Raw genomic sequence first — 72,089 nt, forward strand, 5'->3', positions numbered from 1 at the left:
TGCCCGAGATTTGTTCAAAAGGAGGGATATTATTGTAACAAGAGGGCACTCACTAAGACTGGAAGAGAAAAGGTTTCAGCACCAGCATAGGAAGGGGTTCTTTACGGTAAGAGCAGTGAGAATATGGAATTCACTGAGTGAGGAGACGGTAATGTCGGATTCACTACACCAGTTCAAGCGGGGACTGGATGCATTTCTAGATACCAGGCAGATTTCAGCATATACTTAAAAATAAAATAAAATAGTAGGTTGATACAGGGATTTATTCTGACTGCTGGTTTCAGAGTCGGGAGGGAATTTTTCCTCAGGTGAAGATTGGCCAAATCATTTGGGGTTTTTGCCCTCCTCTGAATCAACTTTAGCAATTACAGAACTAACAGGTCGAACTTGATGGACGCAAGTCTTTATTCGGCTTTATAAACTATGTTACTATGTTACTATGTTACGAAAGTTGCAAGATATTAAAAACTATTACTATTCATAAAAAATATTTTCAACATACACACTTGATTTAAAGTAATAGATTTTTAGAATAGATTTCCTCAAAACAACTTATGGGAGGCAGTCTTGGTACTTAAAAGAGTATTCTCAAGTCATTAAATTGCTTTAGTTTATAATTGACAGGCTTTTTCTATCTGCTGTCATTCTCCAGCTGTGAAAGCTTTTATCTTGCATAGTGTACAGTTTGTTTCCAATGAGATCGGCCACCTGTTATGATCTGCAACATAAACTAAGGAAAGAATGGGAAAAGCTGTCCCCACAGTAAGACTAAGCTGAATCCCTACGATGTAGCGGGCAGCCTGTTCCTTGTGAACAAACCCACCTTCGTCCTCGGCTAGTCTGAACGGAGACCTATAGAATAAAGGGAGGGGTCCCTAAAAGAACTAAGGACTGGGGCAAAAAATGGGACACCTCCTAACAGAAGTTGTTGCAGAGCAAAAAGACAAACTGACAAAAAGTACTAGAGGTCCCAGAGGACCAAGCAAACCAGACAGAGATAGGCACCGAAGCACCTGGCTAGAGGAACAGGCAAAAAACACTGAAGTCCAAGCAAAGCCAGAAGGGCGGAGCTGGAATATATAGGCAGCTGGTCAAGTGACCCACAAAACACAAGATAACTAACAGGAGGGTTCTAACAGTACCCCCTCTTCTATGAGGAGCCGCCAGATCCTCCAGGCCCAGGCCTATCAGGAATCCTCCTGTGGAAAGCTTTAACAAGCCTAGGAGCAGAGACATCATCCGTCTTTACCCAGGAGTTGTCTTCGGGACCGAAACCCTTCCAAGAGACAAGATACTGTAATTTCCCTCTATGCCATCTTGAATTCAAAATGCGAGAAATTTCATATTCACCGTCTTCCACCACAGGAGGAACTGTGACAGTGGGGTCCCTATTAGAAACGTCAGCCTTTTTCAGCAAGGAAACATGAAACACAGGATTAATCTTCCAGGAAGTAGGGACATCCAACCTGACAGCAAATGGGTTAACAACCTGAAGCACTTTAAATGGACCCACAAACTTAGGACCCAGTTTTTTAGAGGGAATCCTCAACCGCAAGTTCTTCGAGGACAACCAAACCATGTCACCCACAGTAAACAAAACCTCTTTACGTTTTCTGTCAAAATACTTCTTGGACTTCTTGTTAGCCTCTTGCAGGTTACAACGTACATTAGTCCAAACTCTCTCCAAATCACCGGAAAAATTCTCCTCCTCCGGCACCGCCGACCCCAATTTGGAGAACGAACCAAAAGACGGATGTCTCCCAGTGCAACAAAAGAAAGGAGAACACCCAGCAGAGGAGGATGTATGATTGTTAAGAGCAAATTCTGCGAGAGGCAGAAACTCAGACCACACCTCTTGATTGTCTGCCACAAAATAACGCAAAAACTGTCGAACATCCTGGTTCTTTCTTTCAGTCTGTCCATTAGACTCAGGATGATAACCAGACGAAAATGACAAATGAACTCCCAACCTGTCACAAAAAGCACGCCAAAAGCGAGCCACAATCTGAGGTCCTCTATCAGAAACAATATCCTAGGGAATGCCATGGAGCTTGACAATCTCCTTAACAAACGCCTTAGTGAGTGTCTTGGCGCAGGGAAACTTAATCAATGGAACCAAATGACACATCTTAATAAAACGGTCTACGACCACCCAGATGACAGTAAAACCCTCAGACACAGGAAGATCAGTAATAAAATCCATAGTGAGTAGTGTTGAGCCACCCCCGTAGTGTTCGAGTTCGGTTCGGTTCGTCGAACACCCGTGTGTTCGCCGAACTGTTCATCGAACTGTTCGTCGAACACCTTCGAACACCGTTAAAACCAATGGCAGGCAAACAAAAACACATAGAAACACATAGAAAACACCTTCAAAGGTGTCCAAAAGCTGACAAACTGCTCAGAAGACACAACTAACACATGGAAAAGTGACAAGTACATATAGTCATGCAAAAAGAAAAGAGGTGGAGGAGTAAAAGGAGGGGGAGACACAGATATAGGCATGTCATGCCCTTCTAAAATCCAAAAAGTGAGAAGCCGACACGGCCAGTCCATTCCTGCCTGTGCCACCTCTGTGTCGCCGGGTTTGTGCCAGAGCCGCGGTGGACCCTGACGGCCAGCCCCCCTATCCCAATACTGGTGCCTGTCCGCCGGTGGGTCGAGGCCCCCCACGATGGGTGGGGAGTAACATCTGCAGAAGAAAGACCATCTTCCAGCCAAACTAAGATGTCGACTTCTTTTCGTGGACAATGTGAAACGATCCCATTCTTACGGACACGCCCATCGCTACAAATTCTAGATGAGGCACAAAAACAGCAGGTTCTTCAACGGATATCAAGTGCTCCTTCAAGTGGGCTCTCCATCACCTCAATTTCAACATCACAAATACTCCAGTCCTCAGAGGTGTCACCCCAATCGCACTTGCTTCCTCACAGCTCCCAAGTCTCCAGCTGCCCGTCTGAGTATGGGGTAACACAGATGGCTGAGTCTGTCCAGCTGTTTACTCATACTATAGCCTGGGAAACGGAGGTCTGCTCCAGAGCTTCTGTTAATCCAGATGAGGAAATGATCTGATCCGATGCCCAGAATCTTTATAAGTTGGATCCAGGACCAGATGAAGAAGGTTCTGAGCATAATGTAGACCCTTGTTCCCAAACTGTAACTCCTGTTGGTGGAGATAGTGATGAAGACAATGATGAGACTCAAATACCTGATTGGAGCGACAACTTGACTTTTCGGTTAGGGCAGGAAGAGGTTGGCTCTGAGGGCGACGGGTGTGATAACTAGTGTTGAGCCACCCCCGTAGTGTTCGAGTTCGGTTCGTCGAACACCCGTGTGTTCGCCGAACTGTTCGTCGAACTGTTCGTCGAACACCTTCGAACACCGTTAAAACCAATGGCAGGCAAACAAAAACACATAGAAACACATAGAAAACACCTTCAAAGGTGTCCAAAAGCTGACAAACTGCTCAGAAGACACAACTAACACATGGAAAAGTGACAAGTACATATAGTCATGTGAAAAGAAAAGAGGTGGAGGAGTAAAAGGAGGGGGAGACACAGATATAGGCATGTCATGCCCTTCTAAAATCCAAAAAGTGAGAAGCCGAGACGGCCAGTCCGCTCCTGCCCGTGCCACCTCCGTGTCGCCGGGTTTGTGCCAGAGCCGCGGTGAACCCTGACGGCCAGCCCCCCTCTCCCAATACTGGTGCCTGTCCGCTGGTGGGTCGAGAGAGCCCCCCTGTGGTGGAGGCAGCTCTAAGCTTTTTAATTTAAATTGTCCCTCTAATTTGAATGAATACACTTTAAATCCATTTACAAGGATCTATTGGAGGGCAAGTCTCATGCCAGCAGCCGCGTAATTCCAGCTCCAGTAGCGTCCACTAAAGCTGCTGCAGTTAAAAAGCTTTTATAAGGATCGAGCTCGGCTGTCCACCGCAAGGCATCCTAGTGCCAGTCCCAGCCCCTATGCCTTGGGGTGCCTCCTGATGCTCTTCACTAAGTATCCCGTGGTCCCGAAGCATTTCCTTTGAAAAAATTAAGTGTCCAAACTACAGGTGGTGTAGCTTGCTTAACAGCCGGGATAATCCGCTGACTAGCAGACACTGCTACTAGGCGCAAAGTATTTCCTGGGCTAGATGCAGTTAAAAATTTGTAAGTAGATACTCTCGTTGGATGCTGAGAAAGCATTCCATAGAGTCTCCTGGCACGCCATATATGATTCTCTTAAAAAGCTTGGGGTAGGGGTCTAGGGGACCCTTTTATAGCCAAAATCACGGCCCTGTATCACAATACGTCACCTAGGCTGAAGATAAATGGAACTGTAGCACCGAGGGCTCAGTTGCTACAGACGTATTGCACCTCACCCAGAGGTGTGATATCTCACTCTCAGATAAGGATGGAGTGTGGATCAGGACCCGACACCTGCATGCATTACACCACATTGCCGTGGGGCAGGGCGACCAATATGCCCCTGAGATGGGCACAACAGTCCCTGTCCCTGGCTGGAGTGGGGGGAGGGAACACTGAGGAAGGGGAACCCTGCAGTGCAGGAGCAGGGAGGAAGCAGTTCCTGGGTGCATTGAGAAGGGAGTATAAAAGGTGGGCACCATCTTAGTTCAGTGCAGAGAAGTCTGAGCAGAAGTGGCAGGGAGCAGGGGCTCTGCATGAGCTCTGCTCCGGAGGCGGGCCTAGTAACAGAGGCCCAGGCCTGCAAGAGGGAGAAGGAAGGAAGAGGAGCGGAGAAGGCTCCAGGAACGAGGAATGAAGGGATCCCAGGGGTGCGGACGGGCGAGTCACCACCGCACGCCCGAATCCACCTGCGTGGAGGGGTCAGGCCAAAGGGGGAGACCGGTCCCCGAACTAGTGGAGGCAGGAAACGACCCTCAGCTAGAAACCGGAGGCTCTGACATTTTATGTGGCGCAGCCCCTTGCTCCACCCGCTAGGAAGGCACCACATAGGGTCAGGGAAACTGGCGCCAAGTTTACCAAGAGGAGGCCCGAGGCAGCCGGACAGAAGTGTTGGTAAGAAAGGCCAGACAAAGGACACACAAAGGGGGTCCTGTGAAGCGCTCCAAAGTTATCTGGGAGTTGTCTGAGCCCCTCACCTGGTGAGCACAGTACGACGTGGGCAGCCGTTACCTGCAGACGTGGTCTGGATAATAAGAACTGTGAGTAAAGGCCCTGAACTGCATCACTGACTCCGTGTCGTTACTGCTGCTGCCCTGCACCATCACCCCCATCCTCCGCATACACTGCCCTGAGGCTATACTCCTCCCGTGGGGAGTTATGCTACGCTCTGCTGCACCCACAACACCAGCCTTAGCGGTCTGCCCTGTAGCGGCGGTTCACTCTGACCGCAATCCACGGGTGGCGTAGTCGGACATTTAAACATCAAAACCACATAAATAGTTCCGCCACTGGTTTGACCGCCCTGAGCCACGGAACCGGATCGCCGCCACGAAGACTACAACCACCAGCATCCACCAAAAAGGGTCCGGCTCCGGGTGTCCGAAGGCCCAGGGGGTGCGTCAGAACATTTTCATCACCTTTCACAATCACCAATGGGACAAGGCAGGGATGTCCTCTGTCCCCTCTCTTATACATCCTAGTGACGGAGCACCTGCTCTCATCAATTCGCCATAACCCCAATATTAGGTGGATTGAGGTGGGAGGCACCGAGTACAAGTGCTCTCTATTTGCTGATGATGTCCTAGTATATATCACTCAATCACATATATCCATCCCTGCTGTTATGGCTGAAATAGATCACTTTGTTACATGGTAAAATTTTAAAATCAATGCAGCGAAGTCTGAGGCCCTCGATGTCTCCCTCCCTAAATCCATATAGGATTCCATCCAGTCCAACTTTCCCTTTGCCTGGCCCTCACAGGGTATCAAATACTTAGGAATTCCTATTCATAGAGACCTCTCCCATCTATGTTATCTTAATTTTGGGCCCTTTATTGAACAATTCCATACAGACCACGGTTGGCAAGTTGGAACTGTGAGATTCACTACGTGCACCACTGGTATTTTGTGGAAAAGCACATGTAAGATTCTGCAACAGTCTCTGCTGATACTCCTGCATGCGTGCATCCCTTTCTATGGCAGGAATAATTTCTGCAAATTTACTTTTGTACCGGGGATCTAACAGTGTGGCAACCCAGTAGTCAGGATTATTTCTAATTCTCACAATTCGAGGGTCATGTTGCAGGTAGTGCAGCAAGAAGGCACTCATGTGTGTTGCGCATCCAGGAGCACCAAGTCCCCGTTGTGTTGGTGGCGAGGTAACAATCATGCTTCCTTCCTCTGTCCTCTCCCCCCAACCTCGCACAACAGAAATGTGATCAACGTCTCCCTCATCTGATGAGTCTTCCATCAGTTCGTCCTCCACTTCTTCCTGGGCTCCTGCACCTTCCTCACTAGTTTGGCTGCTACCATGCGCCCTGGTAAAATCATCTCCCCCACCCTCACATGCCTGCCGCCCTGGTGCTGCCGACTGTCTGGACCTTGCAGATGTTAGCCCTTCCGCATACAACTCCTCCTCCTCTACTTCCTCCACCTCCTCTTGTGCCACCACCTGACTCCGAATTCTGTTTAACATGTGCTCCAGCATGTAAATCACCGGAATAGTCATGCTGATAATGGCATCGTCAGCACTAAACATCTTCGTCGCCATTTCAAAACTGTGCAGAAGGGTGCATAGGTCCCTGATCTGAGACCACTCCTCCAGCGTGATTTGCCCCACCTCTGAATCTCATTGGCCCAGGCTATACGTCAGAACGTATTGCACCAGGGCTTGTCGGTGCTGCCACAGTCGCTGCAACATGTGCAGAGTTGAATTCCACCGGGTAGGCACATCGCATTTTAGCCGGTGAAGTGGCAGGCCCAACGACTTCTGTAGAGATGTAAGTCGCTGAGCTGCGGGATGCGAACGGCGGAAGTGAGCACACAGCGACCGTGCCCTCTGCAGAAGGCCATCTAGTCTGGGATAGTGGGCTAAAAATTGCTGGACAACCAGGTTCAACACGTGAGCCATACAAGGCACGTGTGTGACATTGCCCCGGCGAAGGGCCGCACCCAGGTTTGCAGCATTGTCGCACACGGCCTTCCCTGGTTTCAAGTCCAGTGGAGACAACCATTCATGAAATTGGTTCTCCAGAGCTGACCACAACTCCTCAGCTGTGTGACTCACATTTCCCAGACATTTCAATGTAAAAACCGCCTGATGACGTTGAGCCCTGCTGCCAGCATAGTAAGGAGGTGTGCAGGATCCCTTCTGCGCAGTTAGAAAGCTTGTGGCATGACCAGACAGGCTTTGGGTGCAGGTGGAAGACCGAGAGGAGGTTGAGGAGGCAGAAGCAGTGGAGGAAAAATGACATAAAGAGGATTGACGCACAACTCGTGGGGACGGCAAGACTTGGACAGCAGCCCCTTGTCCTGCTGTCACCATAGTTACCCAGTGCCCAGTCAGCGACATGTAACGCCCCTGTCCATGCCTACTCGTCCAAGTGTCTGTGGTGAAATGCACCCTGTCACACACAGAGTTTCTCAAAGAAGCGGTGATGTTGTGTGCGACATGCTGGTGGAGCGCAGGCACACCTTTCTTTGAGAAGTAGTGCCGACTGGGCATCTTGTACTGGGGCACTGCGACGGACATAAGGTCTCGAAAATCCTCTGTGTCCACCAGGCGGAAATGCAGCATTTCTGTAGCCAAGAGCTTGCAGATGGTGAAATTCAACCTCTTAGCTTTCTCATGGCTAGGAGGAAATGGTCTTTTACTTGTCCACATCTGAGGGACCGAGGGCTGGCTATTGTGCTTAGACGGGGTTGATAAGGGTGTCCCCGGCAAACTGCCGGTCTGTGAGGAAGATGCAGGCGGACATGTTAGGTTGCCTTGATCCAAAGGTGGTGCTATCGATGTCGGACAGCGCTCAAGACCAGCTGGTGTTACCACCTCCAAAGAAAATGATGACCTGCCAATCACGCTGGCTGTTGCGGGTAAAGAGGTGGCAGGTCTGCGCCCCAAAACAGGTGTGACTGCTGTCCCCCCAGTCACAGAGGATGAAGAGGCCGCGGATGCACAAGATATGGCAGATGGTGGTTGGCCCGGCCGGCTAGACCGCATTGTAGCACACTGAGCTTCCCACTGCAACTTATGCTTCATGTCCATGTGCCGGTTCATGCATGAAGTACTCAAACTATGTATTTTTTGGCCTCTACTTAGCTTTTGCTGACAAATGTTACAGATAACACGAGTTGGGTCATCTTTATCGATCTGAAAAAATGCCCAGGCTATGCAAGGCTTAGCACCCATGCGACCTGAAGAGCCACCACGACTTGTGGTGAGAGGCAGAGTTGTGTTTGAGGATGCAGTTGTTGACGTGCTTCCAGTACTACGTCTCTGTCCAGGAAGGCGCAACCTGACCTCGTCGTCACTAGCATCTTCCTCCACCTCCTCTGCTGACCTCATCTCTTGGCTGACTGTGGGTTGACAGTAAGTGGGATCTCCGACCTCATCATCATCACCCTGTGCGTTATCACACCCGTCGTCCTCAGAGCCAACCTGTTCCTGCCCTGACAAAAAACTAAAGTTGTCGCTCCAATCAGGTATTTGAGTCTTATCATCGTCTTCCTCATTGTCTCCACCAACAGGAGTTACAGTTTGGGAATGAGGGTCTACATTATGGTCAGAACCTTCTGCGTCTGGTCCTGGATCCGACTCATAAAGATTCTGGGCATCAGTGCAGATCATTTCCTCGTCTGGATTCACAGAAGCGCTGGAGTCGACCTCTGATTCCCAGGCTATAGTATGAGTAAACAGCTCTGCAGACTCAACCATCTGTTCTACCTCATACTCAGACGGGCAGCTGGAGATTTGGGAGCTGTGAGGAAGCAAGTGCGATTTGGGTGACACCTTTGAGGACTGGAGTATTTGTGATGTTGAAGTTGATGTGGAGGAGAGCCCACTTAAAGGAGCACTTGATATCCGTTGAAGCACCTGCTGTTTTTGTGCCTCATCTGGAATTTGTAGCGATTGGCGTTGCCGTAAGAAAGGGTTCTTATCACATTGTCCGCTAAAAGAAGTAGACATTTTAGTTTGGCTGGAAGATGGTCTTTCTTCTGCACCTACCCCACGGACACAACCTTTTTTCCCCTTCCCAACACGCCTATTCCCCTTTCCACCAGCAGCAGGCCTTTTTCCACTCATTTTGGTGGTTAACTAATTCACAACTCTGGAGTTGTTTGCACAAAAAAACAATGGATGGTAACCGAGCAGAGCTGAGTGGCCAAACTGTGGTATTAGGCCAAAACTATTGGCTGGGTTAGATGCAGAAAAAAATTATTTTTAATTTGCAACCTGATGGAGGTCAGTATAGATGGACTAATAGACCAAGTCCCACACACCGCTAGAAGCCCAAATATTTTTTCAGAGCTAGATGCAGAAATTTTTTTTATTCAATTTGCAACCTGATGGAGGTCAGTATAGATGGACTAATAGACCAAGTCCCACACACTGCTAGAAGCCCAAATATTTTTTCAGAGCTAGATGCAGAAAAAAATTATTTTTAATTTGCAACCTGATGGAGGTCAGTATAGATGGACTAATAGACCAAGTCCCACACACCGCTAGAAGCCCAAATATTTTTTCAGAGCTAGATGCAGAAAAAAATTATTTTTAATTTGCAACCTGATGGAGGTCAGTATAGATGGACTAATAGACCAAGTCCCACACACCGCTAGAAGCCCAAATATTTTTTCAGAGCTAGATGCAGAAAAAAATTATATTCAATTTGCAACCTGCTGGAGGTCAGTATAGAAGGACTAATAGAACAAGTCCCACACACTGCTAGAAGCCCAAATATTTTTTCAGAGCTAAATGAAGAAAAAAATTATTTTTAATTTGCAACCTGATGGAGGTCAGTATAGATGGACTAATAGACCAAGTCCCACACACTGCTAGAAGCCCAAATATTTTTTCAGAGCTAGATGCAGAAAAAAATTATATTCAGTTTGCAACCTGATGGAGGTCAGTATAGATGGACTAATAGAATGATGCTATGCCCAAAAGATTTTACTTCACTAGGTGCAGTAAAAAAATTGGTATTCTATACACAGGTGGTATATCTTGCAACACAGATAGGCTACTCCACTGACTAACACACTCTGCAATAGGCCAAAAAGGATTAGCTTTGCTAGATTCAGCCAAATGCTGTGAAAAAAACTTGCACAGCACTGGCACAGACCTGCCTGGCAAAAACTGATAGGAACTGATGCAACCTAGTCCTGAAAAGGACTCCAATTACAATTAGTCTTTACTCCCACAATCTATCTATTTAAGAGCACAGACCTGCCTGATAAAAGTCGTAGGAAATGCTGTAACCTAGTCCTTAAAAGGACTGCAATCACAACTATTCCCTACTCCCAAGCTATCTGTATATTTGTGCGAAAATTGGCTTGAAATTAACAAGGTATAGCGCACACAGCAACAGCGGTGCCGTCTAACACGCAGCTGCAGCAGTGAGAAAATGGTGGCGACGGGGAAAATGGCTTGGTCTTATAGGGCAAGGACATGTGACATACACTGCCAATCACACATGCCCTTGCTTGTGTGAAAAAAAGCACTTCGCTCCGTGTGTGCGCTGCTGATAGGCTGACAGATTGCACCTCCCCACTGCAAATGCGGGAAAGAGAAAAAAAAATGGAGATCTTCATTGTTCCTGCAGAGATCCATCCCCTGCCCCTCCCCCCGCCCCGCTGTACACTCAAACTGCGTATTAACATTAATTTTCATCATTACTGAGAAAAAATCCAGTTATGATTTTGGTGCACGAACAGTTATCGAACATAACCTCGAACAGCCGAATTTTTCTCAAATTGTTCGTGTTCGCCGACCGGCTCGAACACCGCCCAAAACAGCTCGAATTTGAGATTGGCGAACAGTTCGAGTAGAACAACGCTCATCTCTAGTGATAACACACAGGGTGATGATGACGAGGTTGGAGATCCCACTTACTGTCAACCCACAGTCAGACAGTCGATGAGGTCAGCAGAGGACGTGGAGGAGGATGTGACTAGCCCTGGGGATGGGGATGACTCGGTACCCGGGCATTTGCCTGGCCTTGGGGATGTCGCGGTGGTCGGCTCCCTGGCCCGTACCCTGGGGTCTCTCTTTAAAAGGGTGGATAATTGTTAATTTTATAAGAGTTCATGACGCCACCTGTGGTATCTGGTGACAAGCACCAGCGCTGCAGCAGTCCACTGAGGCCGGTGATAAGGCAGCTCGATGGTATAGCTCCCCACAGGTGGAGCTAGGTCTCAGGGCAGCGTATGCAGGGGGAATGCAGGACAGACGAGACCCAGCTGGGTCAGAGCAAGAACGGGAACGGACACGGTAGTCACTTCAGTACCTTTTACTGGTGGAAATTCAGGCACATCCCGGAGCACTGTAGGGTGAAGGGTGCATATCAGGATCCTCCCCAATGAGCGGGTGTAGGGCCTCCTGTTTCTTGCCTCTGCGTAGTAAGTTTCTGACCTGCCTGGAGCTAGGCCTAACTTTGTCTCTGTCCTGCGCTGGCTGACCTTGTGGTAGGGCCTTCTCTTGGAGTTCACGCTCCCAGTATGCGGGGCCTAAGCGTCTCTTGGCTCTGTTACATATCAGCACCTTAGCGATCCTGGGACTTGTAGTTCTCCAGGGATTCCGGTTATGCCTTACTGGGTCATAGAGATACCGGTAAGCTCGGATCCTGTGTCCGGTAAATGCTTCGGGGTGAGCTGGTTAAGCTCCTCTGCCCCTTATGTACTAACTCGCCACTCGCCTTCGGCCTACTCGGGCCCTCACTAGGCTATACACACTAACGGCAGCTTGCCGCGCTTCACTGATCTTACGGCACCGGCACACCTTAAGCTCTATCTGGGCTCCCTGAATCTAGCAAGCAGGAGCCTCGTGCTCCACTGCTGAACTATTAACTGCGTTCTCTAGACTAGACTGAGCTCCACTGCAGACTGATCTCTCTTAGGCTTCTCTACTGCAGGAACTCTTCAGAGGAACTGAACTGCCTAGCTCCACCTTCCCTATTTATATCCCTAATGGGCTCCCTCTGCTGGTCTGAGGTGGAAGGTGGAGATGTGTGAATGTTTATGGGGGCCTCTTGTGGAGGATTCCATCAATGCACTCTTGTAGGATCTGTGATACCAAGCGCAGCGGGGCATCACAGATGCTATTGACGACGAGGTTAGGTTGTGCCTTCCTGAACAGAGATGGAGTACTGGAAGCACGTCAACAACTGCATCCTCAACCACAACTCTGCCTCTGACCACAAGTCGTAGTGGCTCTTCAGGTCACATGGGCTCTAAGCCTTGCATAGCCTGGGCATTTATTCAGATCGATAAGGATGACCCAACTCGTGTTATCTGTAATATTTGTCAGCAAAAGCTAAGTAGAGGCCAAAAAATACATAGTTTGAGTACTTCATGCATGTACCGTCACATGGATATGAAGCATAAGTTGCAGTGGGAAGCTCACTGTGCTACAATGCGGCCTAGCCGGCTGGGCCAACCACCGTCTGCCCCATCTTGTGCATCCGCAGCCTCTTCATCCTCTGTGACTGGGGGGACAGCAGTCACACATGTTTTTGGATGCAGACCTGCCACCTCTTTACCCGCAACAGCCAGTGTGATTGGCAGGTCGTCAGTTCATTGGGAAGTGGAAACACCTGCTAGTGTTGAGCGCTCTCCGACATCGAGAGCACCACCTTTGGATCAAGGCAACCTAACATGTCCGCCTGCATCTTCCTCACAGACCGGCAGTTGCCGGGGACACCCTACTCAACACCGTCTAAGCACAACAGCCAGCCCTCGGTCCCTCAAATGTGGAAAAGTAAAAGACCATTTCCTCCTAGCCATGAGAAAGCTAAGAGGTTGAATTTCACCATCTGCAAGCTGTTGGCTACAGAAATGCTGCCTTTCCACCTGGAGGACACAGAGGATTTTCGAGACCTTATGTCCGTCACAGTGCCCCAGTACCAGATGCCCAGTCGGCACTACTTCTCAAAGAAAGGTGTGCCTGCGCTCCACTAGCATGTCGCACACAACATCACCGCTTCTTTGAGAAACTCTGTGTGTGACAGGGTGCACTTCACCACAGACACTTGGACGAGAAGGCATGGACAGGGGCGTTACATGTCGCTGACTGGGCACTGGGTAACTATGGTGACAGCAGGACAAGGGGCTGCTGTCCAAGTCTTACCGTCCCCACGAGTTGCGTGTTAATCCTCTTTATCTCGAACTTCCTCCACTGCTTCTGCCTCCTCAACCTCCTCTCGGTCCTCCACCTGCACCCAAAGCCTGTCTGGTAATGCCACCTGCTTTCTAACTGCGCAGAAGGAATCCTGCACACCTCCTTACTATGCTGGCAGCAGGGCTCAACGCATCAGTGTTTACTTTGAAATGTCTGGGAAATGTGAGTCACACAGCTGAGGAGTTTTGGTCAGCTCTGGAGACCCAGTTTCATGAAAGGTTGTCTCCACTGGACCTGCAACCAGGGAAGGCCATGTGCGACAATGCTGCAAACCTGGGTGCGGCACTTCGCCGGGGCAATGTCACACACGTGCCTTGTATGGCTCACGTGTTGAACCTGGTTGTCCAGCAATTTTTAGCCCACTATCCCGGACTAGATGGACTTCTGCAGAGTGCACGGTCGCTGTGTGCTCACTTCCGCCGTTCGCATCCCGCAGTTCAACGACTTACATCTCTACAGAAGTCGTTGGGCCTGCCAGTTCACTGGCTGAAATGCGATGTGCCGACACGGTGGAATTCAACTCTGCACATGTTGCAGCGACTGTGGCAGCACCGACAAGCCCTGGTGCAATACGTTCTGACGTATAGCCTGGGCCAACGAGATCCAGAGGTGGGGCAAATCACGCTGGAGGAGTGGTCTCAGATCAGGGACCTATGCACCCTTCTGCACAGTCTTGAAATGGCGACGAAGATGTTTAGTGCTGACGATGCCATTATCAGCAGGACTATTACGGTGATTTACATGCTGGAGCACATGTTAAACAGAATTCGGAGTCAGGTGGTGGGACAAGAGGAGGTGGAGGAAGTAGAGGAGGAGTCGTATGCGGAAGGGATAACATCTCCAAGGTCCAGACGGTTGGCAGCACCAAGGCGGCAGGCATGGGAGGGTGGGGGAGAGGGATTAACCAGGGCGCATGGTAGCAGCCAAACTGTTGAGGAAGGTGCAGGAGCCGAGGAAGAAGTGGAGGTCGAACTGGCAATGAGCATGGAAGACTCATCAGATGAGGGAGACCTTGATCACATTTCTGTTGTGCGAGGTTGGAGGGAGAGGGCAGAGGAAGGAATCATGATTCTTACCTCGCTACCAGCACAACAAGGACTTGGTCCTTCTGGATGCGCAAGACACATGAGTGCCTTCTTGCTGCACTACCTGCAACATGACCCCCGGATTGTCAGAATTCGAAGTAATCCCGACTACTGGGTTGCCACACTCTTAGATCCCCGGTACAAAAGTATATTTGCCGAAATAATTCCTGCCATAAAAAGGTATTGACGAATGCAGGAGTATCTGTTGCAGAATCTTACATGTGCTTTTCCACAAAACACCAGTGGTGCACGTAGTGAATCTCACAGTTCTAACTTGCCAACGGTGGGACTGTCGAGTCTTCATCACTCAAACAGTAACAGTAACACAGTATCTGCTGGTAACAGCAATTTTGTGGAATCGTTTCACCACTTTTTTAGACCATCCTTTGCAAGGCCACAGGAGACAAGAAGTCTGACACATAGTCAATGCCTAGAGAGGATGGTACAGGAGAATCTCCAAGTGAACATCGAAGCCATGACTGTGTCACTGGACCCTTGCTCATTTTGGTATTCCAATCTTGAAAAATCGCCGGAGCTCGCCACTCACGCCTTGGAGATCTTGTCATGCCATGCAGCCAGCGTTCTCTCTGAACGTGTGTTCAGCGCTGCTGGTGGTGTGCTGACAGATAAGCGCACGCGGCTGTCCACTGAGAATGCAGACAGACTCACGTTCATAAAGATGATCAAATCATGGATTCGCAAGGACATTTCTACCCCTGTGTCATCCTTGGGAGACTAAAATCACCTCACCAACCGTTTTAAGCAACAGTGGGGCAATTGATGCCACTTAACCCTAGAACGCATGACCATAAAAATCTACACTTTCACATACCTGGGGCCCTTTAGGCCCGTGTGCAAATAACATGGAATAACTCAAACTCAAATGACAAACAACTATATACATGAAGAATACCTAGAGTTTCAAAATTCTAACTAAAGCAATCTTGCAGAAAATAGAAAACAATTAACTGGGCGGGCCTGCAAGGCCACAGGTATGCGTTCTAGGGTTAAGTGGTGTCTGTGCCACAATTTTGGGAGTCCCCTTGCTGTGTCTTACGTGACGTTGGCATCGTCAATTCCAGGTGGGTTGGGTCGCACCCCCCCCTTTTAACTGTAAGAAACTGCATACACTATGGCTTGGGGTAACACAGATGGTTGAGTCTGAAGAGCTGTTTACTCAGAGGTCTGCTCCAAATCTTCAGTGTCTGCTAGTCAGCGTAGAATTTTTAACTGCATCTATCCTAGGCAATACTTTGGGCGTAGTAGCTCAGCTGCGAAGCAAGCTGCACCGCCTGTGTATCTAATAAGAATTTTTAAATTAATCTAGCCTAGGCAGACTGTGGGGACCCCCAACCAAACCCAGATGCTCAGCCCCCCTACCGCCCCCCTTTCATGGACAACCCAATAATGTAACTCTTACAACTGGATAGGTGAGGATCGGTCACAGCTTTATTAACTCTTTATACTCATTCCATTAGAAAGGAATTTTATTTCTAAAATAATTCAGCTTGTCGCAGCATGCCCTGGGTCCCCACTCTGGCAAGTTGGCCAACAAGTGTAACTCTCCAACATGTCCTTTCTATTTCCAGGCCACGGAGGATCCAGCGTACTCGTATGCAGGACTCTGACCCCCACCCATCACTCTTAACGCTTGTTCCACTGCATCCTGGAGTCCTGACAGGAATATGTCCAGTCCAATATCTATTAAGTGAACACCGTCGGGCCGTATGAGGCCTGCTTTATCTCCTTCCAGTTGTCGGTGTCGTATCACTACACCGCCTCTGTCTCTTCTAAATTTTGCCATCCGAATATTTATTACCCGCCTTGTCCATTCGATGGCCGTGATGTCTCGCGCACCTTGCCATACCGCTATCGGCACAATCTCTGACCATACTATAGCTAATTTTGTGAAAAATTCTCTGAAGCGCTCAGCGTCTAGTTTCATTATTGCCATTAGTTATGCGCTCTTGTGATGACCTAGGTTGTTTCCCCCGGCCTGTATAACTAAGATGACTGGACCTCTTGCCTCTCTCCCTACCTTGATTACCTCCATTAGTACCTGTGGCCATAGCAGGCCTCTAATACCTCTCCAGTTGAAATATGTGTTATGAAACTCTAATTTCCTCCCGCCTGGGCGGACTTTCGCCCTTTTTTGTGCCCAATATATATACGAGTGGCCTATCACTCACACTGTTGGCTTAGCGTCACCTGTAAAAGAAACAAACCACGTTAGGATAACAAGTCCGGTCTTATGTATCTCGCCAAACACGTGGATCGCCATCTCCCTATACTCTGAACTTCCGTTTCTGACAGTCCTGCTCTTGCTGCTTCCGTGGCCGCACCTATGCGGAATGAGTGTGTCCCGTAATCTTTGGGGTGGTTCCCTGCCGATGTTATGCATTTATTAAATATAGCTTGGAACAGGTATCTTGATAATGGCGTTCCATCAATGTGTGATACGAAGAAATTACTTTGTGATCTGATGGTTAGATATGTTTTACTATTGTTACCCGACTCAGTGTACCGTTTGTGGGTTGTAGAAGTACCCAAGTACCCCTGCCCGCTGGAACCGTTTTCGATTGGTGTATGCGTACACGTATTGCATTATTGGCTATGACTACTTCCTGGTGTAATAAGCGTCCACTGGTGGTAATTTTGGATTGAGGGACTAATTCGCTTATACATAGCGCCCCGAAGAAGGCGATCACAAATGCAGTAGACATTAGTGTTGGCTTCAAATTGTGAGTGTCATGTTAATGGTGTTAGGGATAAGATGTGAGAAATCAGTTTTAGTGACACGGGACGGGACGTCTACATTCCTGACTTGGCTGACCCCTTTTCCACCCTTTTATGGATTGTCTGATGATGAATCTTTGTCACATCTCCCCAATTCAGTAGTTGGAAGTGAAATGCTACTCCGGTCAGACACCGCTGCGCTGACGCCCCTGATATGCCCCTCATCATTAGCTGGTGGAGAAATTCTATGGTAACTTGTGATCTGGCTTGTTCACATTGGTCAACCCGTCTGCCTGCTACTAGTTGTGTCCACTCTTCCCATGCCTTACCGTATGCTTGCCACGTTGACGGGGAAACTGACGCTCTGATTAATGGCATCAACTATTCGCCACTAGATCCCATAGGGAGGGTGGGCAACTGTTGCCCGATGGGTGGGCGTTGTGGAAGAGCTCTGTGAAAATCTGCCAATTGAATTGTTATAAAGCGTTAGCAGCAGCTTTATACCCCTCAGCATAGTGGCTAGCGCGGACCCATACATTGTGTTTTAGGCACAGGAATACTAGCCTGCGTAGTAGGCCTAGCACTGGGAGAGACGATGATGCCATCTTATTAATGCAGTGCGCTAGGCTGGTGTTTTGTGTTATGAAGCGTATATTTTTGTTAGCCAGGCGTGCGCCCCATATTTCTATTGCTACCACTATTGGGAAAAATTATTTTCAGGGCTAGATGCAGCTAAAAATTATTATTAATTTCAAAGCTGGTGGAGCTTGGTATAGATGGCCTAATGCAATGAGTCCCACACACTGCTAGAAGCCCAAATATTTTTTCAGAGGTAGATGCAGATAAAAATTATTTTTAATTTGCAACCTGATGGAGGTCAGTATAGATGGACTAATAGAGAAAGTCCCACACACTGCTAGAAGGCCAAATATTTTTTCAGAGCTAGATGCAGATAAAAATTATATTCAATTTGCAACCTGATGGAGGTCAGTATAGATGGACTAATAGAGAAAGTCCCACACATTGCTAGAAGGCCAAATATTTTTTCAGAGCTAGATGCAGATAAAAATTATATTCAATTTGCAACCTGATGGAGGTCAGTATAGATGGACTAATAGAACAAGTCCCACACACAGCTAGAAGCCCAAATATTTTTTCAGAGGTAGATGCAGATAAAAATTATTTTTAATTTGCAACCTGATGGAGGTCAGTATAGATGGACTAATAGAGAAAGTCCCACACACTGCTAGAAGGCCAAATATTTTTTCAGAGCTAGATGCAGATAAAAATTATATTCAATTTGCAACCTGATGGAGGTCAGTATAGATGGACTAATAGAACAAGTCCCACACACAGCTAGAAGCCCAAATATTTTTTCAGAGGTACTGTAGATGCAGATAAAAATTATTTTTAATTTGCAACCTGATGGAGGTCAGTATAGATGAACTAATACAACAAGTCCCACACACAGCTAGAAGCCCAATATTTTTTCAGAGCTAGATGCAGACAAAAAATTATTTTGAATTTGCAACCTGATGGAGGTCAGTATAGATGGACTAATAGAGAAAGTCCCACACACTGCTAGAAGGCCAAATATTTTTTCAGAGCTAGATGCAGAAAAAATTATATTCAGTTTGCAACCTGATGGAGGTCAGTATAGATGGACTAATAGAGAAAGTCCCACACACTGCTAGAAGGCCACATATTTTTTCAGAGGTAGATGCAGAAAAAAATATATTCAGTTTGCAACCTGATGGAGGTCTGTATAGATGGATTAATAGAACAAGTCCCACACACAGCTAGAAGCCCAATATTTTTTCAGAGGTAGATGCAGAAAAAAATATATTCAGTTTGCAACCTGATGGAGGTCAGTATAGATGGACTAATACAACAAGTCCCACACACAGCTAGAAGCCCAATATTTTTTCAGAGATAGATGCAGAAAAAAATATATTCAGTTTGCAACCTGATGGAGGTCTGTATAGATGGATTAATAGAACAAGTCCCACACACAGCTAGAAGCCCAAATATTTTTTCAGAGGTAGATGCAGATAAAAATTATTTTTAATTTCCAACCTGATGGAGGTCAGTATAGATGGACTAATAGAGAAAGTCCCACACACTGCTAGAAGGCCAAATATTTTTTCAGAGCTAGATGCAGATAAAAATTATATTCAATTTGCAACCTGATGGAGGTCAGTATAGATGGACTAATAGAATGATGCTATGTCCAAAAGATTTTACTTCACTAGGTGCAGTAAAAAAATTGGTATTCTATACACAGGTGGTATATCTTGCAACACAGATAGGCTACTCCACTGACTAACACACTCTGCAATAGGCCAAAAAGGATTAGCTTTGCTAGATTCAGCCAAATGCTGTGAAAAAAACTTGCACAGCACTGGCACAGACCTGCCTGGCAAAAACTGATAGGAACTGATGTAACCTAGTCCTGAAAAGGACTGCAATTGCAATTAGTCTTTACTCCCACAACCTATCTATTTAAGAGCACAGACCTGCCTGATAAAAGTCATAGGAAATGCTGTAACCTAGTCCTTAAAAGGACTGCAATCACAACTATTCCCTACTCCCAAGCTATCTGTAGATTTGTGCGAAAATTGGCTTGAAATTAACAAGGTATAGCGCACACAGCAACAGCGGTGCCGTCTAACACGCAGCTGCAGCAGTGAGAAAATGGTGGCGACGGGGAAAATGGCTTGGTCTTATAGGGCAAGGACATGTGACATACACTGCCAATGACACATGCCCTTGCTTGTGTGAAAAAAAGCACTTCGCTCCGTGTGTGCGCTGCTGATAGGCTGACAGATTGCACCTCCCCACTGTAAATGCGGGAAAGAGAAAAAAAAATGGAGATCTTCATTGTTCCTGCAGAGATCCATCCCCTGCCACTCCCCCCACCCCGCTGTACACTCAAACTGCGTATTAACATTAATTTTCATCATTACTGAGAAAAAATCCAGTTATGATTTTAGTGCACGAACAGTTATCGAACATAACCTCGAACAGCCGAATTTTTCTCAAATTGTTCGTGTTCGCCGAACGGCTCGAACACCGCCCAAAACAGCTCGAATTTGAGATTGGCGAACAGTTCGAGTAGAACAACGCTCATCTCTAATAGTGAGATGCGTTCAAGGCGCACTAGGAACCTCCAGAGGGCAAAGCAACCCCGCAGCAGGAGTATGTGAAGCCTTTGACCTAGCACACACAGTACACTGACGCACCCACTTGATGACATCCTTCTGCCATCCTGGCCACCAAAAAGTCTCCGAAACTCCTGGATGACCTGCCAACCGAGACTCATGACACTCCACAAACAAATCTCTCCTAAAGGCTCTAGGCACGAACAGCCTCCCATGGGGAGTGTTAGATGGAGCATCATCTTGAGCATTCAGAATCCCATTCTCAAAATCGGAGTCCAATGCCGCCACCACAACTCCTTTCTGCAAAATGCTCTCCTCCTCCTCGGCACCGACCGTAGGAGAGAAGCTGCGAGATAAAGCATCGGCTTTAACGTTCTTAGTACCAGGGATATAGGTAACAGAAAAATGAAACCGAGAAAAAAAAAGTGCCCACCTAGCTTGACGGGCATTCAAGCGCTTGTCAGAATCCAGATAGATCAAATTCTTATGATCTGTGAAAACCTGAATAGGAAATCTAGCGCCTTCCAAAAAATGACCCCAGTGTTCAAATGCAAGTTTAATAGCCAGCAGCTCCCGATTTCCAACATCATAATTCAGTTTGGTTTGCGAAATTTTTTTCAAAAAGAAGGCACAAGGTTATACTCCACTCTTGTTCTCCTGAGACAAAACTGCTCCAACTCCCACCGATGAAGCATCGACCTCGACCAAAAAAGGTTTGGTCTCATCAGGCTGTATAAGGATAGGGGCAGAACTGAACCTCGCTTTGAGATACTCAAACGCTTCAATGTCTTCAGTAGTCCACTGGGTCGTATTCGCACCTTTCCTGGTGAGATCGGTTAGAGGTTTAACAATTACAGAAAAATTCTTAATGAATTTCCTGTAATAATTGGCAAAACCCAAAAACCTCTGTATATATTTCAAACCAATAGGCCTAGGCCATTCCTGCACAGCCTGAACCTTCACAGGGTCCATCTCAAAGCCCTCACTGGAGACAATGTAGCCCAAAAAACTAATTTTCTGCACAGCGAACTGACATTTCTCCAGCTTAGCAAAGAGTGAATTATCACTCAATAGCTGCAAAACTTCACGTACACTCTGCCAATGGGACTCTAAATCTCGTGAATAAATCAAAATGTCATCCAAATACACAACCACATTCTTACCAATCAAAGGTCTCAGGATGTCATTAATAAGGTTCTGAAAAAATGCAGGTGCATTGGTAAGACCGAAGGGCATCACCAGATTCTCAAATTGACCTACCGGAGTGTTAAAAGCAGTTTTCCATTCTTCACCCTCCTTCACACGTAACAAATTGTATGCCCCTCGGAGATCAATTTTTGAGAACCACTTGGCTCCCACTAACTGGTTAAACAAGTCAGGAATTAACTGCAATGGGTAGGAATTGCGTACGGTAATCTTATTAATATCACGAAAATCCAGACATGGACGTAAACCGCCGTCCTTTTTTTTTTAACAAAGAAGAATCCGACTGCCACAGGCGACTTAGAAGATCTAATGTGACCAGCAGCCAGGCTAGTCTCTATGTACTCCTCCAAGGCCTTTCTTTCAGGGATAGTCATATTAAACAAGCGACTTTTGGGAAGAGTAGCACCTGGAACAAACTCAATGGCGCAATCATAATCCCTATGAGGAGGTAAAACTTGCGACTCCTCCTCCGAAAAAACACTCCAAAAATTTTGAATAGGTACTGGTAATTCCCCTTTTTCCACAGCCGCAATGCTACCATTACAACATTTATCATAGCACTTCGGACTCCAAGACTTTATCACATTAGTAGACCAGTCCAACAAAGGATTGTGCAGTTTTAACCAAGGCAATCCTAGAACAACTGGAGAGGGCAAATTATCCAAAACAACCAAGTCCAAAATTTCTTGGTGACCACCATTGATAGTGAGAGGAAATGCAGCAGTCTTGTGAGTAATACATTTCAAAGGAGTGTTATCAATTGCAACCACAGAAATAGGAGATGACAAAGGTTTGGATTTCAATTTAAGTTTTTCCAAAAGCCCTTTATCAATCACATTAAGTGTTGAACCACAATCCACAAATACCTGAAATTCAATCAAATCTCCCTGCAGAGTAGTACACCCAGAAAGGAACACTCCTGCAGAGTGTAAACAAGCTATACGGGCGTAACTGACCTTTTTCTTTTCTTTACTTAAACGACGCTCACAATACTTAATCAAATGAACAGCTTTACCACAATAAAAACACAAACCTTCAACGAATCTCCGATCTCTTTCTTGAGAGCGGAGTGATATCGCCCCAACCTTCATTGGTTCTCTGCTGTCAGAGCAGATTTTCTGGAAACTAGGACCTGAAGTTACAGGAGTTTTTACATCATTTACCCTGGACCTTATTTTCCTGTCCACACAAACAGCTAACTGCATAGTTTCCTGCAGAGTCTCAGGTGCAGGGAATGCAATTAGCAAATCCTTAACCCTTTCACTCAGACCAGCAAGAAATAAACTTTTCAGCGCCAAATCATTCCACTTAACTTCTGAAGCCCACCTTCTAAAGTGTGTGCAATAATTTTCAACTTCATCAGACCCCTGATTCAAACGTCTAAGTTCTGATTCAGCAGATGAGATTCGATCAGGATCGTCATATAATAGCCCCATAGCAGAAAAAAATTCTTCAACAGAACTTAAACATGGATCATTAGGCTGGAGAGAAAAGGCCCAACCCTGTGGTTCTTTGCACAAAAGTGACATAATAAAACCAATGTGCTGTGATTCATTCCCAGAGGATCTTGGTCTCAAACGAAAATATAACAAATAAGCATTTTTAAAGGAAAAAAATCTTGCTGTTTACCATAAAAAACATCAGGCAGTCCTACCTTTGGTTGCACAAAATGTGCTCCAGGACAGCTACTCACGTGTTGCTGAAGCTCGGCCACCTCCAGAGACAATCCCTGCAGGCGTTGAGCCAACTCCTGGATGGAGACCATACTGATCCCCGAATTTCTTTCCTTTTAGTTTTTTTTTTGGGCTGGACTTACTGTTATGATCTGCAACATAAACTAAGGAAAGAATGGGAAAAGCTGTCCCTACAGTAAGACTAAGCTGAATCCCTACGATGTAGCGGGCTGCCTGTTCCTTGTGAACAGACCCGCCTTCGTCCTCGGCTAGTCTGAACGGAGACCTATAGAATAAAGGGAGGGGTCCCTAAAAGAACTAAGGACTGGGGCAAAAAATGGGACACCTCCTAACAGAAGTTGTTGCAGAGCAAAAAGACAAACTGACAAAAAGTACTAGCGGTCCCAGAGGACCAAGCAAACCAGACAGAGATAGGCACCGAAGCACCTGGCTAGAGGGACAGGCAATAAACATGAAGTCCAGCAAAGCCAGAAGGGCGGAGCTGGAATATATAGGCAGCTGGTCAAGTGACCGCAAAACACAAGATAGCAAAAACTAACTGGAGGGTTCTAACACCACCAGAACCTAGCCGACTATGAACAGTAGTTATATTTCAGGAGATGAGTTAAAGATCTCAGTCAGGTCTTTCCAGCCCATTAATTTCTTTACAGCAGTTAGCTGCTTACCTCCCTCTCCATCTCTCTCAGCTTCAGACTGAGCTGCTCCTATTAGTCTTGCAAAATCACTTTATTTTCTTTGCAAACCGTGAATTAAATCTCAAAATGTTCCAATTTGTGTGAAACTGTGAATTTCAGGAAATTCAACCTGAACTCGATGCTCCGCTGATCAACCCACTCTTCTCTATAAACTAGGTCCTGAAAAATTAATTGTGAAACAATAAGGTCCCCCAATATGAATTTTTATATTTTAAAGGAAAACAGCAAAAGTAAAAATAAATAAATATGCTAAAAGTAAACCATAAAAAACATTAATGAACATCCATTCTTATCACTGACCACCTTCCCCCAGATTTTTGCATTAGCATTCGCCCTTCAGACCTTTATTTTTACATATTAAAGGCTTATTCCCACAATTGTGTTATTTTTCATAAATCACAATAAATGCATACTTATTGTTAACATTCAAACCATGCCCAACATAAAGATTCTTTCTTGAACCTTTATATCTATTTTCATCTCCATCTGTTCATGTATGCTTTCAGTTTTTCATAGCTCAATGGGTGATCCTATTTTTCTATTGCTAAAACTAAATTTCTTTTAGCATCCTGCTTTTCCTCAGTGCTGCAGAACCCCCCTCCCTTTTCTGACCAGCCCCTCATCCCTAAGTTGATGTCTCTGAGTTGTGTTGTAAAGATGGCTGACTTATGAATGCTTAAAATAGCACAGGTTTTCAACACAGCTCTGCTATACTATGCTCGGCTCAACTGCATTCACCACAGATTTGGGAACATTATCAGGCTAATTTCTGTTTAGAATATACTTTATTCTTCTGTACACAATTCTACCTGACCAATTTTATCTTCTGTCATATACAGTACATCAACATAGCTGTATGTGTGTTTTTACATCATTACTCTGCTTCCAGCAGAGATCAATAGTTCTACTGAGAACTCTGCTCTACCTACATATTAGAGTTTGTAATAACTAGGCACAGTCAAGATAACGCATGCAGAGCTGAGGTGTTTTCTGATGTTTGTGGCTGTCAGATCAGTGATTTAAAACTGCAAATGCAGGATTATCTTCTGCTGTATGAATCAACAGAGTGGCATTTGCATTTTCACATCACTGATCTGTCAGCAGTAGGCATGAAACACAGCTCAGATCTGCTTGTGTCATCTTTGCAGTGACTAGTTATTTCAAGCTCCATAGGATGTATAGAAAGAGAAATAAAATCCTGCGATACCCCTTTATAAATCACTGGTGAGGCCACATCTAGAATATGGGACCAGTTTTAGGCTCCAAACTTTAAAAAGGATATTCAGAAGTTAGAGTCAGTTCAAATGCGGCAACTAGATTATTACAAGGGATGGAAGGCCTCTCATATGATGACAGGTTGGAAAATTTGGCTTGTTTAGCTTAGAAAAACGACACCTCAGAGGGGATCTCATAAGAATATATGTGTGGTCAGTACAAAAGACTAGCAAATGAATTATTCCTTCAAAAGAAGTAGTAATGGCAGACACTATAACAGCATTAAAATAGGGCTGGATGATTTCCTCGATACACATAACATTGTGGGTTACAGTTAAATTAGACAAAATGTACAATTGGGGAGGAAGGTTGAACTTGATGGACCTAGGTCTTTATTCAACCTACGTTACTGTTACTATGTAGTAAAAACTCTGATGCAGATATGTTAATGTAGATGGCTGAATATCAAATTGAGCTGACAGATTACTGTTCAAGACAATGCACAGAAGAATGGAGTATATTATGCAAATTGCCTCTTCAGAGAAAAAGAGAACTTGAACTTTATAGCGCCACCTATTGGAAGCAGTAATCCTACAAGTCACCATCAACCCTTTAGCGAGTTGTGCAATATGATTTAGGATAAAAGTCAAATCAGAATCTCAATTTACAGACACGGTGTTTCAGGCTGTTGGCCCTCGTCAGTGCAAAGTATGAGGACTGATTTGGCTAGATGAGAGGCTCTGGACTGAGGTCTAAGGGGTAACATTTCTCCTTGTGGAAGGTGACATACCGGCTCTGGCATGTCAAGGTAAGGAGGCTTATTTGCCGTGCAATCCTCCTCTGGGAAATTTAATATGCAAATTGCCTCTTCAGAGAAAAAGAGGACTTGAACTCTATAGCACCATCTATTGGAAGCAGCAATCCAACAAGTCACAATCAACCCTTTAACAAGTCGTACAATATGATTTAGGATAAAAGCCAAATCAGAATCTCAATTTGCAGACACGGTGTTTCAGGCTGTTGGTCCTCATCAGTGAAAAGAATGTGAACAGATTTGGCTAGATGAGAGGCTCTGTATGGAGTATATTATAAACTTAGAATACACTCTATGTCAGTGATGGAGTCATAGGGCTATGCTCGATCAGGAGCAGTAAAACTACAGCAGAATGGAATCTCACAGTAACTGGAAGCTATGTAGAATCTGGAGAGGCATTCATAAGTAGGTGTATAAGGAAAATGGGGCAGATTTAACAATATTATATTGGCTCAAATATTTAACTATACACTACACTGATTTTGGGAATAACCTTTTGTCATCTGCAAGCGCAAATTGATAAAAATAGAATACCTTACCCCAACAGAAAATACATACTGAGGTCATCTTTTTGCCAGAAAAGTGACACACATACCCAGCTGGCCATATGATGTAAGAAAACCGTAATTCATCAGAACAGGCTACCTTCTTCTATTGTCCCATAGTCAGCTTTGATGGTCTGTGGCAGGAGCAAATCGATAGAGATAGGATAGCTTACACAAGCAGAAAATTGTAAACTGTGAGTCTAATGTCAAAGGAGAGTGTAGGGTATGCTACCACCCCTGTAAGAGAGTTCAATTACAAGCATAATCTACTATGACCTACAGAATAAGCCCATAATCCAATGGTTGCAGGGCAACTAACTTCAGCAAGTACAGTATGTATCCCAGGGCACTCATATTGCATAGTGCAGCATCAACAGCAACTCTGCTGGTCCAGAAAGACTTGGATGTACAGAGCAGCCTTAGATTAAAGGGATCCTTTCATCAGGAAAAAGCATCCTAATCTGCAGGCAATATTTTACAGGGCAAGGTGAACTAAGTAAATTAATATATCGTTTTGTGAGAAAAAGCTCAGAATAACCTGTTTGATATTTCTAGGATTTTCAGTCCAGTGGGCGGTCCTATCAGTGATTGACAGCTTTCTTTGTATAAGTGTGCATACTGAGGCAGCTGTCAGTCACTGATAGGACCACCCAATGGACCAAATATATCCGAAAGAGCAGAGGTTTAAAAAATGAAAAAAACAGGTTATACTGAATATTTTCACACAATATTATAAATCAGTCTGCTATGACCTGCCTGCTTAATGACATGATGCCTACAGATTGAATTTCAAGGTGACAGATTCCATTTAAATGTCGTTTTGCTCTGGATACTTTGTTGGCATCCTCCTCTCTTACCATGCAGTGCCTGAATTAATCAGTTTCCAAATAATAATATATTGTATTAAATCAACTGTCTTTCAATTATAAGAAACAGCTATTATTGAAATCTACAAATGTGATATTGCCAGTGGTCTTACTAAATTGGCAAAACAGAAGCTTTGTTGAACTATTTTTTCATTATAAGTATTACTTAGTTTCACTGACTGGTATAAAATAGTAAAAAAAAAGTTTGACCATCTGCTCGGCCACCCATTGAATGCCTACTTTGTCTTGCATTGAAGCCAAAATTATTCAACACAAATTTACAAATAAACCTATTGTCATTTTCTTTCCTTGTTATTTTGTTTTTAGAATTCTTACTCTCACTAAACAAGTGCTGGTAAATAATTAAATCCCCCCCATTTTAACGTTTATTGTTTCTTCTGTCTATGTTCATACAAGATTCATGTCTATTCTTTGTTACAACAGAATACTGTAATTAAGTTTTCCATCGGTTTAAGCACGTAGACCTGAAAAAGTATACTTTATAAATACAAAAATAATTAGAGGTTGGCGCAGAGCTGTACAATGACATGAAGTGATACAGTACACAGTGGAGAAAATGTAAAATCTTCTGTTCTAAACTGTGCATGTGAATACTTTATTAACATGTGGTTTTTATTACAAAGTATGAGTCACTATTCCTCCCAAAAATGTGCATTTTCATCCACAGATGAGATAGTAAAATGCTGCATACAATATTGTGGAGTAGAACAAGGTCAAGAAAATTGCTCATGCACAGTTTTTTTTATTTTGGTTGACAATGCATGGGTGAAATTGGGGCAGATAGTTGACTCTTGCGTAAATCTTGTGCCACATATTTTTACACTAAAATTATATTGCTTATTTAGACTGAAAGTGTATAAAGTGTAACCATCATTACAATTTTTATTTCATAAATCAATAGTACGTAAGAAAATAAGCAACTTTGTAATATATCTTATCAGAGAAATCCGCTTCTTTCTCCTCCTGGGCTGATCTTTTACTCTAATTCAGGCTGTAAACTTTGTATTCAGTGAAGACACATTTCCACATTAATGAGATAGGAAATGGTGGTTGGTGTTTAACCCTTTAGTGACCAGGCTAAATTTTTTAAATTTGACATGTGCCACTTTATTTGGCAATATGGAGAGTTTCAACATATCCCAGTGATTTTGAGATTGTGTTTTTTCGTGACACATCATACTTTATGTTAACGGAAAATTGAGGTAGATATGTTTTGTGTTTCTTTATAAAAATATCCAACATTTGGCAAAAATTTCCAAAAATCTGCAATTTTTAAACTACCATGCTACCACGGCAGCAAATGCCAAATGGACTCCAAATTGTCTGCATCTGACTCATTTTGGTGAGTGGTTCCGTCGGAAGTTTTCATCTGAATCACATTTTTGTGGAACTTACGTGGAAATCCTGAGGTAAGTGCTCAGCATAGAACACAAGAAAGTGATCCAGCCTTATTCTGGAAGCAATCGAAAAATATTATGTACCCCAAAATGTTACCAATAAAAACCCTACTTTATCCCACACAAAACCAGCCCCCACTCAGGTTCGTCATCTGTCACTGAAACTATAGGGGGTTTTCATGTTGCTGGCAGAACAAAGTTTCTGGAAAAGTTACATGGTTCCCGCCCCCACAAATAAGATCCAGTGAATTCTATGCTCCCAAATCCAAATGCCCCCTCCTTCTGAGCCCCAATGTGCCTAAACCGCAGTAAGCGACCACATGTTTGGCATTATTGTAGTGGGGGCACGAGCTTGGTTCAATGCATGGGGGCATTACAATATATGGTGGCACTACACTGTATGGGGGCACAATGTATGGGCACTAAACTGGCATATTTGCAATTCTCCAGAAAAAAGCCTGGCGTGGATGTTACAAAATAATCACCGCAGCCATAGATTAATTCATTGAGAGGTACAATTTCTACAAAAGGGACACTTTTGGGGTTTTACAGCTGTTCTGGCACCTTCAGGGCTCCACAAATGTCACCTACAAACTATTCTAGCAAAATCTGTGCTCCAAAAGCCAAATAGCTCTCCTTCCTTCTGATCCCTGATGTGTGGATTAACAGTAATTTCTGACGACATATTAGGCATCATCGCGTTCGGGAGAAATTGCGCAATAAATTATGGGGTCCAGTTTCACCTATTAACCCTTGTGTACCTGAAAATTTGCAACAAATACAATAATTAATTTTTTACAAGTAAAATGTCATATTTTCATGTCTCAATGTTATAAAATTATTTGAGGCACCTATGGGTTCAAATACTTAATACACCCCTAGATGAATTCCTTAGGCAGTGAAGTTTCCAATATGGAGTCACCTGGGGGGGTTTCTGCAGTTTTCGCATGACAAAAATGGGATCACTTGTTGGGAGTTTCCACTGTTTAGGCACATCAGGGGCTCTCCAAACGCGACATGACACCTACAGATCATTCCCTCAAAGTCTGCCTTCCTTCTTTTCTGAGCCCTACTAATTGCCCAAACAGTAGTTTCCTCCCATACGTGGGGTATCAGAATACTCAGATACAGTTGAAGAACTAATTTTTTGATACATTTTTCCCTGTTACCCCTGTGAAAATAAAAAAAATGGGGCTACAACTACATTTTTGTGGAAAAATAGTTTTTTATATTTTCACTGCTCTACGTTATAAACTTCTGTGACACACCTGGGGGTTCAATGTGCTCACCACATATCTAGGCACATTCCTTGAGAGCTTTAGTTTCCAAAATGTGGTCAAGTGTGGGGGGGTTTACACTGTTTCGGCATATCAGAGGCTCTCCAAACGCAACATGGCGTCCGCTCTCGATTGCAGTCATTTTTGCTTTCTAAAAGTGAAACAGTGCTCCTTTTCTTCCAAGCCCATGCCGTGCTCCCAAACAATAGTTTTCCCCTACATATGGGTTATCAGTGTACTCAGGAGAAATTTAACAACACATTTTGGGTCCAATTTCTCCTGTTACCCTTGTAAAAATAAAACATTTGAGGCTAAACGTACATTTTTGTGGGAAAAATATGATTTTCTTATTTTCACTGCTCTACGTTATAAACTTCTGTGAAGCACCTGGGGGTTCAATGTGCTCATCACACATCTAGATACATTCCTTGAAGAGTCCACTTTCCAAAATGGGGTCACTTTTGGGGGGTTTCCACTCTTCAGGCACATCAGGGGCTCTCCAAAACCATAATGGCGTCAGCTCATGATTCCAGCCATTTTTGCTTTTAAAAAGTCAAATGGTTCTCCTTCCCTTCCGAGCACTGCTGTGTGCCCAAACAGTGGATTTCCCCCACATATAGGGTATCGGCATGCTCAGGAGAAATTGTACAACAAATTTTGTGGTGCATTTTCTCTTGTTACCTTTGTGAAAATAAATAAATTTGGGTCTGAAGTAAAATTTTTGTGAAAAAAGTTAAATGTTAATTTTTTCCTTCCATGCTGCTTCAGTTCCTGTGAAGCATGTGAAGGTTTAATATACTTATTGAATGTGGTTTTGAGCACCTTGAGGGGTGCAGTTTTTAGAATGGTGTCACTTTTGGATATTTTCTGTCATATAGAAATGGTTTTGTAAATTTTGTTAGAAAAATTAGAAATCGCTGGTCAAGTTTTAACCCTTATCCTAACAAAAAAAAAAATTGTTTCAAAAATTGTGCTGATGTAAAGTCGACTTGTGGGAAATGTTATTTATTAACTATTTTGTGTGACATAACTCTCTGATTTAAGGGCATAAGAAGGCAAAGTTTGAAAATTGCAAAATTATCTACATTTTCACCAAATTTCCATTTTTTTCACAAATAAACGCAAGTCATATTGAAGAAATCTTACCACTATCATAAAGTACAATATGTCATTAAAAAACAGTCTTAGATTCAATGGGATCTGTTGAAACGTTCCAGAGTAATTACCTCATAAAGTGACACTAGTCAGAATTGTAAAATTTGGCTTGGTCATTGAGGTCAAAATTAGCTCAGTCACTAAGGGGATATACAAGGTTTGGTAACTACCTGGGAGGCTTGGCACCCAAACTTTATTGCTGATGCTGTTTCCATTTTTTTATTTTTATAATCTAGATAGTTACACCACACAAAAAAGTTAATAAATAACATTAACCTCATGTCTGTTTTACATCAGCAACATTTGCAAAATGTTCGCTTATTTTGTTAAGATGATAAAAGGTTTAAAAATTGTAGCAGCAATTTTAATTTTTTCAAGGAAATTTACAAAACTTATTTTTTTAAGGAGCTATTCAGATTTGAAGTGAGTATAAAGGACCTATATATTGTAAAACACTCAGAAGTGATACCATTTTAAAAACAGCATCCCTCAACATATTCAAAACTGCTGTCAGGTAGTTTATTAACCTTCAGGTGGTTTTCAAGAACTGTAAAATGGCATGACAAGAATGAAAAAAATATGTATTTTTACCACCTAAATGTTGCTAACTTCTGAACTATAGTTATGGCTGGAAGTCGTCAAGACCATTATTTGGCCGTGAACTGCCATGCCATCCATCAGGATGATACAATCATGATCTCACGGTGTTGATGGGGTTGAAGAGGGAGCTCCCACATTCTGTTAGCCATCTAGATACCATACTCACTATTGACAGCAGCATCTAAGGAGTTAAGCAGCCATGATTGGTGCCAAGACTAATTGGAGCTGATGCAACAGGGTGTCAGCTATAGTGTACAGCTTATATCTCAAGTCAGAAAAAAGACAAATTGGTGGTCACTGAGGAGTTAAAAAAGTTTAGCGTCTTCATTGAATACAGATTTTACTACCGGTAAAATATATATTTGTACCATAGCTTCAAAAATATAAAAAATTTGAGAGCCCTCCATGGCTGATACCTTTTAATGGCTAACTGAAAAGATGGTAATAAATAGAAAGCTTTCGAGACAACTCAGGTCTCTTCTATGCCTGATGAAGAGACCTGAGTAGTCTGGAAAGCTGCTATTTCTTACCATCTTTTCAGTTAGCCATTAAAAAGTATCAACCTCTGGGGACTCCCAAATTTTAATATTTTTCTACAGATTTTACAGATTTCATCCCCAAAATAAGAAGAACAGATAAATCCAGGAGGAGATAAAAGCAGATTTCGCTGATAAAATATATCACAATGTTATATTTTAATGTGTACTTATGATTTATGAAATAAAAATGTATACGACAGTTATTCTTTAACCTTATGTTCATTTATTCACAGCTTTGTATGTTACTGCTGCCCTTTATTTCAATGCCCCTTTGGGGGAAATGTATCAATTAAAACTTATCTTTAACTTTGAAAGTCTGCTGGATTAAAGTTCATATGATTCTTTATTAAAAGGGTTATTCTTAGGTTCTTTGTTTAAAATTTCAAAATGCATGTAAAAAAAGCAATTTTACAGCTTGCTTGTTATTAAAAATCCTCTCTGCTGTAAGAATGGAGTGTTTTTTAATTTAATTCTTATAACTTGGCAGGCCAAACATGAAGCTTCAGAAAATGCACTGTTCAGGCAATCAACGCTATAATGCTATTTGTCTAAACTGTCAATCAAGCAGCAGGAGCATCCCTCCTCACTACAGAGGAAGTCAGGAGACGGGAAAAAGGTGCTCTCCTGAAGATAACATAAGACAGCCCCTTAAGTTGTCATATTTTCGTGCTGCCCATGCAGTAGGTAATCAAAATTTTGCCATTTCAAGTGTTAAAATTTGAGTACATGTTTCACAATGTGGTTGAGTATGCCACTTTGAGCTAGGCTTTACTTATTTTTAAGTATGGAAAGGGCAGCTGTGTCTAAAAGTCTTAAAAGTTTGACAGAAATATACATTGTGCCTAACTTTTGCAACTTTTTGAGGTGCAAAACTTGCATAGAGGAAATTAAAAATTTTACCACCATGTTCTATACCTCAAATGATTTTTTACATATATAAGGTGGTATATAAGGATTAAATTGTATGTCCTATTTCAGCATCATTTTTTCTTCCACTAGTATTTAATTTTTTGTTTTTAAAATGATGCAGTTTTAAATGTGTGAAAAGAGTAAAGAATGTTTATAGGGAATCTGTCACCAGGTTTTTGCTATGTATTCTGAGAGCACCATAAAGTAGGAGTAGAGACTCTCATTACAACTACAGTGCTGGCCAAAAGTATTGGCCCCCCCAATTCTGTCAGATAATACTCAGTTTCTTCCTGAAAATGATTGCAATCACAAATTCTTTGGTATTATTCTCTTCATTTAATTTGCTTGTAAGGAAAAAACACAAAAGAGAATGAAGCAAAAATCAAATCATTGATCATTTCACACAAAACTCCTAAAAAGGGCCGGACCCTCAGCCTAATACTTGGTTGCACAACCTTTAGCCAAAATAACTGCGAACAACCGCTTCCGGTAACCATCAATGAGTTTCTTACAATGCTCTGCTGGAATTGTAGACCATTCTTCTTTGGCAAACTGCTCCAGGTCCCTGATATTTGAAGGGTGCCTTCTCCAAACTGCCATTTTGAGATCTCAACACAGGTGTTCTATGTGATTCAGGTCTGGACTCATTACTGGCCACCTTAGAAGTCTCCAGTGCTTTCTCTCAAACCATTTTATAGTGCTTTTGGAAGTGTGTTTTGGGTCATTGTCCTGCTGGAAGACCCATGACCTCTGTGGGAGACCCAGCTTTCTCACACTGGGCCCTATATTATGCTGCAAAATTTGTTGGTAGTTTTCAGACTTCATAATTCCATGCACACGGTCAAGCAGTCCAGTGCCAGAGGCAGCAAAGCAACCTCAAAACATCAGGGAACCTCCGCCATGTTTGACTGTAGGGACCGTGTTCTTTTCTTTGAATGCCTCTTTTTTTTCCCTGTACACTCTATGTTGATGCTTTTTCCCAAAAAGCTCTACTTTTGTCTCATCTGACCAGAGAACATTCTTCCAAAACGTTTTAGGCTTTCTCAGGTAAGTTTGGCAAACTCCAGCCTGGCTTTTTTATGCCTCGGGGTAAGAAGTAGGGTCTTCCTGGGTATCCTACCATACAGTACCCTTTCATTCAGACGCCGGCGGATAGTACGGGTTGACACTGTGGTACCCTCGGACTGCAGGGCAGCTTGAACTTGTTTGGATGTTAGTCGAGGTTCTTTATCCACCATCCGCACAATCTTGCGTTGAAATCTCTCGTCAATTTTTCTTTTCCGTCCACATCTAGGGAGGTTAGCCACAGTGCCATGGGCTTTAAACTTCTTGATGACACTGCGCACGGAAGACACAGGAACATTCAGGTCTTTGGAGATGGACTTGTAGCCTTGAGATTGCTGATGCTTCCTCACAATTTGGTTTCTCAAGTCCTCAGACAGTTCTTTGGTCTTCTTTCTTTCTTCCATGCTCAATGTGGTACACACAAGGACACAGGACAGAGGTTGAGTCAACTTTAATCCATGTTAACTGGCTGCAAGTGTGATTTAGTTATTGCCAACACCTGTTAGGTTCCACAGGTAAGTTACAGGTGCTGATAATTACACGAATTAGAGAAGCATCACATGATTTTTCAAAGGGTGCCAATACTTTTGTCCACCCCTTTTTTAGGTTTGGTGTGGAATTATATCCAATTTGGCTTTAGGACAATTCTTTTTGTGTTTTTTTCATTGAAGACAAATTAAATGAAGAGAATAATACCAAAGAATTTGTGATTGCAATCATTTTCAGAAAGAAACTGAGTATTATCTGACAGAATTGCAGGGGTGCCAATACTTTTGGCCAGCACTGTATGTGTCACTTACTGGGCTGTGCTATATTGTTTCAATACAATCAGTGTTTTATCAGCAGGAGATTATCACTACAGAACAACTGTCCTCTGCTTCCTATTCCAACTACACCCCCACCAGTGATTAGCCGCTGTCACTATACAATGTACACAGAAACCTGTGGTGTAGGCAGGTTATATACAACTCAACAACTGAGCTCTACTAAATCTGCAGCAAAGAAAACTGTGTCTCTATCATAACTGCTGCACCCAGTAAACTCTCTGATGCATCGCTGGAATTAGGGTCTCTGTTCCTACATCATACTGCTGTCGTATTACGTAGAAAAAAACTGCTGACTAATTCCCTTTATGTAGTTCCTTTGTTAATAAAGTAAAGTTATTGGAAACTACAATTTTGAGTTTGTTCGCTATCGTCTGTTGGATTTTTTATAATATATAGCAGTTTTGCTAACTTTTGAAATATGTTTTATATTTTATTTTTTCATTTTTCAAAAATAGCTATTTTTTGTATTACAGTATGTTTCTCAAAAGGACACAAAAAAACCCTATAAGACCTGTAAATTCTTTGGTTGTCTAGCATGAGTTGTATCTGTCAATTTTTCCAAGATGGCTAAATACTGTAAATGATGTTGAGGTCAGAAGACTTAGATGGCCACTGTAGAAACTTCACTTTTATTTTCCAGCAGCAACTGAAGGGTCGACTTGGTTTTATGTTTCATAATATTATGAAGAAATACCCCTATAATCAGACCATATCCCTGGGAAAGCTGCAGGTGGCTGAACATTTTTCTTACAGCAGCCACTGCATGTTGTATTACTAGCCGCTAAAAGATGAGCAAACAAATTGGAGTGGAATTGAATTCTACTTGAATTTTACAACAATCTGTGCATTTTTTTGTAATTCACTTCCGCATGTGTGTAGCATAATGGCAGCTGCAGGACATCTTTTTTTAGAACTGTAAAGGGCCATCAAAAGGTTACAAAAATGAAAATCCTTCTACTCACCTAACCGCTCACCTCTCTTACCCCTCCACTCTACGCCATCACCTGTCCGGCCCGCATCACATCTTCTGATCCCCACCATGAGTGCTAAAATCCCAGGGCCTCTTATTCTGATCTCGGACGTTGTGACCTTTCTCGCGCTTGTGCAGAACCCTCCCGAGCGTCATCAGAGCTGGAAGTCTGGGGTTATTTTGAGAAGCCAAGGGATTTCAGTGCAAGTGGCAGGGACAGTGAGGAGCAGGAGGGCCGGAAAGGTGAGTGGTGAGGTGAATATAAGGATTTTTTTTCTTTTTTGAATCCAATTGCCCAGAAAAAACACGCAAACTGGAGCATTTGAATCTCTCTTGATCCGTTCATCTCTACATGATGTCCATTGAAATGTTTCTTCAAGATTATTAATCCTTCCTTTCAAAAGTGCTCTGCTCTGGCTAATAAAAAGGTTCTCCCTTGGGTATTGAGGTCATCCATATATCCTTTTAGAGACCACCCATTTAAGAAGCCAAAGTGATCAGGATAAAAGATGTTAAAAATATCAGAAAAGTCAAACTTTTTGGTAATTTTTTTTTTCTCCTGAATACAAGACCCAAATGTACAGCATAGAGTATTCTTACATTCAGAGAATGGTGCCTCTTATTCTGTAGCCAAGAAGGCAGGTGAGAAAACTTGATACTTTAGTACTTATTACTTTTTTTCTACCACACTTATAAAATCAGAAATTTAAATAATAAATCTATATTAACCAATTGTTCATAATCTCCTATTATTTAAAAGTGGTACTTTTACTATCATGTAAGTGAAGCTTCACTTTACTAATATCTCAGTGCCCAAAGAAGTTTTTGTTCCAGCTAGAACCGTAATTCATTATTAACAATGGAAATCAGAAAGGCATAAACTACATTGTTCTGCTTGGAGAAAGAAAAAAAATATAAAAGTTTTGCATATCTTATCTCCAAAAGTTTTTTTTTCTTGTTCATTCGCTGCTGTGCTAATGATCTGTTGTCTGTGGACAAAATGTTTTCTTGTGTGGGATACAGGTCAGTGTAGGCTGCGTGTTAGCGAGTGAAACCATGGTTACACGTGCGAGTAGCAGCTGTCTGAGATAGTTATTTACATTATATACTGCTCAAAAAAATAAAGGGAACACTCAAATAACACATCCTAGATCTGAATGAATGAAATATTCTCATTGAATACTTTGTTCCGTACAAAGTTGAATGTGCTGACAACAAAATCACACAAAAATCATCAATGGAAATCAAATTTATTAACCAATGGAGGCCTGAATTTGGAGTCACTCCCAAAATTAAAGTGGAAAAACACATTACAGGCTGATCCAACTTTGATATAATGTCCTTAAAACAAGTCAAAATGAGGCTCAGTATTGTGTGTGGCCTCCACGTGCCTGTATGACCTCCCTACAACGCCTGGGCATGCTCCTGATGAGGTTGCGGATGGTTGCCTGGGGGATCTCCTCCCAGACCTGGACTAAAGCATCCGCCAACTCCTGGACAGTCTGTGGTGCAACGTGACGTTGGTGGATGGAGCGAGACATGATGTCCCAGATGTGCTCAATCGGATTCAGGTCTGGAGAACGGGCGGGCCAGTCCATAGCTTCAATGTCTTCATCTTGCAGGAGCTGCTGACATACTCCAGCAACATGAGGTCTGGCATTGTCCTGCATTAGGAGGAACCCAGGGCCAACCGCACCAGCATATGGTCTCACAAGGGATCTGAGGATCTCATCTCGGTACCTAATGGCAGTCAGGCTACCTCTGGCGAGTACATGGAGGGCTGTGCGGCCCTCCAAAGAAATGCCACCCCACACCATTACTGACCCACTGCCAAACCGGTCATGCTGAAGGATGTTGCAGGCAGCAGATCGCTCTCCATGGCGTCTCCAGACTCTGTCACGTCTGTCACATGTGCTCAGTGTGAACCTGCTTTCATCTGTGAAGAGCACAGGGCGCCAGTGGCGACTTTGCCAATCCTCGTGTTCTGTGGCAAATGCCAAGCATCCAGCACCGTGTTGGGCTGTGAGCACAACCCCCATCTGTGGACGTCGGGCCCTCATACCACCCTCATGGAGTCGGTTTCTAACCGTTTGTGCGACACATGCACATTTGTGGCCTGCTGGAGGTCATTTTGCAGGGCTCTGGCAGTGCTCCTCCTGTTCCTCCTTGCACAAAGGCGGAGGTAGCGGTCCTGCTGCTGGGTTGTTGCCCTCCTACGGCCCCCTCCATGTCTCCTGGTGTACTGGCCTGTCTCCTGGTAGCACCTCCAGCCTCTGGACACTACGCTGACAGACACAGCAAACCTTCTTGCCACAGCTCGCATTGATGTGCCATCCTGGATGAGCTGCACTACCTGAGCAACTTCTGTGGGTTGTAGAGTCCATCTCATGCTACCACGAGTGTGAAAGCACAACCAACATTCAAAAGTGATCAAAACATCAGCCAGAAAGCATTGATACTGAGATGTGGTCTCTGGTCCCCACCTGCAGAACCACTCCTTTATTGAGTGTGTCTTGATAATTGGCAATAATTTCCATCTATTGTCTATTCCATTTGCACAACAGCATGTGAAATTGATTGTCAATCAGTGTTGCTTCCTAAGTGGACAGTTTGATTTCACAGAAGTTTGATTTACTTGGAGTTATATTCTGTTGTTTAAGTGTTCCCTTTTTTTTTTGAGCAGAGTATTTCATGGGATTTTATTTTTTAGCTATAGTATTTTTTGCTGCAATAGAATGTGAACTCCTTAATATTTTTTCCATTCTTATTAAGAAAAGCGCGATTATTTTGGCAATTAGATATGAGCGACCCGATGTGAGGCAAATTGAATTTGCTTAGAATTTCACAAAGAATTTGGGTTCTCCAAAACCTGACTTTTTGGGGGGATTTACCAAATGGTGGTCTGCTGACAGCATTTTGGGTGATTGTTTTTAGAGCCAGAGGGGTTTAAACATTAAAAAAATACTTTGCATCATACTTATATACTTACAGTTGCATAATAAATCAAAGGATTAAAAGATATCATACTCACATCACCCATCATCTGTCCTGATGCTGCAGCTCACTTCCCAGTTCTCTGCTGGTTTGTTTCCTCAATAAGGTTTCGGTTTTCTTTTTCCTTTTCAATTCCAAGCACCTCTGGCAATAATTAGGCTTCAAGAGACCTCATGACATCAATGGGGGACTTATGTCATAATGTGCTTCTGAATATTGGCAGATTCTTAGTTTAGCTTGCTTAAAGCACCACTCCAGTGGTGTAACTAATCCTTGCCCCTAGTATCATACTCACCAGCTGCCATCTTCTTCCTTTATCGGTGTGGCTCTGGTCGTCTTTTGCAGGTTGTGACCTACCAAAACCCTTCAGTGTTTACTGTGGTGAGTCCAGAACGAGGTTCTCGTAGACTTACATTGCGAGCATGTGACTGTTACCCCTGACTTCTGGTCAGTCAGAAGTTGTGTTCACAAGATGGCAGATCTAGACTGGAACGGCACCGAAAAGAACTTGAAATGGCAGCTGGTAAGTATAATACTAGGTATAGGGAACTTAGATTAGTGTCACCACTCCAGTGCTGAAATACAAAAAATGCTGGAGTGGTACTTTATTTAAAGTTAAATAACAAAAATACCATGCAAACACAAAACATTCTTCATTTTCTTATATTCTATAAATAACTATACATTACATATACAGTGATTATAAAAAGTCTACACATTCCTGTTAAAATGGAAGATTTTTGGCATGTAAAAAAAATATTACCGAGAAGAACTTTTTCCACCTTTAATGTTACCCACAATCTGTACACATTCATTGAGAAAAACTGATTTTATGAGGGAGAGAATAAAAATTAACAAAACTAAAATAATTTGGTTTCATAAGTATGGACAAGCTTTTTTTTAATTGGGGATGTGGTTGTGTTCAGAATAATCATGTATAAGCTGGAGATAAAGTGGAGGTAAATCCGCGCTGCCAACTGTATCAAATGCAGAGAGAGAGCATGGAAATTCAAATGCGGTTTTTATTCAACGCGTTTCGCAGCACACCTGCTTCTTCCTCAGGACAAACCACAGAGATATTTCTTCATTTCTTTTTAGACGTGCAGTAAACGAAAAACAGCAATTCTTGTGTTTTGATTTTTTTTTTAATGATGATTGTATATTTTGATAGGCTGGTCTATTACAGTCATGACCATACTGAATTTCTTTCGCATTTTTAAATATCTTTATTTTTAATGGAGGCAAAAGGTGGATGATTAAAATTTACTTAATTTTTAATCCCCTTTGAGGACATGAACCTATGATCATCTGATCAGTGGTTTTATATGCTATAATAAATAATAATAATCTTTTTATTTATATAGCGCCAACATATTCCGCAGTGCTTTACAATTCAGACAATTTACAGACATTACGGGCACTGTCCCTATTGGGGCTCACAATCTACATTCCCTATCAGTATGTCTTTGGAGTGTGGGAGTAAACCCACGCAAACACGGGGAGAACATACAAACTCCTTGCCGATGTTGTCCTTCATGGGATTTGTACCCAGGACCCCAGCACTGCAAGGCTGCAGTGCTAACCACTGAGCCACTTTGCTGCCCTGCTATAGTACAAATATAGAGAAAATCACAGTCTCATATGAATGTGACGATTGGACTTCACAGAAGTATCCAAATGCAAGCACAGGGGACCTCAGCAGCCCATGGGCACCACACAATCACATTGCTAAGGGGGCAATAGGTAAATGAAATTGTGGACCGTGCACCTTAAATACCACTTAACTGCTACTGTCAGAGATTAATAGTGGCATTTAAGGGGTTTACAGCAGCGATTGGAGCTTAGCTATAATTGCTGATGTTAGAGGCAGATGCTGACTGTATAACACAATCAAGCTTCTGTCAGGTATTTTGATGGCTCAGGTTCTGAGTCCGCTCCACACTCCTGAACTTGATATGTGTTGTACATGTAAAAGGCAAATGTAAAGGCAGAGAATGCTCTTTGCAAAATAGTGAATTAGTAATGTGGAGTATGTGGCCCAGAAATGTCTGGTGGTGCTCCTAACGCTAGATATGTGCTACCACACTTAAATGAACGCCATTGGTCTGTGAGCTGTTAACATGTAGGTGAAACTAATAAACAAAGGGCTAGGCAGGGGTTTAGGCACTAATAAATATTGATCAGTTACAGTAAAACCCCTACAAAAGATTACACAATTATTGATACTAGATTTCATCAGATCTTGGATTCCATCAAATAATTTGCACATATTCATTTAGAGCAATAACCTATTAGAAGGTCATAAATGTATTACAATATAATGTTAAGGTTGTCTCAAAGAAGTTTTACTGTAATTTTAATTGAGAAACATAAAATTCTACTTACAGTGGCGACCAAAAGTTTTGCATTTTTTTTTAAAAGTATGATTACTTCTGTCTTGCTGTTGTGATGCTATTTTACTGGTGATTTTAGTAAACCGGAAGCAAATGGTTGACAGCTATAACCAATAAAATTAAGTTTCACATTGTTGTATTCCTTTATGTGTTAGTTTTCAATATTTGCTGGGCTAAATGTTTTGCATATTTTGTCATCAGTAGTTGAATTTTGCCTAAAATGCTTTATTTTTATGCTTTTGTGTGTTTTTAGGTTAAAACATGGCAAAGACAAAGTCAAATTTATCACCAGATGTCAGGAAGTTTATTATTCTGAGAGTGAAGTCAGGCAAAAGCCCAAAAGAGTCAGCTATGGAACTCAACTGTTCTCATGGTCAAGTGTCACGTATATTAAAGAAAGAAAAAGAAGGTTAAGGAACAGCTGACAAACCTAGAAGTGGACGTCCATGGAAAAGTTCCTCCAGAGTTGATCACATTATTAAGAAAAAGTCAGTATCTGATGTCCATAAAACTGCTGTTCAGATTTCGCACAACAAAGAATATGGGGTCAAAGTGAGTTGCCAAACTGTGGTGCGACGGCTAAGAGCAGTAGGGTTGAATGCATGAGTTCTAGTCAAGAAGTCTTTCATCTCTGCAAAGAACTGTAAAGTCCGTCTTGAGTTTACCAAAGAACACAGCCAATGTTATGAGACAGAATGGTCTAAGGTGTTGTGGTCAGATTAATCCAAGTTCAATCTGTTTGGTAGTGTTGGCAAGCCCTACATATACCGTCCAATTGGAAAACGTAATGATCTAAGGTACCAAACACCTACAGTGAAACATGGTGGTGGCAATGTCATGGTTTGGGGCTGCTTTTCTGCATCTGACATTGGCCCTCTGTATAGAATTGATGGAAATATGAATGCTACCATGTACAAAGATATACTGGAGAATGTAATGCTGCCACATGGTAAAACCAAAGTTGGCAGGGGACGGAAATTCCAGCAAGACAATGATCCTCAGCACACATCCAATTTAGTCACAAATTGGTTAGCAAAGAAAAATATTCGCCTGTTGCAATGGCCAAGCCAATCACCTGATTTAAACTCTATAGAGCACCTTTGGGATGAGTTAGGGTGACGAGTTGGGAGCCGGACCCATAGCAATAAAGATGAGTTGTTTGAAAATTTACAAAAGATCCCACAAGATGTCTTGAATACCCAAGTAGCTTCAATGCCCCATCAGTGTTGTGCAGTAATTAAAGAGGTTATGCTGCAAAATACTAATGGCATTGTAAGCAATGAATTACCCTCTATGTTGTGTTCAATAAATAGCACATGCAAAACTTTTGGCAGTTAGTTTTCTTTAATTAAATGACCATACCTACTTTCAAAAGCATTGTGGTTAAAATAAATGTATTTGCATGATGACAACTTCATGCACTTTCAATTCATCACCAGAAAAATAGCATCGCAACAACCAGACAGAAATAACCACACGTTTAACCCCTTAAGGACCGAGCCACTTTGTAGGTTAATGACCGGGACAATTTTTTCAATTCTGACTACTGTCACTTTATGATGTAATTACTCTGGAACTCTTCAAAGGATCCCCCTGATTATGAGACTATTTTTTCATGACATATTGTACTTCATGATAGTGGTAACATTTCTTCGATAACTCTTGCGTTTATTTGTGAAAAAAATGGAAATTTGGCGAAAATTTTGCAATTTTCTAAATTTTAATTGTTATGCCCTGAAATCAGAGAGATATGTCACACAAAATAGTTAATAAATAACATTTCCCACATGTCTACTTTACATCAGCACAATTTTGGAACCAAAATTATTATTTTTTGTTAGGGAGCTATAAGGGTTAAAAGTTGACCAGCGATTTCTCATTTGCCCAACAAAATATACAAAACTATTTTTTTTATGGACCACATCACATTTGAAGTGACTTTGAGGTGTCTATATGACAGAAAATACCCAAAAGTGACACCATTCTAAAAACTGTACCCATCAAGGAACTCAAAACCACATCCAAGAAGTTTATTAACCCTTCAGGTGCTTCACAGGAACTGAAGCAACGAGGAAGAAAAAAAGTAACATTTAACCTTTTTTCACAAAATATAAAATTTAGACCAAATTTTTTTTATTTTCACAAGGGTAACAGATAAAAATGGACCCCAAAATATATTGTGCAATTTCTCCTGAGCATGTGGATACTAAATATGTGGCAGAAAACTACTGTTTGGGCACACGGCAGGGTTCCGAAGGGAAGGAGCGCCATTTGACTTTTTGAATTCAAAATTTGCTGGAATAATCAGCGAACGCCATGTCGCAATTGGAGAGCCCCTGATGTGCCTAAACAGTGGAAACCCCCCACAAGTGATACTATTTTGGAAACTAGACCCCTCAATGAGCTTATCTAGATGTGTAATGAGCACTTTGAACCCCCAGGTGCTTCACAGAAGTTTATAACAGAAAGACGTGGAAAAAAAAATCACAAAAATTTTCTTTTAGCCCCCAATTTTTTATTTTCAAAAGGGTAATGGGAGAAAATGGACCCCAAAAGTTGTTGTGAAATTTCTCCTGAGCACGCCGTTACCCTATATGTGGGTGAAAACCACTATTTGGGTGCACGGCAGGGTTCGGAAGGCAAGGAGCACCATTTGACTTTTTGAATTCAAAATTTGCTGGAATAATTAGCGGACGCCATGTTGCGTTTGGGGAGCCCCTGATGTGCCTAAACCGTGGAAACCCCCCAACAAGTGACCACATTTTGGAAACTAGACCCCTCAATGAACTTATCTAGATGTGTGGTGAGCACTTTGAACCCCCAGATGCTTCACAGAAGTTTATAACGTAGAGCCGTGAAAATAAAAAAATCACAAAAATTTTCTTTTACCCCCCAATTTTTTATTTTCAAAAGGGTAACGGCAGAAAATTGACCTCTCATTTTGTTGTGCAATTTCTCCTGAGTACGCCAATACCCTACATGTAATTGGCAACTACTTTTGAGGCACAGTGCAAAGGTCAGAAAGGAAGGAGCGCCATATTATAGTACAGATTTTACTGTTATAGTTTGAGGGGGCCATGACCCACTAGGAGATCCCCTGAGGTGCCAGAACAGCAGATTCCCCCATAAATGACCCCATTTTACAAACTACACCTCTCAATGAACTCATCTAGGGGTGCAGTGATCATACTGACACTACGGGTGTGTCACAGAATTTTATTCCATTGGGCAGTGAGGAAAAAATAATTACATTTTTATCGCAAAAATTTTGGTTTAGTCCCAGATTTTACATTTTCACTCTGGGATAATGGATAAAAATGGCACCAAAATTTGTCCCATAATTTCTGCTGAATGTGGCAACACCTTATATGTGGTTGTACAGTACTGCTTGGCCACACGGCGAGACTCGGGAGGGGCGGAGCGCTATTTGCCTCCTGGAGCACAGATTTTCCTAGAATAGTTTGCGGACTCCATATACAGAGCCCCTAAATGCTAGAAGACCCGAATCACCCTTCAAGTGACCTCATTTTGGAAATAATACCCCTGCCAAACATGTGGACACTAAATGTGGTTTAGACACACTGCGGTGCTCAGAAGGGCGGGGGGATTTGGATTTGGGAGCGCAGAATTTGCTGAATTTCTTTTGGGGGGCGAGGAGCCATTTAGCTTTTCCAGAGCCTTTGTACTACCCGTAACGTGGAAGACCCCTATATTTCCATTAACACATGACAGACCTGAGTGGGGGCTTTTATGTGAAGCTTTTATTGGGAACATTTTAAATAACATTTTAGATCACATTTATCCGGCGCTCTACGCTGAGCACTTAGTTTGGGGTCTCCATCTAAATCTCCGAATGACATTATTCAGATGAAACCCCTGAGGGATCTATTCACTATAATGAGATGAGGCAGCAGAGTTACTCTGGACTCTGTCTGGCCTCTGTTCATCGTTATCCTTCTTTTCAGAGGTGCACAAAACTGTGGCCGACCGCGCTTTTATCTACGCCTAAAAAGATAGACACCGCCGGATCATAGGTCAGACAGCGTCCACAGTGCCTCCATCTGTCTCATTACAGGGAATCTTCCACGGGGGGTTCCGTCTGAATCACTTATTTCAGAGATTTACACGGAAACCCCGTTGTAAGCGCTCAGCGCAGAGCGCAGGATAGATGTGCGCCGAGCCTTACTGCGATCTTTAGGAGGCATAATAAACAAATCTGCAGCAGGTGAAGAATTGTTTTTATTTATCTTTTACGCCGTTCCTCGTACAGTATAAAAGTGATTAGATGGCTTTATTCTTCGGGTTGGTGCGATTACAGCGATGCCAGATTCATATTGGGTTTTTATGATTGACAGCTGTCACTCACTAAAAGACGCTTTTTTTTTGCAAAAACTAATGTTTGCATCGCCATATTTTGAGAGCTATAATTTTTCCATATTTCGGCCGACAGTCATGTGACAGCTTGTTTTTTGCGGGACAAGATGACGTTTTCAGCGGTAACATTTTTATTTTCATCTGTCTTTTTGATCGCGTTTTATTTCACTTCCAGGGGTATGATGAAAACTCATAGTTTCTCGTGTTTTTTTTTTTTTTTTTTTTTACGCTGTTCATTGAAAGGCATTTAACTAGTGTGACAGGTTTATAGATCGGGTCGTTCCAGACGCGGCGATACCAAATATGTGTACCTTTTGTTTATTTATTTATTTTATCTAAAAATCTGTATTTATTAGTGTAATATATATATATATATATATATATTTTTTTTTACATTTTTTTTTAGATTTTTACAATTTTTTTTAAATTTTTTTTAAACTTTTTTACTTAGTCCCACTATGGGACTTTCACTTTTTTCACAGATATAATGTATTGCAATGCACTAGCATTGCAATACATTATACCTATATTGAAAGCTCTCGATCGCACTCGATCGCAGTATTCAGGGGGTTAACAGCCAGGGGCGACGCTGATACTGCTCCTGGCTGTTTAGTGCCGCAGCTCAGCCACTGGCAGCGCTGAGCTCCACCACTGATAGAGCAGCAGCGTCTCCTGCTTCATCATGCTGTGATCGGTCAGTCAGATTGACTGACCGATCGCAGCGATCTGGGTGCAGGGACCAACGGCATGAGTCCCTGCACCCCTTCTCGTGCCGCTCAGCTGTCACAGACAGCTGTCGGCACTGAACTGGCACAGCATGTTTACACGCTGTGCCAGTTCAAAGCTATGACGGACACTGCACGGCAATGAGCAGTAACTTACACCAGCTCATGCTGTGCAGTGTCCGTCATTGAGCGTTATGGGGTTAAAAAAAATGCAAAACTTTTGGTCGCCACTGTAAGTGAAAAACTGAAGATATTAAATAAGTAAAAATTAACTCATACACCAGAAGCCTAAATCTGCCTGGATATACATTATCATCAACACAAAAAAATGTAATGTTTTGCTTTGTTGTATAATTAACAAAACAGCCGTGAAAAACAGAAATCCTAAATATAAGTTGCCCTATTTTAGCCAGTGTTCCACTACAAGCAGCCATTAAGAGGTTAACAGTTTTTATTTTCTATATCTGCTGGTAACCTTTAAAGAAATAAGCACAGTTCAAATTTAATAGACTTCAAAAAAGTCTTATCACTAGTAATTTAGAAAATTGCAGTTGCCATAGAAATCACAGTGTACTCTTCTGGTCTTCACCAAAAGCTGAAATCACAAATCTTAAGAAAATTATAAAATACTATTTTTCCAAATAACCTGAAAGTTTTAGATATAAATGCACATATATTTATTTGTCTATTTGTGTATTAGCATTATGTGTTTTTATTTTTTTTCTTTACTTATCTTTATGTATTGTAAATGTTAAAATGTGCCTCTTGTTCCGGCTTATAATTATTTGACACATGAAATACCACATTATTTATATTTTATTAGCTTTATCAATTTTGCATCAATGAACTTTTATATGGTCTTTAGGCTACCTGAGTGCATTTGAATATGAAAGATTATTTCACACGCTGCTGCATATTTTCCTTTAAAATTATGCAGTGGCATTAAATTCTCTTTCATTGCTTTGGTGGTTAGATGTTTTGTTCTATAAATGCAGTTGAATTGAAATTACATATTATTTGTGTTAATATGGAAAATAAGATTTACTCCCCCGACCATTAGTAAAATGACCAGTATTAAAATAAATGGTTGCAGTACTTAATACTCGGTGTCTCTTTAATTGTGATAAATGCTTAAAAAAATTATTAGGCTTTCAATGAATTGTGAATTTATATATGAAGACAAGGTCATGCCTTTCTAGAAACAGCATTATAAAGCTCCAAAATGAATCTTACCATTAACTAGAAATATATTCTAGTGGAAATGAATTCAACTCGAATATTACAAAAATTTGCAAAATGCCATTTTTTGTAATTCACTTCTGTTCGAATTGAAAAAAATGTAAAGAACCATCAAAAGGTTAAAAGATAAACACTTTTATTCTTCACTTACACCTTCGGCCCCTCCATTCCTCACCATGACCCGCCATCGTTGCATCTTCTTATCACTGCCACGAGCATTGAATACCCGTCGTCACCTCACGCACACTTGAGCACATTCGTCCCGGGCGTCATCAGAGCCAAACGTTCCAGCCTAGTGAGAAGAGGGGATTCAACAATCGTAGTATTGATAAGATACAATGAGGACTAGACTGGTGAAGGTGAGAAACAGAGAAGGAGAAGAAGAGGAGTGGAGGAAGAGGAGGAGATCTCAATCTGCGAATGCGCCGCCTCTGGTGGCAATTTTCCCAAAGCTTGCAAGGGATTGATTGGGAAAGAGCAGGAAAGCTCAACGCCGCCATTTTCTGAAAGCCCAGGACCCGTGGTCCACAGCATTGCCCCACTTGACAGCTGTCATCGCCAGCTTACTGCAGCAGCGACCTGCCTCCTGTGACCCTGCTCCACCACAGCCGACCCCCCTCCCCCCGGTAAGCTACTGTAAAATTGGACTATAAGACTAGTGTTGAGCCACCCCCGTAGTGTTCGGGTTCGGTTCGGTTCGTCGAACACCGGGATGTTCGAGGAACTGTTCGTCGAACTGTTCGTCGAACACCTTAGAACACCGTCGAACACCGTTAAAACCAATGGCAGGCAAACAAAAACACATAGAAACACATAGAAAACACCTGCAAAGGTGTCCAAAAGCTGACAAACTGCTCAGAAGACACTCTCTTTAAAAAAGCCGGCCGGCAAATTCAGCAGCGGCATACACCGGTACCCGACAATTTAGACAAGAAGGAATAGAGCATCACACATAGATTAGATAGATAGAAACATGTCAGTCACACATATAAGAAGCACAGTGACAGTGTTGCTTACTGTACTTGTCATTTAGTGTAAAGGATTTATCAAAAAAAATAATAGTGTTTTCATGCACCGTCTCTTTAAAAAAGCCGGCCGGCAATTCAGCATCTGTACCCGACAATTTAGAACAGAAAGAATAGAGCTTCACACATAGATTAGATAGATAGAAACATGTCAGTCACATATATAATAAGTACAGTGATAGTGTTGCTTACTGTACTTGTCATTTAGTGTAAAGGATTTATTTAAAAAAATAATAGTGTTTTCATGCACTGTCTCTTTAAAAAAGCCGGCCGGCAATTCAGCAGCGGTACCCGACAATTTAGAACAGAAAGATAGAGCATCACACATAGATTAGATAGATAGAAACATGTCAGTCACATATATATGAAGTACAGTGATAGTGTTGGTTACTGTACTTGTCATTTAGTATTAAAATAAAGGATTTATTATTAAAAAAATTGGCGTGGGGTTCCCCTTAATTTTAGGCTCTAGCGGAGGTTAAGCAGACGGCTGGGGCAGATGTTTGAAGCCTGGGAAGGGGGTAATACCCACGGAGCTTCCCAGGCTACTAATATCAGCCCCCAGCTGAATACATAGCCTTTACTAGCTATTAAAATGGGGGACCCCCCCAAAAAAATGACGTGGGGTCCCCCCTAATTTAATAGCTAGCAAAGGCTAGGCAGACAGCTGGGGGCTGATATTAATAGCCCAGGAAGGGAGCCATGAATATTGGCCCCCTCCCAGGCTAGAAACACCAGCCGTTAGCCGCCCCAGAAATGGCGCATTCATAGGATTCGCCAATTCTGGCACTTAGCCTCGCACTTCCACGCTGCCCTGGTGCGGTGGCAGGGGGTAATAGGGTTGGGATTGATGTCAGCTTATAATGCCAGCTGACATCAAGCCCAGGTTAGTAATGGAGAGGCGTCTATAAGACACCCCCATTACTAACCCCATAGTCAAAGTTAAAAAAAACACAAACACCCAGAATAAAGTCCTTTAATTGAAATAAAGACACAATCCTTTATTGTTCTAAATTAAACCATACTTACCATCACGCCCATTCCAGCTGAAGCCAACGATCTCCTGCAATAAAAGAAAAATAATAAAGCAACCTCATCCTTACCTTTCCATGGTTCCCACGACAGCTTCAGCTCTGCTACATCGAGATGACAGGCTGGACCGCAGCAGAATGCTGCCATCCAGCCTGTCATCCCGCAGACACTGAGAAGCGCAGGCTTGCTTGCGCTGCTCAGCGTCTCTCTGTGACGACATCCAGATGAGCCGAGTTCATGTCCAATGAACTCGGCTCACCTCATGCACGTCACTGACAGGGTGGGAAAATTCTCACGCTGAAGCGCTGATTGCAGGAGAATTTTCCCACGCTGTCAGTGACGTGCAGGAGGTGAGCTGAGTTCATTGGACATGAGCTCACCTCATGCACATCACTGACAGCGTGGGAGAATTCTCCTGCACTCAGCACTTCAGCGTGAGAATTTTCCCACGCTGTCAGTGACGTGCATGAGGTGAGCCGAGTTCATTGGACATGACCTCGGCTCATCTGGATGCCGTCACAGCGAGACAGTGAGGAGCGCAAGCATGCCTGCGCTTCTCAGTGTCTGCGGGATGACAGACTGGATGGCAGCGTTCTGCTGCGGTCCAGCCAGTCATCTCGATGTAGCAGAGCTGAAGCTGTCGTGGGAACCATGGAAAGGTAAGGATGAGGTTGGTTTATTATTTTTCTTTTATTGCAGGAGATCGTTGGCTTCAGCTGGAATGGGTGTGATGGTAAGTATGGTTTAATTTAGAACAATAAAGAATTGTGTCTTTATTTCAATTAAAGGACTTTATTCTGGGTGTTGTGTTTTTTTTTAAATACTTTACTAGAAATTCATGGCGGTCATGTCTAATACTGGCGTGACTCCATGAATTTTGGGCTTGGGGCCAGCTGATAATACCAAGCTGGCCCTAACCCCTTTATTACCCAGTGAGCCACCGCACCAGGGCCCTGGATGAGTTGGGTACAGCGCCAGAAGATGGCGCTTCTATGAACGCGCCATTTTCCGGGGTGGCTGCGGACTGCAATTTGTAGCGGGGGGGGCCCAGAAAGCTTGGGCCTCCCTGCGCTGCAGATTCCAGCCCCCAGCTGCCTAGTTGTACCTGGCTGGACACAAAAATAGGGCGAAGCCCCACGTACTTTTTTTTTAATTATTTCATGAAATTCATGAAATAATTAAGAAAAAAAGGGCTTCCCTATATTGTTGTGTCCGGCCAGGTACAAATAGGCAGCTGGTGGATGGGGGCAGCCCGTTCCTGCCTGCTGTACCTGGCTGGACACAAATATAGTGCGAAGCCCCACTTCAATTTTTTTAAATTATTTCAGGAAATTCATGAAATAATTTTAAAAAAATTGACGTGGGGCTTCGCACTATATTTGTGTCCAGCAAGGTACAGCGGGCAGGAACGGGCTGCCCCCAACCACCAGCTGCCTATTTGTACCTGGCCGGACACAACAATATAGGGAAGCCCTTTTTTTCTTAATTATTTCATGAAATAATTTAAAGAAAATTGACGTGGGGCTTCGCCCTGTTTTTGTGTCCAGCCAGGTACAACTAGGCAGCTGGGGGCTGGAATCCGCAGCGCAGGGAGGCCCAAGCTTTCTGGGCCACCCCCGCTGCAAATTGCAGTCCGCAGCCACCCCGGAAAATGGTGCGTTCATAGAAGCGCCATCTTCTGGCGCTGTACCCAACTCATCCAGGGCCCTGATGCGGTGGCTCACTGGGTAATAAAGGGGTTAGGGCCAGCTTGGCATTATCAGCTGGCCCTAAGCCCGAAATTCATGGGGTCACGCCAATATTAGACATGACCACCATGAATTTCTAGTAAAGTATTTAAAAAAAACACAACACCCAGAAAAAAGTCCTTTAATTGAAATAAACACACAATTCTTTATTGTTCTAAATTAAACCATACTTACCATCACGCCCATTCCAGCTGAAGCCAACGATCTCCTGAAATAAAAGAAAAATAATAAAGCAGCATCATCCTTACCTTTCCATGGTTCCCATGACAGCTTCAGCTCTGCTACATCGAGATGACAGGCTGGACCGCAGCAGAACGCTGCCATCCAGCCTGTCATCCCGCAGACACTGAGAAGCGCAGGCTTGCTTGCGCTCCACAGTGTCTCTCTGTGAGGGCATCCAGATGAGCCGAGTTAATGTCCAATGAACTCGGCTCACCTCATGCACGTCACTGACAGCGTGGGAAAATTCTCCTGCACTCAGCGCTTCAGCGTGGGAGAATTCTCACACTGAAGCGCTGAGTGCAGGAGAATTCTCCCACGCTGTCAGTGACGTGCAGGAGGTGAGCTGAGTTCATTGGACATGAGCTCACCTTATGCACGTCACTGACAGCGTGGGAAAATTCTCCTGCACTCAGCGCTTCAGCGGGAGAATTCTCACGCTGAAGCGCTGAGTGCAGGAGAATTCTCCCACGCTGTCAGTGACGTGCAGGAGGTGAGCTGAGTTCATTGGACATGAGCTCACCTTATGCACGTCACTGACAGCGTGGGAGAATTCTCCTGCACTCACCGCTTCAGCTTGAGAATTTTCCCACGCTGTCAGTGACGTGCATGAGGTGAGCCGAGTTCATTGGACATGAACTCGGCTCATCTGGATGTCGTCACAGAGAGACGCTGAGCAGCGCAAGCAAGCCTGCGCTTCTCAGTGTCTGCGGGATGAGAGGCTGGATGGCAGCGTTCTGCTGCGGTCCAGCCTGTCATCTCGATGTAGCAGAGCTGAAGCTGTCGTGGGAACCATGGAAAGGTAAGGATGAGGTTGCTTTATTATTTTTCTTTTATTGCAGGAGATCGTTGGCTTCAGCTGGAATGGGCGTGACGGTAAGTATGGTTTAATTTAGAACAATAAAGGATTGTGTCTTTATTTCAATTAAAGGACTTTATTCTGGGTGTTTGTGTTTTTTTTAACTTTGACTATGGGGTTAGTAATGGGGGTGTCTTATAGACGCCTCTCCATTACTAACCTGGGCTTGATGTCAGCTGGCATTATAAGCTGACATCAACCCCAACCCTATTACCCCCTGCCACCGCACCAGGGCAGCGTGGAAGAGCGAGGCTAAGTGCCAGAATTGGCGCATCCTATGAATGCGCCATTTCTGGGGCGGCTGACGGCTGGTGTTTCTAGCCTGGGAGGGGGCCAATATTCATGGCTCCCTTCCTGGGCTATTAATATCAGCCCCCAGCTGTCTGCCTAGCCTTTGCTAGTTATTAAATTAGGGGGGACCCCACGTCATTTTTTTGGGGGGGTCCCCCATTTTAATAGCTAGTAAAGGCTATGTATTCAGCTGGGGGCTGATATTAGTAGCCTGGGAAGCTCCGTGGGTATTACCCCCTTCCCAGGCTTCAAACATCTGCCCCAGCCGTCTGCTTAACCTCCGCTAGAGCCTAAAATTAAGGGGAACCCCACGCCAATTTTTTTAATAATAAATCCTTTATTTTAATACTAAATGACAAGTACAGTAACCAACACTATCACTGTACTTCATATATATGTGACTGACATGTTTCTATCTATCTAATCTATGTGTGAAGCTCTATTCTGTCTGTTATAAATTGTCGGGTACCGCTGCTGAATTGCCGGCCGGCTTTTTTAAAGAGACGGTGCATGAAAACACTATTATTTTTTTTGATAAATCCTTTACGCTAAATGACAAGTACAGTAAGCAGCACTTTCACTGTACTTCGTATATATGTGGCTGACATGTTTATATCTATCTAATCTATGTGTGAAGCTCTATTCTTTCGGTTCTAAATTGTCGGGTGCAGGTGTATGCCGCTGCTGAATTGCCGGCTTTTCATGTTTCACTGTTGGCACTGTTCCCATCGATTTGGGCAATCAGTGTAATGCCACAACCACCATGGCTGTGGCATTACAGTGAGTGGCAGACAATCCCTGCATGATTGGTGCTCTAAATAGCGCCAGACATGCAGGACACGCTTTTGGTGCACGAACAGTTATCGAACATAACCTCGAACAGCCGAATTTTTTGCAAATCGTTCGGATTCGTCGAACAACTCGAACACCACCCAAAACAGCTCGAATTTGAGATTGGCGAACAGTTCTAGTCGAACACCGCTCATCTCTATATAAGACACACCACTATTTTATTCAAAACATTTTTTCCTATTTTCCTCCTCAAAAATTGGGGTACGTCTTATGGTCTAGTGCGTCCTATAGTTTGCAAAATATGGTAGAATTAACAAAATAAAAAATTTTAATTTTTCACTAAAATGTTGGCTCAACTTCATTGCTTTTTCATTTTCAAAAGGGGTAAAAGAAAAAAAAGTACTTTGTTAATCAATTTCTTACAAACGCTTTCTTACAAACACAGGGCTCAGAAGGGAAGAAGCTCCATTTGTCTTTTGGAGTGTAAATTTGGATGGAATAGATTGGAGACACCATATCACACTTGCAAAGCTCCTGAGGTACCAAACCAGCAGAAACCCCCTACAAGCGACTCTATTCTGGAAACTACACACTATAATGAATTCATCTAGGGGTACCGTGAACATTTTGATTTCACAGGTGCTTCAAAAAATGTTTTATCAGTAGACTGAGAAAATGAAAAAAAATGTTTTGTTTTGCTAAAATATTGCTTTATCTCTAAATTTTTCATGTTCACGAAGGGTATCAGCAGAAAATGGAGCATACAATTTGTTATATAGCTTCTTGCAAGGGTGTGGTTGGAAAATACTGTGTGGGCACACAGCAGGGTTTGGAAGGAAAACAGCGCTATTTGACTTTTGGAGCACAATTTTGGCTGGAATGGATTGTAGTTGCCATTACAAATCAGCAGAGTCACTGAGGTGCCAAAACAACAGAATCCACCAAGACCATTTAGCCTTATTTTTGGAACCACACCCCTTAAGGCACTCATGTAGGGATATACAGAGCATTTTGAAGACACAGGCAAGATCATGGCATGGTTGGTGCTAAAGATGGAGCCCCTTCCTAGTGCTAATCATCAGAGCATCTAGAGGATTAAACAGCCAGGATCAGTGTTGGCACTGGCCCTGGCTGTTGCTACAGGATCTTGGCTGTCAGTTAAGTCGAACTCCTCCTGGCAATGATCATGTGGTCAATGCTCTTTTGCCAACATGATCACTGTGACATACTAATTATGACGTTCATGTGTGTCAAATGTCAAGAAGAAGTTAAAAATTACAGAATGGAATATCTCTCATCTTCTCAAGCATTTTGTTTTAAAAAACAAAATTACCATCTTTTTCCAGAAAAAGTGCCACTCTTCCATGAGCTGCAACTGGTTTTGCATCTCCGATCTATTCAAGTAAATGATTCTGAGCATGAGTATTAGAAATAGAATGTGAACAATAGTGACATGTTTCTATTAAAAAAAAACAGACTATTTTTTTACAATACCATAGTCACCCATTTGTAAATTTTAAGTTTCAAACATAAAAATTTGCTGATGACTCAAATAAGAAGTTTTTAGGATGTGGTCTATATCAAACCCTCTCCAGAAGAAGAAAGTCCCTCAAGCTTTCCAACAACCTCAGAGCCAGAAGGTCTTGCAATACCATTACTTGCCTCTTTTGCCAAAGCTAAGGGGGCTGTTTTTGTGCTATAATGTCTGTTTGGCTGAAATAAATCTGACAAAATGAGAGGTTAGCTTGTATTCAAGATTCTGCTATTTATATATTTTTAATTGTAACAGTCTCTTCTCATAAATCACTTAGATCACTCTATAAGCCAAAATTTATGACTTTTTACATTTTTGAGAAATCTTTGATACCTTTCCGAAAGTGAGGTGAACTTATTAGCAGATGTGTGGCTTTGCATAGCATGACACTTTCACTATTATTTATGCCAGAAAGCGGCAAAAATGTACTCTAAGCCTTTACGGGAATAAATTTTTTTCTCTGATGCATGGGCTGCTCAAAAGATGTTTCAACTTCATTAAGAGGTCTCTTAATGAACTTAGTCAAATTTACTCCAGTAAACTTTTGATCAACACTGGCATACAAAATGCAGTTTTGAGGAATTCATTGCAAATTCTTGCTTAAAATGTTAAGATAGCAAGGATAGTACTCAAGTTAGCAATTCCTTATATGAAACTAAAAATGTTTTATGTCTCCCATTTTTGACTCTTGGCTATTTGGGTCTTCATATTTTTGTTGTGTTACACTCCAAATGCATCGACACATATATTCTATCATCACGAATGTACAGTACTGTGCAAAAGTTTTAGGCAGGTGTGAAAAAATTTCTGCAAAGTAAGAAATGTTTCCAAAATAGAAGTGTTAATAGTTTATTTTTACCAATGAACAAAATGAACAAGTGAATGAACAACAGAGAAATCTAAACCAAATCAATATTTGGTGTTACCGCTAGTGATGAGCAAGCGTGTTTGCTACTGCTCGGTACTCGCCCGAGCATCTCACTGTTCAAGATGCTCGGCGAGTACTTCTGGGATGTTTGGGCGGGAGCTTGAGTCCCCACCCACATGTTTGGTGCTGTTTTAACAGTGAATAAACATGCAGGTATTGCCTGCCACTCACTGTAATTCCGCAGCCATGTTGGTTGTGGCATTACAGTGATTGGCGGGCCACATAGCGTCATCGGGTCTATATCACACCTAGTGACCCTGCGCTCATCACAGTTTATCCTTCAGACAGGCAGAGTGGTGAGAGGTGCTGCTGAGATAGAGAGAGAATTGGTGGTTTATCAGTTAGGTATAGGTACTCCACAGCAAGATGTATATACATCTGAACTAATAGTCCTTCTAAGGACTAATCCAGCTGCATGTATTATTACAGTGTGTACAGCAGTATAGGGTCCATTGCACGTTCTGTCTGCTGCTGTTACAGATATCCATAGTCCTAGATATCAGGGCTAATTTTCTTTTTTGCTCACAATCCTGATTATGTGCTTAAAAAGCAGTATAGTACATCACTTTTACTGCTTCATTTGCTTTTTATCAGAATACAGCCATATTTGTTTGATTTTATTTGCATTGCTGTATTGTGGAAGCAGAGAAACTTGTCATCATCAGATATGATCTGATATTACTGTCGCAATAATCATGACATTTTTTGGAGCATGCCAAATATTACACTCCATTTCAAGTCTGCCAGCTGTGTGTTGTTGAACCTATTCACACTTGGTCGCTGACCAATACCACACTACAAGGCCAGTACCTGAAACCGTGGTCATCATACGTGATCCCATATTACTGCAGTAATAATACAGACATTTTGTGGAGCGTGCCAAATATATGCAATTTCAAGTCTGCCAGCTATGTGTTGTTGAACCTATTCACACTTGGTCGCTGACTAATATCACACTACAAGGCCCTTTTCTAAAACTGTGGTCATCATACGTGATCCCATATTATTGCGGTAATAATACGGACATTTTGTGAAGCGTGCCAAATATTATACTCTATTTAAAATGGGCAAGGTGTGTGGCAAGGGACAGGGAAGTAGATGTGATGGTGATGGTGCACGCAGAGGTCGAGGCCATGGGCAAGTATATGTCAAATGCGATAACCTGTGATGCAACTTGTACTAAAGGTGGTCCTGCCAAGTACTATGCGTACTAACCTGTGTGGTCTGTAACTGTGAGAGGCACACCCTGAGGCACGATTTGGACAAGGACCCCCTGACGAAGGACCGTTTTTCAAAACGCCCATCGGGGTGTGCCTTGCACAGTTGCAGACCACACAGATTAGTACACATGGTACTTGGAATGACCACCTTTAGTACAGGTCGCATCATGTTACCATATTTGACACTTATGTCATCTATACCCACATGTAAATTGATGCACCATACTTAACATGGAGAAAGCATAGTTTCATTTGCATACTGTACATATATACAACGTTAGTGGCAAAGTCTTACTATGTTACTATCATTCTATATACTCCTCCTCTGCACCCACTATATCCATGTGTGGTGGACTTTATTACTTACAAGGTTGATATACTATTTACAAGGTCCAGCACATACATATGTGTATTTTACACCATATACATTGGGGTTATTGTATGTGATTAGTCCTAATTTGTATTCTGCCTGCCTCGTTTGGTTCTGCGTATTTTTAATGATGTATTTTTATTATATATTTTTTGATTGTATTCAATTGTGCTATGATACTATGTGGAAGCACTTCCTTGTTTGTAGCACCACTTTAACACATTATCCAATAAAGGTTTATTATCTATTATGGTAATTCTTGATTAAATATTGGGACCTCAGGTTCGTTTTTTTCTTCTTCCATTTTCATATATTCTTCTAGGTACAGTTGCACATAGTTTTTGAAGAAACTCTGCAGGAAGGTTGTTATTAACATCTTCAAGAATAAACCACAGATCTTCTGTAGAGAATATAGACTTGTGTAAATCCATCTGAATCTTCATGAAAACCCAAACAGACTTGATAGTGTTGAGATCAGGGCTCTGTAGAACCAATATAATAACTTCCAATACTACTTCTTCTATGATTAAGAAAGTTTTTAATGAAATTGGCTGTATATTTGGAGTTGTTATCGGGCTGCAGAAGTATCAGCCTGTATTTCTCAACATTGAGGACATCAAGCTTGATTACATTTCCCAATTCAATTTGCTCAAATGCATCCTCAAACTTGCAAGGAACCCCCAAATGACTTACTGTTGTCTGCAGACACTCATTATAATACCAATCTCCATTTCTTTGGCAAATAAACTAGCTTCTGTTACAGAAAAATATTTCAAATTTTGACTCATCAATACAATTTTGTATACTCCAGTTTTTATGTCTTGTGTATAGTTCAATTGCTTGGCCTTGTTTCCATGTTGAACATATCACTTTTTGGCCACAATTCTTCAAAGAAGAGAACTTCTAGCCAGACTCTTTGAACAGTTTATGGCTCTGCTGGACAACTTTCGATTTTGAAGGGAAGTAAGCAAGATGTGTCTTTCATCTACTGCACCAAGATTCCTTGGCTGACCACGGCCTCAATGTTGGATATTTGTTGGTGCTTCTACGAAAGAGCTTGAACAGCACATCTTGAAACCTCAATCTGCTTTGAAATCTTGGCCTGGGAGAGATGATGCTGATGGAGTGTAACTTCCTTGTTGCTGTGCTCAGTCTTGCAATTGCCTTGCAATGGTATCTAACAAATAACATGAAGCTGTCTTCTACAACCTCACCTTTCTAGAAAATTTTGTATGTTCCCCAGTCCCCACCCAGTTTAAGTCTCTTCACAGATTTTTATATTTCAGTTAATAACTTTCAAACTACATATCAAATAATGATTTATGACCTGGTTGGTGTAATTTTTGACTCATGCACCTAATTATAATCCTACAAAATCCCTGACTTTGTGCAACTCTACCTAGAAAAATTGATGCTGTTTTAAAGGCAAAGGATGGTTTCCAAATATTGATTTGATTTAGATTTCTCTTTTGATCATTTACGTTACATGACACTACAATTTTGAAAAGCATTCTTACTTTGAAGCATTTTTACCACACCTGCAAATAGACTGACAAAAAGATGATAATAACGTGAGGGATATAACCAAGGTCTGACTAATGAAAAGAATTGGTAATTTTTCCACAGCTGCCTAAAACTATTACGTAGTATTGTATTTGTTTACTAGTGATGAGCGAATGTGCTTGCCACTACTCGGTACTCGCCTGAGCATCATGATGCTCAACAAGCTCGGCGCTCGGCGAGTATTTCCGGGTTGCTCAGGCGGGAACTTGGGTCCCCTCCCTACTTGTTTGGCGCTCTTTAGAGAGCCAATGAACATGCAGGGATTGCCTGCCATGCACTGTAATGCCATAGCCATGTTGGTTGTGGGCATTACAGTGATTGGCTGGCCGCACAGCGTCATCAGGTGTATATCAGACCTGGCGCCGCTGTGCTCGTCACAGACACTCCGGATCAGACAGTGTAGGGAGAGCTGCTGCTGTGTCAGGGAGAGATTTGCTTGTGTATTAGGTAGTGTAGGGAGAAAAACTGTACATTACACATATCCATCTTAACAAACAGTCCTTTTGAGGACTAACTAATCCATCTGCAGAGATATCAGGCAGGCACTGTATATAGGCAGGCAGTTTATATAGGCAGGCAGGCAGTGTATATAGCAGACTGCAGTGCACATAGCACAAGAGGCTCCATTGCAATTCTGTCGGCTGCTGCTGTTAGATATTTCTGGAAATAGGCCCAGGTCTCAGGGGCCAGGAATAATTTATTTTGCATCTTAATCCTTATTATTTGCTTAAAAAGCAGTCCAGAGAACATGTTTTTTCTGTGCCATTTGCTTGTTGGCACTGCAGAATACAGCCTGGTCCTTTCCATATTACAGTGCTAAAAAACCATCTATTTAAAACTGTGTTTTCTCCGTCACACGGATCACATATACTTTTTCAGAAAATACTGCCATTTCTGGCCTCCATTAATTTTTTTTTTCAGTGTGTCAGCAAAGTTTTTGACACTGGTTTGCTGTTCAAAACAGTTACCTACAGGCCAGGTAGTTAAAACTGTTTTCTCCGTCACACGGATTACATGTACGTTTTTAGAAAATGCTGCCATTTCTGGCCTCCATTAAAAAAATTTTCAGTGTGTCAGCAAAGTTTTTGACACTGGTTTGCTGTTCAAAACAGTTACCTACAGGTCAGGTATTTAAAACTGTGTTTTGTGGCGCCCTGCTGCGCATTGGTGCCACAGATCCCAGAGGGGTGCATAGATGGACTTCTCCACAAGAGGTCCTCATAGCATTCACACACCTCCACCCTACCACCTCAGACCACCAGAGGGAGCCCGGATAGGGATATATATATACTGGAGGGTGGAGTTAGGCAGTTCAGTCTGGAGTCTTCAGTCTGTGAGAAGTTCAGTCTGTTGAGAGGAGCTCCTGCAGAAGCTAGACTGCAGTGGAGCTCAGTCAGTCCAGTCCAGACTCAGAGAGCTCGAGTTAGTGAGGCCTAGTGAGGGCCCCGAGTGTGGCCGAAGGCGAGTGGAAGCAGAGTAACATAGGGGGCAGAGGAGCTTTACCCGCTCACCCCAAGAACATATACCGGACATCGGGTCCGCGTCAGCAGGGATTCCTTACACCTAGCAGAAACAACCAGAACCCCTGGCGAACTATATGTCCCAGGAACACCAAAAGCTGATTATGCACCAGGGTCAGGAGTCACGGAGGCCCCAGAGACCAGGGAGTGTGAACTCCAATAGAAGGCCCTACCACCAAGTCAGCAGGTGCAAGACAGAGACCAAGTTAGGCCTAGCTCCAGGCAGGTCAGAAACTTGTCAAGGGAAGGCAAGGAACGGGAGGCACTACACCCGCTCACTGGGGAGAGTCCTGATATGCACCCTTCACCCTAAAGTGCCCTGGATCGTGCCTGAAACACCAGCAGTAAAGGTACTGAAGTGAACTGCCGTGTGTGCCTATTCTTCCTCTGACCCGGCTAGGTCCCCTCTGTCCTGCATCCCCTCACCTACACAGCCCTGAGGACCCGCTCCACCTGTGGGGAGCAGCACCAACTAAGCTGCCTAAACACCGGCCTCAGAGGACTGTCGCAGCACTGGTGATCCTCACCAGACACCACAGGTTGCATCACGAACATTTCCCTATCCCATACAACTTACCCCCTTTTTCAAGAGTGACCCCAGGGTATGGGCCCGGGAGCCGACCACCGCGAGATCCCCCAAGATCGGGCAACAACAAGGCCCGGGCGCCGAGTCATCCCCATCCCCTGGGCGCGTCAGTTTTCTCTGTCACACGGATCACATATACAGTACAGACCAAAAGTTTGGACACACCTTCTCATTTAAAGATTTTTCTGTATTTTCATGACTATGAAAATTGTACATTCACACTGAAGGCATCAAAACTATGAATTAACACATGTGGAATTATATACTTAACAAAAAAGTGTGAAACAACTGAAAATATGTCTTATATTCTTGGTTCTTCCAAGTAGCCACCTTTTGCTTTGATGACTGATTTGCACACTTTTGGTTTTCTCTTGATGAGCATCAAGAGGTAGTCACCGGAAATGGTTTTCACTTCACAGGTGTGCCCTGTCAGGTTTAATAAGTGGGATTTCTTGCCTTATAAATGGGGTTGGGACCATCAGTTGTATTGTGCAGAAGTCCTACTGAATAGACTGTTAGAATTTGTATTATGGCAAGAAAAAAGCAGCTAAGTAAAGAAAAATGAGTGGCCATCATTACTTTATGAAATGAAGGTCAGTCAGTCCAAAAAATTGGGCAAACTTTGAAAGTGTCCCCAAGTGCAGTTGCAAAAACCATCAAGCGCTACAAAGAAACTGGCTCACATGAGGACCGCCCCAAGAAAGGAAGACCAAGAGTCACCTCTGCTTCTGAGGATTAGTTTATCCAAGTCACCAGCCTCAGAAATCGCAGGTTTACTGCAGCTCAGATTAGAGACCAGGTCAATGCCACACAGAGTTCTAGCAGCAGACTCATCTCTTCAACAACTGTTAAGAGGAGACTTTGTGCAGCAGGCCTTCATGGTAAAATAGCTGCTAGGAAACCACTGCTAAGGACAGGCAACAAGCAGAAGAGACTTGTCTGGGCTAAAGAACGCAAGGAATGGACATTAGAGCAGTGGAAATCTGTGCTTTGGTCTGATGAGTCCAAATTTGAGATCTTTGGTTCCAACCACCGTGTCTTTGTGCGACGCAGAAAAGGTGAACGGTTGGACTCTACATGCCTGGTTCCCACCGTGAAGCATGGAGGAGGAGGTGTGATGGTGTGGGGGTGCTTTGCTGGTGACACTGTTGGGGATTTATTCAAAATTGATGGCATACTGAACCAGCATGGCTACCACAGCATCTTGCAGCGGCATGCTATTCCATCCGGTTTGCGTTTAGTTGGACCATCATTTATTTTTCAACAGGACAATGACCCCAAACACACTTCCAGGCTGAGTAAGGGCAATTTGACCAAGAAGGAGAGTGATGGGGTGCTACGCCAGATGACATGGCCTCCACAGTCACCAGACCTGAACCTAATTGAGATGGTTTGGGGTGAGCTGGACCGCAGAGTGAAGGCAAAAGGGCCAACAAGTGCCATTTTCGGTGACTACCTCTTGAAGCTAATCAAGAGAATGCCAAGAGTGTGCAAAGCAGTCATCAAAGCAAAAGGTGGCTACTTTGAAGAACCTAGAATATAAGACATATTTTCAGTTGTTTCACACTTTTTTGTTAAGTATATAATTCCACATGTGTTAATTCATAGTTTTGATGCCTTCAGTGTGAATGTACAATTTTCAAAGTCAAGAAAATACAGAAAAATCTTTAAATGAGAAGGTGTGTCCAAACTTTTGGTCTGTACTGTACGTTGTCAGAAAATACTGCCATTTCTGGCCTCCATTAAAAAAAAATTTCAGTGTGTCAGTGAAGCAATTGACACCAGATTGCTGTTTAAAATAGTTACCTACAGGCCAGGTATTTAAAACTGTATTTTCTCCGTCACACGGCTCACATATACGTTCTCAGAAAATACTGCCATTTCTGGCCTCCATTAAATTTTTTTTTCAGTGTGTCAGCAAAGTTTTTGACACTGGTTTACTGTTCAAAACAGTTACCTACAGGCCAGGTAGTTAAAACTGTGTTTTCTCCGTCACACGGAAAACATATACGTTTTCAGAAAATACAGCCATTTCTGGCCTCCATTAAAAAATTTCTTCAGTATGTCAGCAAATTTTTTGACACTGGTTTGCTGTTCAAAACAGTTACCTACAGGCCAGGTAGTTAAAACTGTGTTTTCTCCGTCACACGGAAAACATATACGTTTTCAGAAAATACAGCCATTTCTGGCCTCCATTAAAAAATTTCTTCAGTATGTCAGCAAATTTTTTGACACTGGTTTGCTGTTCAAAACAGTTACCTACAGGCCAGGTATTTAAAACTGTGTTTTCTCCATCACACGGATTACATATAAGTTTTCAGAAAATACTGCCATTTCTGGCCTCCATTAAAAAAAAAATTCAGTGTGTCAGTGAAGCAATTGACACCACATTGCTGTTCAAAATAGTTACCTACATGCCAGGTGTTTAAACCCATGTTTTCTCGGTCACGGAGGCTCACATATACGTTGTCAGAAAATACTGCCATTTCTGGCCTCCATTAAAAATTTCTTTCAGTGTGTCAGTGAATCAATTCACAGCAGTTTGCTGGTCAAACTACTTACCTACAGGCCAGGTATTTAAAACTCTGTTTTCTCCGTCACACAAATCACATATAAATTCGCTCCAAACTCAGTCATTTGTAGTGAGCATGGAAGATACTGTCCTCCATTTAAAATGGGCAACGCACGTGGCAAGGGACGGGGAACTGGACGTGATGGTAACGTTGCATGCAGAGGCCGAGGACAAGGCCGTGGGCAAGCCGAAATTGTGCCACAACAAACACCCACATCTTCTCGCCTGACCTTCCTGTCCCAATTTCTAGGGGACCGCAGCACACCACTATTGAATCCAGAGCAGTGTCAAAAGGTTGTTGGTTGGATAGCGGATAATGCTTCCAGTCACTTAGCCACCACCACCAATACCCTGTCTTCCACACGCTCAAGTCTCAGTAGCCGTGAGTCTGGACCGCATATTCCTCACCCTGAACCTCCTTCCTCCCACCATGCCGAGAACCCAGAGACAACTGATCCCACACTTGGACACTCTGAAGAGCTGTTCACTTTTCCATTTATAGATTCGGGCCTCTCGCCCGGTCCACTTGAAGCGGGGCAAGAGGAGATCGCGTGTAGCGATGCCCAAATATTTGAGCAGCCACGGTCACACAAAGGCGACGGTGGGAAAGTGTCACAAGAAGTGGACAATGATGAGACACAATTGCCAGAAAGTCAGGAGGAGGACCAGGGTTCGGAAGTGGAAGACGAGGTGGTGGATGATATAGTAACTGACCCAACCTGGCAGCAGGACATGCAGAGCGAGGACAGCAGCACACAGGGGGAGGGAGGCAGAGCACCCCAAGAGGCAGGAAGAAGCAGTGTGTTGGCCGCAGACAGAAGACAGGCAACCGTTCCCCGTAACACCAACACGAAGGAAGTTGCCAGTACAACTGTTAGGTCTTCCCGAGTCTGGTTGTTTTTTAAAGACTCTGCCGATAACCCCAAAAAGGCCATTTGCAACATCTGCCAGGCCATCATCAGCAGGGGTGGCAAAACGACCAGCCTGACCACCACCAGCATGATCAGGCACATAGCAGCAAAGCACCCGACTTTGTGGGCCGAATCGCAGGGTCCAGGAACAGTGTCTGCGGGTGGCACCATTGCTTCTTCCACTGTTGTGCATGCAAGCCAATCCCCTGTCCATGATGCATGCGAAGATGCCTCCTGCCCTGCACCTGTCGTTGCACACTCTCAAGTAGCAGCATCAGGAAGCACGTCCATGTCCTTGTCCCAGCACAGCGTTCAGTTGTCCATACCCTAGTCTTTGGAACGCAAATATGCAGCCAACGCCCCACAGGCCACACTACTAAATTCTCACATTTCACGACTTCTTGCGCTCGAAATGTTGCCTTTTAGGCTCGTGGAGATGGAAGCATTCCGCAACCTGATGGCGGCGGCCGTCCCTCGGTACTTGGTCCTCAGCCACCACTACTTCTCCCGGTGTGCCGTCCCCGCATTACACAAGCACGTGTCCCAAAACATTAGCCGTGCTCTCAACAATGCAGTTACCCGTAAAGTCCACCTAACCATGGACACGTGGACAAGTGCTTGTGGGCAGGGATGGTACATCTCGCTGATGGCACACTTTGTTAACATAGTGGAAGGTGGGACCCAGTCGGACCTTGGGACGGAACACGTCCTCCCGACGCCAAAGATTGCGGGCCCTAGGTCAATCAGGGTTGCCCCCACGGTCTACAGCTCCTGCACCTCATCCTCCTCAGCCTCCCCCTCCTCTTCAGCCTCCTTCTCCGAAATGACCACATCAGTCACAAGCTGGAAGCACTGCAGCACTGCCCTTGGCCAAGCGGCAACAGGCTGTGCTGAAGCTAATATGCTTAGGTGAAAATCCACACAATGCTGAAGAGTTGTGGACAGCTGTGATAGAGCAGGCAGATCTTTGGCTCACACCACTGAACCTACAGCTAGGCATGGTCGTGTGTGACAATGGCCGGAACCTGGTGGTGCCTCTAAGGCAAGGCGAGCTCACACACGTACCATGCCTGGCCCATGTGCTTAACCTCGTGGTTCAGCGGTTTCTCAAATCCTACCTGGAGCTGCCGAATCTGCTTGTTAAATTACGCCACCTGTGTGCCCATTTTAGAAAGTCTGCTACAGCTTCCGCCGCCTTTGCAGTGTTTCAGCAGTGTTTGCAGCTTCAGGCTCAGAGACTGGTGTGTGATGTCCCCAAGTGTTGAAACTCTACATTGCAGATGTTGGGAATGATTTGTGAGCAGAAGAGGGCAGTTGTTGAGTACCAGCATCAACAAGGCCGTCGGTATTCAGTTCAGACTCCACACAGAAGACCTCAGGAGTGGACATATGTACCATCCTCCAAAACTTTGAGGACTCCACCAAAATGGTGAGCCGCGATGACGACATAATTAGCATCACCATCCCACTTCTCTGTCTTCTGAAACGCTCTCTGCTCACAATCAAAGAGGATGCATTGCAGGCGGAGGACGATGAGATGGAGCAAGGAACCATACAGGGTGACTACACACAGCCAAGCCTCATCTCATCCCAACGTGGATTGGGTGACAATGAGGAAGAGGAGGAGGAGGAAGGACAGTAGCTAGTTTTCATGCACTATAGACGGTACTACCTGAAACAGCTGTCATACCGTCTGTTCAGCGTGGATGGCCAGAGGACAGAGAGGAGGAGGAGGAGAGAATGGTCAGTCATCCCCTTGGTGAGGACACGGATCTCCTGTCTGTTAGTAGTCTGGCACGCATGGCCGAGTTTATGTTTCGCTGCCTTTCCCATGACCCTCGTGTTCTCAAAATTTTGAGTGACAGTCATTACTGGTTGGTGACACTTCTAGACTCACGCTACAAGGAGAACATTATATCTCTTATTCCTGAGGCGGACAGGTCTACAAAAATGGGGCTGTACCAGAAGGCTCTTGTTGCAGAACTATTAAAAAAATTCCCATCTGAAAACGCTGGGGGCAGAGCGCACACTTCATTGGACAACCAAGGAGTACAGGCGAGAGAGACACAACTTCAATCCAGCAGAGGCAGGGGAACACTATCAAAGTTCTGGGAGAGTTTTCTCAGATCCTCCCATCGCACAGGCCCTGAGGCGTGGCGCACTCTCACAAGGAGTGCAAAGTTTGGGAAGATGCTGAGGGAGCTCCTTGCCGACTGTACCAACATCCTCCGTGATTCCGCTGTGCCTTATAATTGTTGGGTATCCAAGCTGGATATGTGGAATGAACTGGCTCTCTATGCCTTGGAGGTCCTGGCCTGCCCTGCCGCCAGCTTTTTATCAGAGCGGGTTTTTAGTGCTACTGGTGGAATTATAACTGATAAGCACATCTGCCTGTCAACTGAAAATGCTGACAGGCTGACTCTTATAAAAATGAACAAGGGCTGGATTGGGCCAGACTTCTCAACACCACCGAATGATAGCAGCGTAACATAAACTCCAATCCAGTGTCTTTTCTTGGGAGGTGTATTCCCATGCACCTTTTCACACTCACACATGGGTATACGCTTCCTGATTTTGGCTATTTGCTCTTGTCCTCCTCCTTCTCCTCATCCTCCACCACCATATCACCAGGGTGACCATGGTCCGTGATGCAACACCCACCCAATTTTTTTAAAGGATTTTTATGATGCCCGTAAAATTCTTTTTTATACAGTATGTTCATGTATACCCCCCAGGGGTAAATGTTTGTCAGCCCATACACTTAGTTCATGGGCATTACAAGTATAGGAGGCCCACTACTTTCTAATGGGAACATTTTTTTATGAGGCCCTCCTCCACGTCTCTTCCAAGGGGCATTGAAGTGCCTCCAAATTTTTGGCAGCCGTTGCATTCACTGCATAGGCCAACACTATGGGAGACTCTCTCCTTTCTAATGGGAATTTGTCGTTACTGTGACCCTGCTCTGTGTGTATTTAAATTCTTACTGGTGTTTTTACTAAAATTGGTCAGCCGTTGGACTCACTGAATACCCTATAACTGTATAGCAGACCCTCTCCTTTCTAATGGGAACATGTCGTACTTGTTACTGTGGCCCTGCTCCATGTGTCTTTAAATCCTTAGTGGTGTTTTTATTAAAATTGGTCAGCCGTTGGACTCACTGCATATCCTATAACTGTATAGCAGACTCTCTCCTTTCTAATGGGAACATGTCATACTTTGTTACTATGGCCCTGCTCTATGTGTCTTTAAATTCTTAGTGGGGTTTTTCCCAAATTTTGGCAGCCCTTGCAGTCACAGCATGGGCATTACCACTATAGGAGACCCGCTCCTTTATAATGGGAACATTTTTTTTACTGAGACCCTCCTCTATGTCTCTTCAAAGGAGTATTGGGTTGCGTCCAAATTTTCTGCAGCCCTTGCTAGCTAGGGCCGACTGCTGGCCTTTTAAGAATAGTAAGGGCCGTCTGATGTCCCTATAAAAATAGGCTTTATGACTTTCAGAGTCCCTCCATCATAAATAAAACAGGATGTGTCTGATGATGTGTCACACACCACATTGCCAGATAAGGTTGTAAAATTTTAAAATGACATTTCCCGGTGAATGCATTTTTCTTAAAAAAAAACGTATAAAAAATAAAACAATAGGATCTTTCTTTAGTATAGAAAACAGCGTCACCAATTTAACAACAATGTAATCACATTGTTCAGCTCATGCACCTCCTCCTCCATCTCCGAAATGACCACATCAGTCATAAGCTGACAGCACTGCAGAACTCCCTTGGCCAAGCGGCAACAGGCTGTGCTGAAGATAACATGCTTAATTGACAAACTGCCCAGCGCTGCAGAGTTGTTGAAAGCTGTAACACAGCAGCCTGATCTGTGTCTCTCACCGCTGAACATATAGCCAGGGATGGTCATGTGTAACAATGGGCGGAACCTGGTGAGGGAGAAATGACAGCCGGGGTAGATACGGTTTCCCTCTATGCCAGTCCTTTCACCGAGCTAAAGAATATGGCTGTGGTGAAATACAACTCCCACTGAGAAGCTGTTTCAGATTGAAAAACATTGTGCCCACCAGACGATTTGATTCTGAGGGCTAACCTTTCTCCCGCGCTCAAGAGCCCCATAGCAGCTGCAAAGTTAGCGCTATCATGAACTCTCCTGAGGTAGAAGCCAAGGCACACCAGAGGATTCTCTGGTGGGACCGTCCAACCCTGCCAAGAAGCTGTCCTTGCTAAGAAAAGTGTGTGGATAGATTCCCGGACACATTTGGCTGCTTTTTTACTGAGGAGGAAACACACTCAAACACGGGGAGAACATACAAATTCCTTGCAGATGTTGTGCTTGCTGGGATTCGAACCCAGGATCCCAACGCTGCAAGTCTTCAATGTTAGCTACTAGAGATGAGCGTTGTTCTACTCGAACTGTTCGCCAATCTCAAATTCGAGCTGTTTTGGGCGGTGTTCGAGCCGTTCGGCGAACACGAACGATTTGAGAAAAATTCGGCTGTTCGAGGTTATGCTCGATAACTGTTCGTGCACCAAAATCATAACTGGATTTTTTCTCAGTAATGATAAAAATTAATGTTAATACGCAGTTTGAGTGTACAGCGGGGTGGGGGGAGGGGCAGGGGATGGATCTCTGCAGGAATAATGAAGATCTCCATTTTTTTTTCTCTTTCCCGCATTTGCAGTGGGGAGGTGCAGTCTGTCAGCCTATCAGCAGCGCACACACGGAGCGAACTGCTGTTTTTCACACAAGCAAGGGCATGTGTCATTGGCAGTGTATGCCACATGTCCTTGCCCTATAAGACCAAGCCATTTTCCCCGTCGCCACCATTTTCTCACTGCTGCAGCTGCGTGTTAGACGGCACCGCTGTTGCTGTGTGCGCTATACCTTGTTAATTTCAAGCCAATTTTCGCACAAATCTACAGATAGCTTGGGAGTAGGGAATAGTTGTGATTGCAGTCCTTTTAAGGACTAGGTTACAGCATTTCCTACGACTTTTATCAGGCAGGTCTGTGCTCTTAAATAGATAGATTGTGGGAGTAAAGACTAATTGTAATTGCAGTCCTTTTCAGTACTAGGTTACATCAGTTCCTATCAGTTTTTGCCAGGCAGGTCTGTGCCAGTGCTGTGCAAGTTTTTTTCACAGCATTTGGCTGAATCTAGCAAAGCTAATCCTTTTTGGCCTATTGCAGAGTGTGTTAGTCAGTGGAGTAGCCTATCTGTGTTGCAAGATATACCACCTGTGTATAGAATACCAATTTTTTTACTGCACCTAGTGAAGTAAAATCTTTTGGGCATAGCATCATTCTATTAGTCCATCTATACTAACCTCCATCAGGTTGCAAATTGAAGATAATTTTTTTCTGCATCTAGCTCTGAAAAAATATTTGGGCTTCTAGCAGTGTGTGGGACTTGTTCTATTAGTCCATCTATACTGACCTCCATCAGGTTGCAAACTGAATATAATTTTTTTCTGCATCTAGCTCTGAAAAAATATTTGGCCTTCTAGCAGTGTGTGGGACTTTCTCTATTAGTCCATCTATACTGACCTCCAGCAGGTTGCAAATTAAAAATAATTTTTATCTGCATCTAGCTCTGAAAAAATATTTGGCCTTCTAGCAGTGTGTGGGACTTTCTCTATTAGTCCATCTATACTGACCTCCATCAGGTTGCAAACTGAATATATTTTTTTTCTGCATCTACCTCTGAAAAAATATTGGGCTTCTAGCTGTGTGTGGGACTTGTTCTATTAATCCATCAATACAGACCTCCATTAGGTTGCAAACTGAATATATTTTTTTTCTGCATCTACCTCTGAAAAAATATTGGGCTTCTAGCTGTGTGTGGGACTTGTTCTATTAATCCATCTATACAGACCTCCATCAGGTTGCAAACTGAATATAATTTTTTTCTGCATCTAGCTCTGAAAAAATAGTTGGCCTTCTATCAGTGTGTGGGACTTTCTCTATTAGTCCATCTATACTGACCTCCATCAGGTTGCAAATTAAAAATAATTGTTATCTGCATCTAGCTCTGAAAAAATATTTGGCCTTCTAGCAGTGTGTGGGACTTTCTCTATTAGTCCATCTATACTGACCTCCATCAGGTTGCAAATTAAAAATAATTTTTATCTGCATCTACCTCTGAAAAAATATTTGGGCTTCTAGCTGTGTGTGGGACTTGTTCTATTAGTCCATCTATACTGACCTCCATCAGGTTGCAAACTGAATATAATTTTTTTCTGCATCTAGCTCTGAAAAATCATTTGGCCTTCTAGTAGTGTGTGGGACTTTCTCTATTAGTCCATCTATACTGACCTCCATCAGGTTGCAAATTAAAAATAATTTTTATCTGCATCTAGCTCTGAAAAAATATTTGGCCTTCTAGCAGTGTGTGGGACTTTCTCTATTAGTCCATCTATACTGACCTCCATCAGGTTGCAAATTAAAAATAATTTTTATCTGCATCTACCTCTGAAAAAATATTTGGGCTTCTAGCTGTGTGTGGGACTTGTTCTATTAGTCCACCTATACTGACCTCCATCAGGTTGCAAATTCAAAATAATTTTTTGTCTGCATCTAGCTCTGAAAAAATATTTGGCCTTCTAGCAGTGTGTGGGACTTTCTCTATTAGTCCATCTATACTGACCTCCATCAGGTTGCAAACTGAATATATTTTTTTTCTGCATCTACCTCTGAAAAAATATTTGGGCTTCTAGCTGTGTGTGGGACTTGTTCTATTAGTCCATCTATACTGACCTCCATCAGGTTGCAAATCGAATATAATTTTTTTCTCCATCTAACCCAGCCAATAGTTTTGGCCTAATACCACAGTTTGGCCACTCAGCTCTGCTCGGTTCCCATCCATTGTTTTTTTGTGCAAACAACTCCAGAGTTGTGAATTAGTTAACCACCAAAATGAGTGGAAAAAGGCCTGCTGCTGGTGGAAAGGGGAATAGGCATGTTGGGAAGGGGAAAAAAGGTTGTGTCCGTGGGGTAGGTTTTAAAGCAACAGTAACATCTGCAGAAGAAAGACCATCTTCCAGCCAAACTAAAATGTCTACTTCTTTTAGCGGAAAATGTGATAAGATCCCTTTCTTACGGCCACGC

The sequence above is a fragment of the Phyllobates terribilis genome, unplaced genomic scaffold, assembly GCF_046119375.1.
Source record: "Phyllobates terribilis strain yellow unplaced genomic scaffold, ASM4611937v1 Scaffold_4__5_contigs__length_816908805, whole genome shotgun sequence".
Classification (NCBI taxonomy): Eukaryota; Metazoa; Chordata; class Amphibia; order Anura; family Dendrobatidae; genus Phyllobates; species Phyllobates terribilis.